The sequence below is a fragment of the Mytilus edulis genome, chromosome 7 (assembly GCF_963676685.1).
Source record: "Mytilus edulis chromosome 7, xbMytEdul2.2, whole genome shotgun sequence".
NCBI lineage: Eukaryota > Metazoa > Mollusca > Bivalvia > Mytilida > Mytilidae > Mytilus > Mytilus edulis.
In genome coordinates, this window is record NC_092350.1 from 57,555,328 (window position 1) to 57,619,777 (window position 64,450).

General features: G+C 32.6%; 1 protein-coding gene and 1 long non-coding RNA gene across 2 annotated transcripts in view; one reads left to right on the top strand and one right to left on the bottom strand.

Annotated features, from left to right (window-relative positions):
• LOC139481860 (tyrosinase-like protein 2) overlaps positions 1-6,805 on the top strand; it is a 7,260-nt gene extending 455 nt beyond the window's left edge. The window contains exons 2-4 of the mRNA XM_071265376.1: positions 3,864-4,184; positions 4,646-4,758; positions 5,520-6,805. Of these exons, the coding sequence (XP_071121477.1) occupies positions 3,867-4,184; positions 4,646-4,758; positions 5,520-6,774 (1,686 nt within the window). The 5' untranslated portion in view covers positions 3,864-3,866 and the 3' untranslated portion in view covers positions 6,775-6,805. The remainder of the gene's footprint in view (positions 1-3,863; positions 4,185-4,645; positions 4,759-5,519) is intronic.
• A 4,386-nt stretch (positions 6,806-11,191) lies between these two features.
• LOC139481862 (uncharacterized) lies at positions 11,192-60,491 on the bottom strand. The gene is made up of 3 exons (XR_011654715.1): positions 59,546-60,491; positions 15,596-15,742; positions 11,192-14,229 (listed from the first exon to the last, which is right to left on the bottom strand). It is a non-coding gene; the product is annotated as an uncharacterized lncRNA (long non-coding RNA).
• Positions 60,492-64,450: the final 3,959 nt, after the last annotated feature.

Genomic DNA, 64,450 nt, shown 5'->3' on the forward strand with positions numbered 1-64,450 from the left:
ATCTGGCGTAAATACAAAATTCAATCCTGGTATCTATGATGAGTTTATTTATTGTTCACAAAAAGAACGAAAAGTTCCTAATCAAATTGCACAGTCAAATGCTCAAACACATCAATAGAATGGATAACAGTCATATTCCTGACTTGGTACAGACATCTTCTTAGATAAAAAATGGTGGACTAACCCTGGTTTTATAGCTAGCTAAACCTCTCACTTAAAATTACCTCTCCTCTATTACCGTGTGACATCCGAAAGGTATATCCTACTGCACTAGTGACGCTATCTGTATAACTTTTCTTACAATCAGATAATGGCTCAGGGTACTACATGTCATGCAACGAAAGTAAATCAACAAAAATATACCAAACTACAAGGAAAATATTCAAAACGGAAAGTCTCTTAAACATTGGGAAAATAAATGCTCAAACACATCAAGCGAAAGGAAAATAACTGGCATATTCCTGAATTGCTAGCTAATTGATCTAACTCTCAAAATAACTGCGGTTCAAGTAACTTTTCTTATCTTAACACATGAATAAATGCATAAGTTTGAAATACAAACATGAAAAAAAGAAAGACTAAAACGGACGGCGGTAGAAACAACATACATAGAAAAAGTACATGGAAATACTACAGTGGAATTTAAAAAATTTCGAGCAAAATGAAATAAGCAGTTTTAAATTTAGATAGCGACTTAAAATGAGCTCAGTAATGATTGAACAGGTCAATTTGAGCAGGTGAATCATATTGAATCTGTAGACGCAGGTACAGGTTCGGATACAGGGGAGGGGGTTCCGGGGGTTGGAACCCCCCTTTTTTTGGCCGATCAATGCATTTGAATGGGAGCATATAGTTGGAACCCCCCCCCCCTTTACTCTGTGTTGGGAACCCCCCCCCCCCTTTTTTTAAATGGCTGGATCCGCGCCTGATGTATAAGTGTAATTTTCCAAATAAATAATGAACAGTAGTTAAAAGCTATATATATATATATATATATATATTGTTCATTTAATAATGTAACTCTTACTTTGTCAATGTCAAATTTGTTCACAGTTGTTCTCTCGTCATGCATGTCACATTGTGAAAAAAATATACATAAAAAAAAAAAAAACTGTAACTGCTATTTTGAAGTAGAGATATGCATTTGTTTGCATCTGTTCTTGGTCATGTACCTGATGTTCAGTGGTCGTTGTTTGTTTATGTGGTTCATAACTGTTTCTCGCTTTTCGTTTTATTTATATAATAGACAGTTGGTTTTCCGGTTTAAATGGCTTGCTGATTGGTGTGACCGAAAGCTCTGTTTTGAAGGCCGTACTTTGAGCTTTAATGGTTTACTTTTACCAATAGTGACTTGAATGGGGTGTTGTCTGATTGGGACTCATACCATGAAATTTTCAGTTGAGATAACTCATGTACGATAATTATGTTTGTAATGGCGTCAATGAAAGTACAAAAATACTAATGAGTCCTAGGATACAGTAATGAGTAGGTGTGTGATTTTTGTCAATAATTAAATCATTGCTCTTTGACAATAAGCCAAATATCAATATAGATATATATTTATCCTTATATGGTTCGGGTTTTTTATCCTTATTTTGTTATGTTTACATTTGTATTGTACTGTGACGACGACTATTTTATTCACGATTACACTTATCGAAACTAAAGTCCTCAAACTTTTATAATTTTTGTTATCAAAACTCATATTGAGGACGAAAAATGTTTTAAACGTACAATTTTGTATTATTGATTAAATGAAACAGATGACAAATATAAAAGTAATGTAAATTTATGTATGCATGACATGTGTCTCTGATTTAACTGTCTATATATCGTTAATATGAAATATTAAAATAGTCAAATCATCAAAAGGGTATATCTTAATACTAATTCCAAGCAAAGTGAAATAATCATTTTGACGTTAGCTAACTAACTTAGAACGAAAAGATTAGTTTTTGCAAGGGTGTTATATTTGTGCTTTGGACTTCTTAAATGTATTAAGTGTTCTGTTTTCGACAGTACTTGGACTAAACCGCTGCGCATATATATGCATGCTATTGGAATGTTATCCCCGAGGTTATCCTCAGCTTAGATAATCTGGTTGTCTTTAATCTTTTTTGTAATGGCATTGTCAGTTTGTTTTCGACTTCTGAGTTTGAATATTCATTTAAAATCATTCGCCTCACTTTAAATAATCACTCCTTAGGTACTGACATTATTTATAAAATACCTTTCTCAAATCTTCGTTATAAATTAAGAATTGATTAACTAATGTCCCAACTCTCATTCATAGATAGAAAGAAACTATTTTTGGTCACATACCCTAGCGCTCTTAAAGTGTTATAGTACTATCAATCACTTACTTTCGAATGTTTGGCTTTGTGTGTTCTTGCATCATAAGTTAAACTAAATAGACGCTCTGGATGCATGACATCTATAAAATATGTATTTTTCATATTTGGACGAATAAGTAAAGAACAGTAATTGAAAATTCTGTACAAATTGTGACTTGGATGAAGAGTTGTCTCATTGGCACTCATACCACATCTTCTTATATCTATGTTAGCCTGTCAGACCTGTTTATATACACCTTCTTACCTGTAACATTGTGTTCTCAGCAAATTTCAAGCAAATTAAAATAACTTCTGGATGATTCATATACATTTTATACTGTCTATTAACTTTGCCACTCTTTTAGTGTTTTTTCATCAATTGTTCTATACTCTTCCTTTATTAAATTTTTTATTAAACTAAAACACACCCGTGATATCGCGGGTCCGTGACTGATTAAAGTATATATAAAGAACAGTAATTGAAAATTCTGTACATTTTGCATACAGAAATGTATCTTTAAGTTGTTCACTTCCATATATTTTCACAGTTTTATTTGCATCATCAAAGTCTAATTTAGATTGTATATTAACCATATAGAAACAATATATTGCCATGTTGAAACTGTGTTGGTGAAAAAGTGTTTTAACAGTGGGGAGTACATGTTTTGGTTGTCATTAAAACAAAATCCAAAATTTACTTTTTATTGTTCGCTTTGTCAAAGTGCTGCAATATAAGCCTTTCCAAAGTGTGGAGTGATTACGTGGATGTTGCGTGCTTCTGTATATCATGTTTATTTGTCGTTTATTGTTTTGAACATATATCAGACTGTTACTTTTCTTATTTAAACTTTTATAGCTTGCAATGCTGCATTGTTTTGCTTATTGTTGCAGGTCTAACAGTGGCCTATAGTTGATTAACTTCTATGTCACGCTTTTCACTCGAGGGGAGGTGTTTCATTGGCATTCATTGGAAATCTTTTTGATTTTATATATTTTTAATTTAAAAAAAGAGATAATAATTTTTAGGTTTTTTTTTTAGCAGTAACAAATATTTATTAAATGTTCCCCCCTTGTTTTCATTAATTGCATTTCAAGTTCTTGTCATTGGTAGTAATACGTGTGGCATCGAATTGTATTAACACATTTTATTGGGCTTTGAAGGAATCCTAAGTACCAAACCTTTTCATTCATTAACATAAGCTACAACACGTAACAATGAAAATGAACTACCATCTGAACTTTTTAAAAGTTTGTTGGAACCAAAATGTCTGGATATTTGTTACCACATTGTCGATAATTATTTTTTTGTTTGGTTGTTTGTTTATTTGTTACTTATATCCTAAGAATTTTAGTTGTAGTGTCCGCTCCACCATCTTTGAGTTAACAATTTTGACGTCGGATTTTGAAAAGGTCAGTGATCAATCATAAGATTTTTTGATGAATAATTCATGACAGAAAGTGTACTTTACTATAGTATCAATCTTAGGACGAAAAAAAAGAGTAAGCTCATTTATAATTTTCTATTTTTAGAATATGCTGGTGTTTACTCTGATCACACTTCTTCTTTTCAACATTGGAGATCTTGTTTTGTCGAATATTATTAATGTGGATATACCATTGCAGTTTGCCGAATGTGCTAATAAGTCGTCTACGGCAAGACACAAATGCATTTTGGACGTGTTAGATAACAGTACAGACCGGATACCTTTAGAGAAAGAAGATATGAAGCTGACAGTGCACCAAGATTGTTATTGGCATCCATTTAAACGAGTACGCCGTGAATGTAGGTCGCTGTCAAAAATGGAACGCAATGAGATTTGGGACGCTATAAATGCTCTTAAAAAAGACAAAGTACGTTTTGATTAGTGATAAGATGGCCGTTTAGAATTCAATGGTCGGGGTTGATGATATAAAACTCAGGCATTAATTCAATGTTTTGTAATTGTGACACCGTTATTGGAGATATTTATCTAACTTGTATCGTAACGTTGTCAGTTCGTTTTCGACGTATGAGTTTTAATCACCCTTTTGGTATATTTTGCTTCTTTTTGTGACGTACAATAAATATTGAAATGATAACTGTAAATTCAGAAATGTTTGTGACGTTTTAATTAATGCAATTAATCTGACTGGATGAGTTTCGCAATAATAATAACTCGTATTCTGATATCAGATGCATGTAGATATAGCTGTATGCAGAATTTTTCTGACAACGGAATACTTAAAATCGCCTTTTTGTCCGTTATCAAAATATCCAAAAAATAAATGCACGAAATATTTTTTGAATTTAAAGAACTTTTTTTCTTCCACAGAGTAAAGAACCGAATGTCTATGATTGGTTTGCCGACTTTCACACCAAACGAGCAGTTTACTCTGTTCACTATGGTCCAAATTTCTTTGGATGGCATAGATACTATACCTTAAGGTCAGTATTCATGTCTGTTTCCTAACATATATATGCTACATACCTGTTGTAAGTTTACTAATTATAGAATAGACAGCAGAAAAGAAAAGATATACCTTTTTAATCCAAAACAATTACCAGAGATCGTGTCTAAATAGAGCAAATTGGCATATATGATGTATAGCTATTTCGACAAACAAACTGGCTTAAAGTAAGAAAATTATTTACTAAGGGTATTTATGTTGTACATAAAACGTAGCCTTGTCTGGTCGCATTGAAGACGTTAAATCCTATGTATAGTGTAGATTGATTCTCCCATTATTTGCTTTGAAAAAAAGAAGCCTTACAAAACTCTTTGATTAATCATACGTGCATTGTAACATTATGCAATTGTAGCATGTCATGTTTTATAGTGACGGTATAACTTTCTAATATTTTATCTCATTCGATCTTCTTTGCAAAATCTAAGAAAGTATTTATTGTTGCTTTGTCCTTGTTATTACTTGTTTGAAACTTTTGCGGCTGGACAAGCAATCAGCAATCAATCAATAAAATTTCAGTACTCATCATATCACAGTGTCGTATAGCAAAGTTTCTTCAAATAAAATCTGAAAATGTATTTGTCTTTTATCTGCATTTCTTGTTATTTCTATTGTTAGTATTTCATAATTCAGAATAAATACAATGTTTTAAAAAATATTGTTTGGTAGGTTTATTTTCAAGTCCAATTGAAAAAAGAAAGATTGCATAGAAGTAATAAAAATTACGCTTTTTTTTTATAGATTTGAAGAGCTGTTAAGAAAAAAGAACCCTAATATAACCTTGTGTTACTGGGATTCTAGATTAGATGACGAAATGAAGTTACCTCCCCATACTGTAATGTTTTCCTACAAGTTTTTAGGAAATCCTTGGGGAATAGTCAAAACGGGACCTTTTGCTTATTGGAAAACAATCCGGGGGGTACCGCTTGAAAGAGATCTTGGTGCTCAAGGAAGTTTTATCACGCATGATTGGATAAAGAAAATTCTTGCTCAAGAAAGTCACGAGGACATCAGTGAGCCGACTGCAGAAGAGGGTTTCATATTTGAAGCAATTCACAATTCTATACACGCGGCAATAGGTGGCCAAATGAACGATTTCAATACCAGTGCTCAAGAACCAGCATTTTGGATTCATCACTCGTTCATAGATTCAGTATGGGAGAAATTTTGTCATAAAATGAGAAGTAAAGGTAAAGACCCTCAAGATGATTACGTCACAAGATGGGTTAGCAGTATGCAAATGCCAGATAAGTATATGGATCGTTTGACTCCGATGAAAAATATTGATGGCTATAGTCATTACTTTACCAAGAATATTTACCGATATGAAGAGTATCCCACATGTGAGAATAATTGTTTAAATTCGGTATTTGCAAAGTGTCAAAAGAGTGTTTGCGTCAGTGTCACAAAGTTCGCAAACGTTAAGGAAAACGACGATCGCACACGGAAATACCCGAATCATCTAGCCGGACCACTAAGAGATTCTAAAATTTTGTCCAGAAAAGGAAATGTCGAAAAATGGGTATTTGCACCGATTAAAATAGTTTTCCATGACTCGATTAAAAGAAAATTGATAAATAATTCTATTAAAGGTTGCGAAACAAAATATGCAAATTCTAGTATATGTAAACAAGCTGTAGCGATTGTCAAGTCAAAGGGGGTAACATACAACGGCCTATATACCGACTATATAACGTGCGATATCACCATTCCTGTATGGACCTACGCCTTTGTTGCTATCAAAAATCCAGAGTTAGGGCCTAGCCAGACATACGTCAGCGTCACCAACAAACTTGGAAATGCATGTACTACATTATGCCTGAGCAAGGAGGGATATGTTTATGAAACTTGTACTGGTGTAATAGATGCCACCAAAACGGAGCCCAAAATATACGAAGATACGCTTGAGAAGGCAGAAAAGGGTGGTTACGCCTTTGATCCGTTAGCAGAAGATGTGATCGACAAACGTGTTAAACTGAAGTTTGTTTGCCATTAAATATCTCATGGTTTATCCATGCTAATGTCAACGTTCTGTTAATATGCCTCATTATAAATACATTCTCATTTTTTAAGAAATTGATTTGCCAGTACTATCTTTGACACAATTTTTAAAAAGTTTGATGAAGGAAAACATTCGGGCTTTTTTTTTATAGTTTTGACATGGAAACATTCGACTATCCCAGTTAGTTAATTTAACAAAAATTTGTTGAGGAGTTGAAAAAAAAACTCATTCACAACAATAAATGATTTATAAATGACTCATGTCGTTCAGTATCGGCTAAAATGCAAAGTACTAATATGTTTTAACGAACATTGCAATTAGTGAAGCAAAAAAATGATATATCCTTGTAACATAAAATAACGGAAACTAAGGACCTAAGAAAGTATGCTTCAATTTTTTTTCTCTTAAAACGGATGCCAATGAAAAATTTAATACTGAGATCTATGAGGAATTCAATATTTCCCTGTGTAAGGTGTCAGTTATAGCAGTCTACTATTTAACTTTAAAATACTCAAATGAGAAACGACGGCTAAAATTATATCTTCGCAAGTATAGTAGATCTTCTGTCGTCATCAATGATTTGGTTATCGTTACAATATATGCGTTCTTACTTCAATAGACAACTTTCGAGTTCGATGCATTTCCGTCAAAAACTCTGGTTTTAGTGAACATCATTCATTCTCATATTTTACAATCAGCACTGCTGTCATTGGGGAATTATGATTAAGTACCTACAAAACACCTATTATTTAGTTTATTCTGCACAATGACGATCACTAAGACGCTTGATGAACGTTAATAGTGCAGGGATAAAGGTGACCCCCCTCTCTCTGGTGAATGACGTCACAAAGACGCGTATAATTGACGAGTTTTTTCAGGTGACGTATGGACTCGAAAGTGGTCTATTATGACGTGTTGATTCTATCAATCTTATGCTGTTTTCAGTGTTGTACGTTTTAATTTTTTATTGACATCCAACTTTATGACATAAACAAAACTTCACTCATATGCATGCACATAACGTCATTTATCAACAGTTAAGCTAAAGTCATGATCGAAACTCTCTCTTTCAATTTCAAAGATAAAGTTCACCTCAAAAATATTAATAGGCAATCCTAGAAACAGGCATTTCTAAAATATAACGGAAAATTGTTTCATTTTATATACATTTTGTTTAATTTAGGCGTTCTTTATTAAAAAAAAAAATAGAAAACAGCACGTTTAATAATTTCATTCGTCCGAAGCGCTTTTCTGGAAATACCTTCATCAGGAACGCTCAAAGCCAAACATTTGAAATCCGAAGATGTATAAGTACCGAACCCGTAGAAGAGCTATATGACAAAAAATACCTAAAATAAATAGCCAAATTCATCTTAAGGTGGCTCGGGCGTATTCGAAGTTTCTATCAGAATTGCCGTATTTTTGGTTATTTTATTCTTTAAAGAAAATGAATCAAATTAGTCGAAAAAAAATAGGGGGTCACGGAACATTTAAGCTCAAAATTTTACTTTTAAACAGGTATGTAAAAGGGACCATTTGTCAATGAAATGATAGGGGAAATAGAGATGTTGACATATTTTTTTCGGAATATCAAAAAAACGTTCTATGACAATTGTTCCAAATCTGTAATTTGAAAAGCTGGAATACAGCTTCAAAGAATGAGCCTATAAAAAACATAGGTCACCGATAAGGAAAAAAAAATATTTTGCCTTACAACCCAAATTTTGGCGGGAAAATGGTAAAAATGGATGAAATGTCATTTTGACCCTTTAAAAAATACCGATAATAACGAAAATATTCTATTAGTCACATAACTACAATGATTTAATATTTCTAATCAATCAAAATATTAAAAAAAATTACGACAAATACTTTTGTAATTCATGCGTGAAATTATGCGCAGTCGAATAGTCCCGAGCCACCTTAAGTAATTTTTGCCTGAGGGAGTTGAAACCTTAGTTTCTTAATAAATTCAAAATTTATATACGGATAATTTTAGAAAAAGTTTGTTAAATCATGTCAGTACCGAAGTACTGACTACTGAGTTGAAGGTACCCTCGGGGACTGATAGTCCAACAGCAGAGGTATCGACCCAGTGATGTAAAAAATGGAAAACAACACGTTTAATGATTTCATTCGTCCGAAGCGTTTTAAAAATATGAAAAGTTCAAAGTAAAAAAGAAACGATTCAAAGGAAATAGTTCGTTAGCTTTATAACAAAAAATGAAAGCCAGTGTTTTAAATATTTATTGACAAAAACTAGTTTGAAATATTATGTGTCCAATCCGTGAATGTCTGATACAAATTGTATTTTTAAAGCGACCAATGCCTTTCAAACGTGAATGATACTTTCACTTCATAGATTTAGTAATGAAAAGTTTCTTTAGAGCTATGAAGTAATTGGAACAAATAATTGAATAAATAGAATGAAATTCAAAACAGTGTGGCTGTGGCCATTGATTGACACATTAAATTCATCCATTGACTGGGACAATTTACGTGAACTTTTGTCTGTAACGACCACTGTTCACGACGTACCTACGATAGACATTTAAACTGTGGGGTCACCAAGGTTTCTTAACGCCTTTAATTATAAAATAATTCGAAAAATTAATCAGAAATAACCTTTATGTTTTGATTTAAATAATTGATATAAATCAAAACATCGTGTTATTTCTGATTAATCTTTTCGAATTACTTTATTAAGGTGTTGGGAACCTTTGGTGACCCCATAGTTTAAGTGTCTTTAAAAAGTACACAGTAAGCAATGGTCGTTACATACAAACGTTCACCTAAATTGTCCCAGTCAATGGATGAATTTAATGTGTCAATCAATGGCCACAGCCACACTGTTTTGAATTTCATTCTACAATGTAAATAAAAGCAAACAGTAGTATACCGCTGTTCAAAACTCATAAATCCATAGACAAAAAACAAAATCGGGATAACAAACTAAAACCGAGTGAAACGCATTAAATATAAGAGGAGAACAACGACACAACACTAAAATGTAACACACACAGAAACGGACCAAGCATCAGACAAAATCCCACGAGAATAACAAATATAACATCAAAACCAAATACATGAATTTGGGATAGACAAGTACCATGACACGTCTTATCGCAATGTGAAATTACACTCAAAAATAAGAGAAAACAAACGAGCTTTTTATATCAAAGTTCTATTCATTGCTATGATTTGTTCTCATTTTCTACTGAAAAAAGCAATTTATATTCAAGTTCAAACTTAGTGTGATGTTAACCATTTCATTCCCGTAAGGAATTATATTTTACCTAGATTAATTTGTAAAATCTTCTATTTCTAACACATATATTATAAAGACTGAGATTATATCGTTAAAAAAAGGTTTTGATAACACAATTTTACCTCTTCTGAGCAGTAACAGATTCAGCTTCTTTGAAAATTAGTAATCGTCTAAGAGTTTAATCTGTAGAAGATCTTTGGTTCATCTTTTTTTTTATCATTTTCGAAAGCTAACAAAACATACATTTCTAGCCCTTCATACCCGTCTTTGTATGGTGCTGCCAATTCAAATCATTCAGATTTTCATTTGGTGGTAATATATGCGGAGATGTCATGACTGCATACATTATAGTCATGGAATCACGAATGTGACCTACCGAAAAAAACAAATTTGACAGACAGGAACTAACGATAACCACTGAATTACAGGCTCATGACTTGTTGCAGGAATATAAAGAAAATGCCCCCCCCCCCCATCTCCACTTATCAAAGACAGGGGTTTGAATGGGTTTGCAGTATAACAAACTATCAATATAGAGACAGCACAATGGCACATGAATGTACTCCGTAGTGTAGAGCACTGCATATTATCTAACCACCTATACATCTCTAGGAATAGGATTGGTTTAAAGCACCACGTAGAGACCGTGTATATATGCAATCGGCTGTAATCTTGACTTGTACTCAGGTCATATAGTTACTAGTGTCCATTCTGTTGAACTTCAATTCTCGGAGAATATCGATAACTTTGTACCCAGAACTTGTTAATACAGATACTGATAATCATTTATAGCATTTTTTCATTAATTTTTTTGGGGTGTTATTTTTTGTTTGCTGTCTCAGATGACTTAGAATTTTTGAAAAAACTAAGACTTTTCTACCTCGATCATGCATAGATTACCTTAGCTGTATTTGGCAAAACCTTTAGGAATTTTGGTCCATAATGCTCTTGAACTTCGTACTTTATTTTGCCTTTTCAACTTTTTTGGATTCGAGCGTCACTGATGAGTCTATTGTAGACCAAACGCGCGTCTGGCGTATATACAAAATTTAGTCCTGGTACGAAACGCGCGTCTGGCGTATATACAAAATTTAGTCCTGGTACGAAACGCGCGTCTGGCGTATATACAAAATTTAGTCCTGGTATCTATGATAAGTTTATTTGTAACAATATCTCCTTTTATACATATTAATCGATATAAAACTAATATTGGTTTATTAAGAAAAACACTATCGAAATCCCAAACACATCCACAAAATTGTCATGGATAACTTGAATGGCGGTTAGTTTAGAAATTATCTGATTGCTCTAATTAATCATTTTTTTTTTATAAACAGTGCAAAAATTACAGTTTTCCATTTTTCATATAAACGCTCACTTTCTCCGAATTGATCAACAATTCTGACTTTGACCTTGATCCCTGATCTGGTTTGTCTTTTCATTTGTAACCAATGCAAATCAATATACCAATTTCCAAACGATTTGGGATTCTAGTGTTTATATTTTTACTTTGCTATCGACCGTGGGGCTGAAGAAAGAAGAAACGAAATGCGAAATGTAACGAAGGATGCTCGCTATTTCTGTTTTTGATTTTTTTTTTGTCAGATATTTAAAAATCCATTTTTGAAAATCTTCAAAAATCCTTGTTATTTTTTTCGTATTTTTTGAAAGCAAAAAGGTGTCAGTGCTAAATTTATCAAAAATATCGAGAGAATCATATCCCGTCAAATTTCCAATGACTGATATCTCGAAATCAAGAAAACATTCTTTTTTTTTTCTTCAGTTCTTTATTCATATTACTATTTATTTGTAACAGGCTTTTCATCTTATTGTTTTGAAACAGAGCAGCGAACATCCTAAAAACCAGTGGAAAGACGGGTATACTAATTCCTTTTTATAATTTCTCCAATGTTAATTGGGTTTAAGTCCGCCCACCAACTTTGTCATTCGATTGTAATGAAAAACAGTTAATTCTCTTTTAGGAACTCAATTGCATGATAACTTCTGTTAATTGGTTAAATTTCCTTTTTAACTGGTACTAATTAATGTTCATAAATAACAAACACGCTTGTAAGTGCTTTTACAATTATCTTGATTTTTATAAGGGCTTTACATGGCTTCTTGCTAGTTCCTGTCTTTTATATGCTTACTCCTTCAAAGTAAGCACACATGGCTTTATTGACAAAAAAGAATAGAAAAAGAGGTAGAAGGTGTCTACGGAACATCAAAACTAATGAGTCGAGATAAACTGACAACGTGATTTGGAAAGGTGTGCAGATCCTGATCTACTAGTGGCACATGTCGAGTTAGTCATGCATGCATATAATGTGGTACATACGTGTTTCTAGTTTCTTGTTTTTTTATTTAGATTATACCCAGCCGAATTTTGTACCTGTTGCAAGTCAGAAGCCTCTGGCTTTTGTAAGTCTTTCATGTTGGTTTTTTTTTTTTTTTTTTTAGTTCATTATATGTTTTGGAGTTTAGTATGATGTCCATTATCACTTAAATAGTACACATTTTTGTTTGAAGCACAACTCCAGGTTCTGCGTTTTCTAGCCGTATTGAAGACCCAATGGTGGACTTCGGCTGTTGTTTTCTCTTCGGCCGGCTTTTTGATATATTCACCATTTCTATTCTCAATTCATTTTTTGATAGATTCTGATTACGACCATTTAAGCATATTCGTGGTGATCTACATGTATGATATTTCATATCGGCCAACCAGCCTATGGTGGCGCTCGTAATACTTGCAGGTACATGTATGGTTGACTTTACTACTAAGAACCCTTGTATTCATTAGATATGTCATTGTGATTTCCATACACATAAGAACAGGATTGTGAACATATCTAATTTAGGTCGTAAAATAATGGAACGAACTGTCTAGGTTTTTTTTCACTCGGGGAATACATGTTAACAATACTGAACATATGTGAGCGTGTAGCTTAATTTTTGCTTTGAATTAACAGATTTCATTAAGACTTGGCGGTGTTCTTTTATTCTCTTCACAATAAATTGTCTTAATGTGAAAATCATGTTAACCAAAACTCTACAAAAATAATCTTATGAAGTAGATAAAAAAACAAACTTGATGACCCATGTATCACTTTAGCATATACGCGCATGTACATTGTTAATGTAGTACATAGTCTATATCTACATGTATATGCGCAAGTTTATGTATGCAGGTTTATTGTAACAATTTTGTTATATATTGCATTCAATGAAATGCATACAGTACATATTCAATATAAACTTTTGATTTATCTTTTTTATAACACAGATGACGCCATGATTTTCTTTGAGGTTGAACCTAATGATGAATTGTGGTCTATCAGATCTATTTTATTTGACCATCATTTATTTTTATTATTTTGACCATCATTTATTTTTATTATTTTGACCTTCATTTATTTGTCTTATAACACAGCTGACGCCGTGATCTTCTTTGGGGTTGAACCTAATGATGAATTGTGGTCTATCAAATCTATTTTATTTGACCTTCATTTATCTAATTATTTTGACCTTCATTTATTTGTCTTATAACACAGCTGACGCCGTGATCTTTTTTGGGGTTGAACCTAATGATGAATTGTGGTCTATCAGATCTATTTTATTTAATCTTCATTTATCTAATTAATTTGACCTTCATTTATCTAATTAATTTGACCTTCATTTATCTAATTAATTTGACCTTTATTTATCTTTTTTTATAATACAGATGACGCTGTGATCTTCTTTGAGGTTGAACCTAATGATGAATTGTGGTCTATCAAATCTATTTTATTTGACCTTCATTTATCAAATTAATTTGACCTTCATTTATCTAATTAATTTGACCTTCATTTATCTGATTAATTGACCTTCATTTATCTTATTAATGTGACCTTCATTTATTTGTCTTATAACACAGATGACGCCGTGCTCTTCTTTGCGGTTGAACCTAATGATGAATTGTGGTCTACCAAATCTATTTTATTTGACCGTTTCGAGCTTGCGCACAAGTTAGAAATTCTCCTTCTCAGAGAATAAGCTATAAAGGAACGATAACGCTTATTACAAATTACGTAGACAACTGGATTCAATAATGGTGCTAGAAATAACAACGACATCGTAATTGAATGGTAAAAATCATCCTGCGTCTTCACATTTGTCACTATGACGTCATACAGCAATCGAGCCTTAAACAGAAAAATAATCATCTTAATAACAAAGTATTTGCAAAGATACATACTTATATCAATACGGCAACTTTAAAAGAATTGGCGAAAGATACCAGAGGGACAGTCAAACTCATAAATCGTTAAAAAAAACAAACCTGACAACTTCATGGCTAAAAAATGAAAAGAGCAACAGACAAATAATATTACACAAGACAAAACATAAAACACTAAAGAGTAAGCAACACGAACCCTACCAAAAACTGGGGAAATCTAAGGTGCTCCGGAAGGGTAAACAGATCTTTCTACACAAGGAAGTTGTACAATCGTTCATGTGTTTTGACAATCTTGAGTACTGATACATTTACCAAGAAAGCCTTACAGTTCAGGAGAACATGAGTTTACTCCCGAATTTCGCGAGGTTCGAGTTCTTTAGATTTCTGTTAAGTCTCGAAGACGGGGGCTTTTCGTGTGTGTTGTTTTTTTGTAAAGGCTGTTAACTAATCTTGCAATCACTTACAGTTATTAGCTACCATTCAGGGGCGTAAAAAAGGGAACAAGGGTTGGTTTTCTCCTCCTACTACTTTATGAAAATTTTGTTTTCTCCTTTTTTTCATTTTAGTTCTCTTTTATGTATGCTCTTATTCCTCATATTCTTGACATTTTTCTAACATACTTCCAATGAGATTCATATGTTCTACCCTCCCTTTGGTTGCTTATTAAACGTGTTACCTTAAATCAGACACAATACTCAAAAGTTTTATGGTAATTTTCATAAAAACAGCACATGAAGTTTGATTTTTCATACTAAATATTTAATCCGATTTACTGTACAGTCAAGCATTATCCTTTCAAAAAGGGCTAGTCGACTCTTAGCTGATGAAAATGGAAAGTGCTCTCGCTTTGTAGATTAATTCATTTACTAGAATAGCCACGTGCATCAATCATCAAATTTTACCACACACGTGAGGTCACACGTTATGAAGTAGTATAGTATATATCGTTTATAGTTGTTGTTTATACGAAACTCCAGAAGATTCGACTATTTCTAGATAAAAGTTACCTGTGTACCAATATTATGAAAGTCTAATTGCTAAAACAGAGAGGACAAATCCGATACTCTACGGGATTGAAGGACATTTACTAGGTTTGGATTGTCCTAACCATCAATAAACTTTGATTATTCACGTCTCGTAATATCTTCCAATCAGGTAGCAAGACAAATTTACGCACTAACTGTCCATCGTTCAATTCTTAATATCGACTCCTAGGAGTCGATAATGAGTGCATGCCGGCCTTTCCCTTTCTATTTCCTGCTGTCTCGGACTTTTTCGACTGATGAATTTCCTTTCGAAACTCTTCTAGACTTAACTTAGTACATACTTACCAAAAAAGGAATATAGCAAATACAGAATACTGCAGATACAACCACTGTGACGTTGGCGAATGCAATTTTTGTTTCAGTAAGCGATCGTCCAGTTGAACTATCTGTATTTGTTGAATCGTTGTGTGAAATTGAATTTTTCTTTCTCATCTGTAAATTCAATGAATAACAAATGAAATATAATTATGTTAGTGTGTGATGGGATATATCTACAAATATATGAATATAAACAATGTAATGGTGCTGCAATCGATATACACAGCATGACATAGTAATAAAATTAATAGTTTACCTAACAACAAAATAAAAACCCAACATTATTGCATCGTCCATAGTAATAGTATGATAACCAAACAACTGGGTTTAAAACGGCACTTTAAATAACAGTACAACAAAACAACTAACACACATGTCGTAATTCAAAACATGTACTCCAATCATTAATGCCTTAAGCTTTTGGTATATTCTCTACTCTGTCATAAACAAACTGAATGGCCTCTTGTTACTGAAACTGTGTGATGCACCTGATCACACAACGAACGCTTGCTCTGAATAGCAATGAGAACTCTGAGACTGAAACTCTGGTGAAACCTAACTTCTGAGACTTTGGAACTAGCGACGAATAAACCAATAATTCAGCATGGAATACTAATACTTTTATTACAGATGGACTGTGTTCAGTGTAAAGTCCTGAGTCCGAATCTTGCTTATTGAAATTATAAGCAAGTATTTATACACAATTGAAATGACAAGAATAGACATAACAAATAACAATTAATTTGAGTGATATTGTTCACTGACAAAGATTAAACTATTTTTAGAACTTGAAGAATAGATATTAAATGATAATCTGATTATGACAATTAAGAACATACATTATGAATAAGGTAAAATGTCACTAATTAGCTAACAGATTGAAACATGTCACTCAATGTCCAAACTTAGAATTAAATTGCATATCAAAGCATGTTGATTCTAAGTCCTGGATATGAAATGTAAATAGAAACGAAATTATAAAATAAAATGAATTATAAAACACAGAGAATTAAAGTCTTAAATATCAAAATTGAGAATTTTAAATCCAAGTCCAAAATAATAAACGAAGCTGCTTTTTGCACTGTCACACATGTGACATAATTTCCGAGAGTGTTCTAGTCATGTGGTTGTTATAGTAAAATGCTATAAAAATCTTAATTACACAGGAAGCGTATTGTTCATCCGAAAATAAACCTAACAAACTAACAAAATCAATTAGCTTTAATGAATACGCAAATAAAAAATGATAATACTTGTAAATTACTGATATTTGAAACTATTTGTTATATTATTTTGAACATCAAATTTTGTTTGTTTTTCCCACATTTGTCACATTTCCCAAGATGTAATCGCAAATAAATCACACTTCAGATCGTTTTGAAATAAATTCGGTGCATTCTTTCAATTTCTAAATAAAGCATCTGATAATTTACTAAGTACATTTAACATGACCGATAAAAATAGATAGACAGTGATGTGAAACCATATATTCATAGAAAAAAAATTGTGTTAATTCATTCTTAAAAGGTCATGTTCCCTTTTGAAATATAAAAAGGCAATTATAATGCTATTAATAATTCAACAATTTAATGTAGGATTATCTTGAAATTTTAAAAGAGTAATGCCATCAATGTTTTTTTCGTCGTTAAGTCTGTGTTAATGGATATAAGAATATGTGGTATAGGTGCCAATGAGACAACTCTCCGTCCAAGTCACAAAGGTCAAAGTGCGGTCTTCAACACGGAGCCTTGGCTCACACCAAACAGCAAGCTATAAAGGACCCCAAAAATTAATAGTGAAAAAAACATTCAAACTGGAAACCTAACGGTCTAATCTTTATAAAAAACAATAACCGAGAAATACTTATGAACCAAATCAACAAACGACAACTACCGAACATCAGATAAGTTCGACTTGTTCTTAAACATGTTAAAAAAAAGTCCAGAATGTATCTTTGTTTTAAATAAGAAATACTTGACAAGAGTAAAGTTTTATCCTGTCCAATACTACCGTGAATATTTCACGTAACATTTCATTGCATATAAGATCATAACATTCACTGGAAGTTACTCATACAAGATTCCCCCCTTTTTTCCTGTTAACAAGTAAAGTAACCATGTCATTTCAAATTTAAATTTCCGAAGTATTTTAGATAAAACACCAAGTTGAAATAGGAATAATGCTTTAAATTACTCAAGATACTAGTTAATGTGTGTGAATTTTTGTTCTACAATGAAATGCAGGATTTATTTCATTCAACTGTCCTATTGTATTTTTCTACCCTTTTTCGTATGAAACCTGATGTGACGTACTATTTATGTGGTATTTCACATGAAAAGATTCGAAACTAGTATGATATATATAAAACTTATAGTAATGATTAATATGTGTAGATTTAAGCGACCTTTGATTTTTTTTCTAAAAAAAAATAACAATAATCATCTGTTCGACCATTTAATTCTTATGTACGCGTACGCAAATAATCATTTTACAAATATGATAAAATATATTTCCTACGTTAACCTTGAAATATTTTTTTTTTATCTGGTCTAGTGGTCTTTTGAGCTGTACACAGTACATGTGGTGTTGTCGGTTGAAATCTTAAGTTTGAATGCCTGTAGATCTTGACAAAAAGTGACATTGTTGGACTGAATTCAAGACAAAATGTATTAAAAGCATATTGACTATATGTTTCAATAAATCAGTTTTAGAGTGTATTTCCATGTAAAGCTTTCTGTGATCTAACGAACGAGATCATCAAAGTTATAATAAGGCAATCCAATTACATTTTGTAGTGTAGTCTTCAAAGCGATTTTCTTGATTAATGTTATAGAGTATCTTGTGCATCAATGTCTTTTAGATTTTATTTGTTGAAGTTGAAAAAAAAACATTAGCGGTTTTTCATGAAAATGATCATATTGGATGAAAATATCCTGTTTCAATTAATCAAAAGTCTTTTAAGCTTATCAGCAGTATAATAAATTTATATATCTTTAACATCATTTACAAGATATACAACACGTTCCTACGAGGTTTTCTTTCAGTATATTGAAGCCACCAACCATTTTTTTTTAATTTATCCTATGTGAAGGCATGCGATTTATTTTGTTTAATACTAGATATGGGAAGATGTGGTATGCGTGCCAAGGAGACAAATCTCCATCCAAATAACAATTTATAAAAGTAAACCATTATAGATCAATGTACGGCCTTCAACAAGGAGTCTTGGCTCAAATAGAACAACAAGCTATAAAGGGCCCCAAAATTACTAGTGTAAAACCATTAAAGGTCAATGTACGGCCTTCAACAAGGAGTCTTGGCTCACATAGAACAACAAGCTATAAAGGGCCCCAAAATTACTTGTGTAAAACCATAGTACATATTTTGATTTTAAATTTTGAGAAAGAAAAAAACCTTTCAGAAAGGGAGTGAAAGGATGATAACAATAAAAATTTCGGAAGCATAAACACACGAGTTTCAGAAAAACATACATTGTTTGATATTTTACTATATCTTACATATATATTACCTTCTTTTAAGCCCATCCTCTTCCAATCATGATTTCGTCAAACATTAATTCACATTCTTATTTTACATCCTTCTACTCCCGCTCATTCACAAGTCTGCTGTTCCTCACTCTCGCTCACGTTTCTCTCGCTCTCACATTCTATCGCTCACTCTTGCTCTCTCGCTCTCACATTCTCTCGCTCACTCTTGCTCTCTCGCTCTCACATTCTATCGCTCACTCTTGCTCTCTCGCTCTCACATTCTATCGCTCACTCTTTCTCTCTCGCTCTCACATTCTCTCGCTTACTCTTGCTCTCTCGCTCTCACATTCTATCGCTCACTCTTGCTCTCTCGCTCCCATATTCTATCGCTCACTCTTTCTCTCTCGCTCTCACATTCTGTCGCTCACTCTTGCTCTCTCGCACACTCATATTCTTACTCTCTCTTTTGCCAATGTGAAATTTTAGAGTTTAAACATTGAACGACAAAAATATCTGACGTATAAATTTTCTGACGTCAGACACGCGAAATTGTTTCTTTTTAAATTGTAACACGATAATGACTGCTGTACCTATATTTTGACTATTTTATTTATTATGTCTGTTTAGTTCATTCATCATTGTAAATATAACGGAATTTGATGAGATTGTCGTACAAAGTGAGAGGTTTAAAACAAGGTTTAATCCACCATTTTCTACATTTGAAAATGCCTGTACCAAGTCAGGAATATGACAGTTGTTGTCTATTCGTTTTTGATATGTTTTGTCAATTGATTTTGCCATGTGATTAGGGACTTTCCCATTTGATTTTCCTGTGAGTTCAGTATTTTTGTGATTTCTCTCTCTCTCTCTCTCTCTCTCTCTCTCTCTCTCTCTCTCTCTCTCTCTCTCTCTCTCTCTCTCTCTCTCTCTCTCTCTCTCTCTCTCTCTCTCTCTCTCTCCTCTCTCTCTCTCTCTCTCTCTCTCTCTCTCTCTCTCTCTCTCTCTCTCTCTCTCTCTCTCTCTCTCTCTCTCTCTCTCTCTCTCACACACACACACACACACACACACTCTTGCTCTATATTAATAATAATAATATCTTTATTTAAAGAGAGTAACTCATTTGGATTAAACCAATTTTCAATAAGGCTCTCTACATACAATGTTAAAGTCATAAGAAACCTCAAATTAAAAAAAATAATGCATATGTTTTTTTATAACTCAATGGATAGTTTTTATTATAAAACTTATGTACATAAACTTTTTTCTGAAGAAAACTCTTTAATTTATTCATATTTAGAAGAAGTTTACTTTATTTTAATTGCTTCCCCTGACATATTTTCCGTATGCAAAGTGACCTAGTGTGACCCATCTCATAAAAATCCGGTGATCGCAATACGCATGGATGTCCTTAGAATAAACTATTATCTGAATTTACATGTTAAACACGTGCTCAATTTCCATGCTTTTTTGTTGATTTTTTGTTGATTGTTGACAAACAGGTGACCATCGTTAAACTTCAGCTTCAAAACACGAACTTTAATTACCTGCCATATTTTCACAACAACACTGACCGATTGAAAAAAAATATAGACGATTATACGAAATTTATGCGAAAAAAATGAAAAATTCTTGAACAGAAGACTAAGTTTATGATGTTTGTATGCATTGGTTCAAGAATTGGAAGAACATTATTTTTCACCGGTCACTCGTTTCTTATGACTTTAACAATATGAATGAAACATAAATAATCTGTAAACAATAGACGTATATAAAGCAATATAACAACAACAAAAATACCTATGGTATACATTGTGGCTTAACTAATAAATTTAACACTTTTAGAAATATAATGACTTGTAAGAGTATTTGGTTGCAGATATACTTTTTTTATTTTTTTTTATTTGACTGGACAGTGAATTCCACACTTTTGGACCACTAAAAGAAAAACTAGATTTGTATAATTCTGTATTTGGTTTAGGGACAATAAAATTATCCGATGATGAAAGTCGAGTATTGCACGATTGTTTACTATATGTAGGCACAATAAGATTGGATAATACATTTTCTCCATACTGAACGACATTAATCCAAATGTGGAAGAATATACGCATTTTAAAATAGAATTCGTGCATTGTGATTCAAGTATTTTTTTATTCTTTGTAATAAAGCTAATGAAAAATTAACTTTTTTGATTATATGATTAATTTGATCATACCAAGAAAGAGTGGTGTCAACAAAAATACCCAGGACTTTTTCACAGTAACTTTCATTAATCTTTTGACCATTAATGGATACATTTAATGTGTCATTACACATGACAGACAGTTTTTGTTTTGAACCTATACATATTGTTTTAGTTTTTGACACATTAACTACCATTTTGTTTTCATCAACCCAATGACAAATATTTTCTAATACAACATTGAGTGTCTGACTTATATACCTTTTGTCTTTTCCAATTACAGAAATAGTGCTATCATCAGCAAAAAGGTCAAGATTAGGATTAGGATTACACAAAGGCAAATCATTAATAAATATTAAGATTAATATAGGACCTAAAACGGACCCTTGGGGTACACCTGATTTTAATGTAGATACATATGTCAAAGTATTTGAAATTGATACGACCTGATGTCTATCAGCTAAATACAAATCATTAATAAATATTAAGAATAATATAGGACCTAAAACGGACCCTTGAGGTACACTTGCTATTAATGTAGATACACCTTTAAAAGTATTGATACGAGCTGATGTCTATCAGCTAAATACGAAAACCAATGAATTGAATTATAAGATTATTTATATTCTTGTAATTTTTTAAGGAGCAGATTAAAATTTAGAAGATCAAAAGCTTTACACAGATCTAAAAATACTGCCCCTACTAAATTTCCTTTATCAACGGCTTTTAATCATTTATCTAACAAAGAAGTCATAACAGTTTGACAGGAATGGTTTGCACGAAAGCCTGATTGCATGCTATACAATAGATTATATTTGTTTAGATATTTCATCAAATGAGTTTTTACGTGTCGCTCAAGTAAATCTTCGATAGTAATGGTAAAATTGGAATAGGTCTGTAGTTAAAAATATATTCTTTTAACCTTTATTCTTAAATACTGGTAGAACTTTAGCCAGTTTGAATAACGATGGGTATACTGATTTTCTGATGCTTAAATTAAAAATGTGGAATAATGGAACTCAAGTAAGAGTGGTGACATTTTTAAAAACTTTGCATTGATATTATCAAGACATGTTGCTTTTATCTCATCACGTGTGGTTAACTGATTGAGAACAAATTCATTATTTATTTTTGGTATGGTAAAAAAGACATTTTCTGGTATAGGACATGAAACATAACTATCAAGTTTTCAAGAACAACTGGTGATTGAATTAAGATTAACATTTTCAGTAATATTTGAAAAATGATTATTGGTTTTGAAGTATAAACTAAAAGCTCATCCCTATCTCTCTCTCTCTCTGCACACTCTCTCCCGCACACTTTCTCTCTCTCACACACACACACTCTCACACTCTCTCTCGCGCACACTCTATCTCTCTCGTGCACATTCTGTCTCTCTGGCGGACACTCTTTCTCACTCTCTCTCGCGCACACACTGTCTCTCTCGCGCACACACTCAGTCCCTCTGCCACACTCGCTCAGTCACGCTTCCTTCCACACACATTCATTCAATCTTCCACACACTCGCTCACTCTTCCTTCCACACACACACTCATACACTCTTACACTCTTCCACACACTCAGTCACTCTTCCACACACACATTCACTCGCTCTTGCACACACGCACTAGCTCTTGCACACACACACTAACTCGCTCTTGCTTGCACACACACACACACTCTTGCACACTCACTCGCTCTTGCACACACTCACTCGCTCTTGCACACTCACTTGCTCTTGCACACACTCACTCGCTCGCTCTTGCACACACTCGTTCGCTCTTGCACACACTCGCTCGCTCTTGCACACACTCGCTCACTCTTGCACACACTCGCTCACTCTTGCACACACTCGTTCACTCTTGCACAAATTCGCCCGCTCGCTCTTGCACACTCTTACACACTCTCGCTCGCTCGCTCTTGCACACTCTTACACACTCTCGCTCGCTCGCTCTTGCACACTGTCTCTCTCTCGCAGTTATGTAATACTCTACCAGAAAATCGTCTGTATAACATTAGTAAAAACTGCATGTCATACCAACAATTACATATGGCTATAGCAATAGATAGGTTCTACTCCTTCAGGGATTTGACAATCGCAATCCATCGGGGAGAACACTACAATCTATCGTACGCCGTTCATTCTGGCAAGTATTGGTACTTTTCCCTTCAGTTTACCTTCATTAGGTTGGAGTACAAATAATGTATAAAATTTAATACAGTAATTGTATTAGACAATTAATTACATAATTTGCGGTATTTTAACATCTTGTGTGTGGCAATTATATTTATAAAAAAAGACTCTGCTTGTTTTTTCTTTTCTTTTGCAGTTCATTTGTTTATTGCTCTACTGCTTTTCTTGTTTATTTAGTCTTTAATTACTTTATTTGTGTATTATTGAAAAATATTAAAACGCGACGAAATCAAGGGTGCTAACTGTTATATTCATTAAGTTGTGTACTTCATTGTTAGTCAAAACAAATGATAATAAATAATATGGCTTTACCACATCAATTTAGTTCACTTACAATCAGTGAAGTGGAAACATATCAACATTGATATACACTGTAATTGATATACTAAAGAATTTTCAACGGGATTAAAAGATATAATTTCTAGAATAACATTCTTGCCTACAAGACATGATAAATAGATTAGTTAAAAAATAATGAAATGACTGCTTTCATAAAACACATATTTAAAAAAATTCTCATCAACCTACTTCTTCAAAAGAAAGCAACCATAATTGCAACAATGGATGTTTTAAAAGCAACAGCAAAACAAACAAAAAACATAACTGTCATTGCATGTCGTATTGTAAAACATTTTCAGGGTTTATTAATAAAAGATTGCATTTCTACTTTGTCTAATGTTAGACATTCTCAAATTACTTGGTTTAATTTGGCGTCTTTTATAATTAACTTTACTACATGTATAACACACCCGCCCATATGTCAACGAGAGGTAAATCACTACTACCGAATGTACAAGATCTGTTTCGTATCCTCTTATTTTCCTTGATAATGACAGAAAGGGCGACTTCAATGGAGAATCTATGAAATAGTTATCAAAGGTACCAGGATTATAATTAAAATTTCCAACTGTCAACTTCCTATTTCTAAGCAGTAACAAAGCACCTACCCCGTCAGATGATGTTTACATATCTTAACTGATTTCCTAAGTGTGTGCATGTTCACACTGTACGGATTACATTAGCAGGGGTGTGCCTCTTACACCAAAAAAACTGCTCAAACAGAGTTATGAGAAGAACAACTAATAATGACACTGCATACGTTTAACGGTCACCATTATGAATAGGTTGACCAATACAATACGTCTCAAATTATTAGCGTCATTTTGTCACATTATTTTCCATCTCTATACACCAGCTACAATGATCGTCTAAGGAATTTACCATTTAACCTCAAAGGGCGACTGGTTATGTTTCTGTTTTTCAAAAAAATTTGTAAGGGTTCCACGGAACCCAGTGTCTCGCCTACTTCTGCTGTTAATGGCAGACTCAACAAAAATGAGGAAAAACATCAATAAAAATTTCCCTCTCGATACTGTCTTTTGATTGAAAGAAGCTTCCAAGTTTGGTAAAAAATTCAGGATAGTTTATGAATCTAATAAATGTTTTATAAACTTTAACTGCAGACTGTATGTAATGTTAACTGGAAGAAAAACTAAGTCCATTTATAAGTAAAATACGGAAAAAGTGAATTTTTTTTTTACAAATTTAGTTTCTGAATAATATCTTATGATCAGAAACAAGCTTTTGTCTAAGTTTGGTAGAAATCCAGGATAGTCTAAGAACATTATAAAAATTTTAAAAACTTAAACCACAGAGTGAATGTTTTGTTTCTGGCAAAAAAACTAAGTCCATTTATAAGTAAAATACGGAAAAGTGGAAATTTATTTTTACAAAATTTTCTTCTTGATACTATCTTATGATCATAAACAAGCTTCTGTCCAAGTTTGGTACAAATCAAGGATAGTTTATGAAAGTTATTAAAATTTTAAAAACTTTAACCACAGAGTAATGTAATGTTTCCTCGCAGAAAAACTAAGTCCATTTATAAGTAAAATACGGAAAAGTGGAAATTTATTTTTACAAAATTTTCTTCTTGATACTATCTTATGATCATAAACAAGCTTCTGTCCAAGTTTGGTACAAATCAAGGATAGTTTATGAAAGTTATTAAAATTTTAAAAACTTTAACCACAGAGTGAATGTAATGTTTCCTCGCAGAAAAACTAAGTCCATTTATAAGTAAAATACGGAAAAAATGGAATTTTATTTTTACAAAATTTACTTCTGGATACTTTCTTATGATCATAAACAAGCTTCTGTCCAAGTTTGGTAGAAATTCAGTATAGTTTAAGAAAGTTATTAAAATTTCAAAAACTTTAACCACAGAGTGAATATTTGTGGACGCCGCCGACGACGACGCCGACGACGACGGAATGTAGGATCGCTTAGTCTCGCTTTTTCGACAAAAGTCGAAGGCTCGACAAAAAAGTATTCTGATCGCCATTTTAATGGGGGGAAATTCTGTTCAAGCAAATGACCAAAAAAAAATCTAAATGCAAATTTTCCCCATACCTTATTTAGTGTTATAAAAATAAACTGATTGTAAGCGTGATATTTTTACTGACAGTGGATTCGTAGAGTCTGATAAACCGGATGCTATAGAAAGGATTATCGTCTCCATGGTAGGAGACGATAATCTCGTCTCCATGTTAGGAGACGATAATCCTTTTAGATCAGATTTATGGATCAATATAATTGGGATTTAATTTTAGTGATCAAATATGTGTCACACATATAACGATTGAATTATCATACATTATCATATGTAAAGCCACTATCTCGTCATCTTTTCATCGATATTTATAGATTATCGTTGATCATCTCAACGAGATTAGCTTTCTCGCTTGAGTCGGTACGGTGAAAGCGAGAAAAGCAATCGAGTTGAGATGACCAATGATAATCTGTTTATCGTTATTTTACCTATGAACGCCGTTGTCAATTTCATGTCAATTTCATTTGCAACGCCACGTGCCTCCTTAGTTTCTAGCGATAATTGTCCATCTCAAGCGAGTAACATGATATGAAATAGTTATCAAAGGTACCAGGATTATAATTTAGTACGCTAGACGCGCGTTTCGTCTACATAAGACTCATCAGTGACGCTTATATCAAAATCTTTATAAAGCCAAACAAGTAAAAAGTTGAAGAGCATTGAGGATCCGAAATTCCGAAAAGTTGTGCCAAATACGACTAAGGTAATCTATGCCTGGGATAAGAAAATCCTTAGTTTTTCAAAAAAATCAAAGTTTTGTAAACAGGAAATTTATAAAAATGAAAAATTATCACAAAAAAAGCGAATAGCAATAAATGTTATTCCTTAATACGAATTGACCTTGCATGTTTGCCTTTCATGAATCAAACAAATTTTACAGGGTGGCACCCCATGACCCGGGTAACATTAACTATATACTCTTTAAATACACAGGTTAAATTCACTATTTCAAAAAATGCCTGTACCAAGTCATGAATATTACAGTTGCAATCCATTCGTTTGAAGTGTTTGTGCTTTTGATTTTGCTATTTGATTAGGGACTTTCCGTTTTAATTTTCCTCAAGATCGGTATTTTTGTTATTTCACTTTTTACAAAACGGTTTTTCATTCAATTTGGGTTTAAGGGGGTAGACCTTGGTTCAGGGAGATAACTCTTTGAATCAGTTAAGTGTTTGTAAAAGTCAAGTTCATCAATGTATTTTAAGCATTTACCTGTAACAGATTGAAAATAATCTATGTAACCTAGAAGCTTAGAATATATTTTTGAAAATGGTTGACACAAACATACTGATGATTTTAAGAGTTATTTCCCTTAACCTAGGTCTACCTCCTTAACTGGCGATTTTTGCTTAGAGTTAGTAGGTCTTTGGTCTTCGTCTTTAGTCTTTTATTTAACATTTCGATTTCGATAGCCTTTTTGGTATCATTACATTTTTGAACCCTCATATACATATCTAAATTATCAATTCGATACCGTCTAACCAGAAAATTGATAGTAATTTGCCTAATAACTGTTTGTAAATGATATGTTAAAAACAAATTGAAATGGCAGTTTGCATCTGAAAGGATCGTTACAGGCAAACGGTTTGACGAACTATTATAACGGATAAAACTGAGCCATGAAACCATTTATTTTTGTGTTTATTAACTATTGTAAAAATACCACTGTTATAGAAAAATATTTAAGAAGGAATACAACAAGCCTGGGAAATTTAATAACTGCAGCAGTTGTTAATAAAATGTATTGACTCTTCCCCTTAGAAGCATAAACGGAAGCAATTATATCATATTATAGATTTTTGTTTCGTATAAATAATTCTAGCCTTAAAACACTCGACTGTCTCTTATCCTAATGAAATTGGTTTATTGTTGTTCTATACTTTGCTTACTTCTTTTAGAAGAAGCATACTTCCTGTTTTAATTTGTATCGAATGTCGTTCGCAAAGACTAATAGTATCGCGTCATGCTATATTTACATCAAAATAACTTTAGCATTTTATTCTGAAATAAGTTTGATATTTTTCATATTTATAGTCATTAGAAATTGATTTCAAAATTCTTTGTATCGGAACAAGTACTTTTGCATATGTTGACGCTCTTGTAGAATAATGTATAAATAACACATATCTGAGATTGTGATAGAACAGAAAAACATCGAAAAAGCATTATCAACCGAGGGGAAGACAGATGCGTAGAACTTGAGCACTGTCTATAATATTACTAATGTAAATAAAATTCAATTCATTGTCATTTTTTAAATGTCTAGGATGATATTAAAAAAATGGTCTCCCTTTTGAGCCATGAGATAGAGTAATTCTATTTCCCTCGTATTAAAAAATAATCAAAATCAGACATTTAAGTTTAAAGATATTTATTTATAGTGGATTGGGAAACAAGTTTTGCAACTTATATCAATCCCTTTCCACTTTGCGGGTGCGAGTGCTGTCTTGTAGCGGCATTAGCCTACTCTTTTTCGAAATCTTCAAGGGTGTCTTTAACGTGCAAGAAATATGGCTCTCTCTTAACATGGGTAAGCCATTTATCGTCCCCTTCCGACGGACTATCATCGTTTCCTTAAGACCATACTCGCAAATGGTGTCAAGGCAGAGATGATCGCAAAACACGCCTGTTAAGGTTATTATGCGTATGGTATCATTGGTATGTCACGTCTGACACCTTGATTTTGACGTTTTGATTACTTGAAGTTTTGTGTGCTATGGTAATAAAATTGAGAATGGAAATGGGGAATGTGTCAAAGAGACAACAACCCGTCCAAATAAAAAACAACAGCAGAGGGTCACCAACAGGTCTTCAATGTAGCGAGAAATTCTCGCACCCGGAGGCGTCCTTCAGCTGGCCCCTAAACAAATATATACTAGTTCAGTGATAATGAACGCCATACTAATTTCCAAATTGTACACAAGAAACTAAAATTAAAATAATACAAGACTAACAAAGGCCAGAGGCTCCTGACTTGGGACAGGCGCAAAAATGCGGCGGGGTTAAACATGTTTGTGAGATCTCAACCCTCCCCCTATACCTCTAACCAATGTAGAAAAGTAAACGCATAACAATACGCACATTAAAATTCAGTTCAAGAGAAGTCCGAGTCTGATGTCAGAAGATGTAACCAAAGAAAATAAACAAAATGACAATAATGCATAAATAACAACAGACTACTAGCAGTTAACTGACATGCCAGCTCCAGACTTCAATTAAACTGACTGAAAGATTATGATTTCATCATATGAACATCAGGCACAATCCTTCCCGTTAGGGATTTAGTATCATACCATCATAACATATATGAGAAGAACATAACCCGTGTCATGCCAACAACTGTTTTTAGAATAAATGTGTTTAGTTCCGATGCAAAGACCTTATCAGTGACTCAATATTAACGCCAATATATGCAATCTTTAATGACTTGACAACAGTATCGTAATTATATCCCTTCTTAATAAGTCTATTCAAAGGTTTTGTAAGTTTCTGAGGTGAATACTGACACCTTTGTGCTTTATAAAGAATATTTCCATAAAAAAATGGATGTGAAATACCTGAACGTATTAGAAGTCTGCATGTTGAGCTATATTTACGAATGATGTGTTTATACCGATGATAAAATTTAGTAAATGTTTTGACTAGTTTGTGATATCGAAAACCCTGGTGTAATAATTTTTCAGTAATACATAAATTTCTTTCGTTAAAATCTAAAACATTGTTACATACACGAGCGAATCGTACAAGTTGAGATATATAAACACCGTAAGATGGTGACAAGGGAACGTCACCATCTTAAAACGGATAATTAACGATAGGAAATGAAAAATCATCCCTTTTATCATAAATTTTAGTATTCAGCTTTCCATTAGTGATATAGATATCAAGATCGAGAAAAGGGCAGTGGTCATTGTTAGTATTAGCTTTATTTAAAGTAAGTTCAACAGGATAAATTTCATTAATATATATACTGAAGTCGTCATTATTGAGAGCCAAAATATCATCCAAATATCTAAAAGTATTATTAAATTTGTTTATCAGATGTTGTTTCGATGGGTCTTTGCTTATTTTTGTCATAAATTGTAACTCATAACAATACAAAAACAGGTCCGCAATAAGTGGTGCACATTGATATAATTATAGATCTGGTTTAATAAATTTTTGAAAACAGTAATATCTACTGAGTCAACATATAAAAAATATGTTATAGCTTATATCTTATAAATGATTTCGATGCATTAACGCAACAACATGCATAATGCAACACATTTTTTTCTTATTCGTCATTTTTCATTGGCTAACTTCTGTAAAAAATCTTCGTACCGATTGGTCAGTGTTGTACTGAATCGAGATACTGTATGTCAGAAGGGAACACGTCCACTAACATGTTTAACCCCGCCACATTATGTATGTGTCTGTCCCAAGTCAGTAGCCAACTTCGGAAGCAAGGTGGTCGGCTCTCAGGACTTTCACGAAATCCTGCGTTTATTTGATTGCCGCCGAGTTTATGAGCTTATGTCCTTGTTTGGAAGTTGGCCAGTAGTCTGTAATTCAGTGTTTGTCGTTTGTTGCTGTGTTACATATTTGTTTTTCGTACATTATTTTGTACATGAATTATGTAGTTAGCTTTTTCGTTTGAATTGTTTCACATTTGTCATTCCGGAGCCATTTGTGCCGTATGGGCTTTGCTCATTGTTGAAGTCCATACGGTGACCTATAGTTGTTCATTTCTGTGTCATTTTGGTCTCTTGTGAACAGTTGTCTCATTTCATTTCACCAGTCATACCACTTATTTTGTTTTATAATCATATATACAAATAAGAAGAATTGGTATGATTGCAAAGCCTATCCACAAAAGTTCAAAAGAAGTAGATGTAAGCAATTATGGGCAACCATGTTTTTATGGTGGAATAAATCAAAATGAAAACGATTATATGCATAAAGTACGTTATTTTGTTTCCAATTTCGGTATGATTTGAGAGGGCCCTCATGGGGTTTTTGATTATGTGATTACTTGGCCGTTTTTTTAATGATTATTTGATTATTAAGCCAAATATTTCATGATTATTTGATTACCTAGGACTGTATTTTTAGTTTATGATTATTTGATTACTTAAGATAAGCAAATATTTAATGATTATGTGATTATATTGGCAAAAAAATGGTGATTATGTGATTACTAGGACCCCCCCCCCCCCCCCATGAGGGGCCTCATTTGAGATCAATTTATGGTATTTATTTCTGTAATCGTCCATTGATTTTAACATTTATTTCAGCCATGATAGTTATATACCAGTAACATATTATAACTACATGTCCCGATAACACAGTTATTTCGTAGTGCATTTCTTTTAGACAATAAATTGAAATTAAAAAAATCGCACCGGCTCTATCTCAAAAAGATTGTTACAGTAGGACAAATAATATCAAAACTATAGAAACTTCTACCAGCTCTAACTCAAAATATTGACAGTTCTGTGTTAAAGGGTGGGGGGCTTAAATTCAGTTAGACATTCAGCTTCAGACGTAATAAAATTGGACCTTTTTCAACTGGACCAAATCAGTGCTTAACTTAAAGATTCAGCACCCAAATTTGTTTAACATATGATTGCACCCCCTACTTAACATTTCATGCATTAAATATGGTATATATTTGAAGAGAATAGTTCGTTTAAGTTACCAAAGATTCTATAATAAGGGTACTATTCTCCCAAGTTCATTTGAAAAGGTATAATTCCTCTATACAAATAGCAAAATATTATTTCTAACAATTAAATTGAATTAATTTGATAAGACGTTGACACACGGTATTCACTCTCATGTTTTTATTTACATCGCTGTCAATCATCCGGTAAAGATGAATATTCATTACTACCCTCGGTAGTTAACGTCCCTCGATGGTTAACTTTAAGTGCATACCATTAAATATCAAGAAATACATTGGGCAAGTGCATCATAAAAAAAATGAAAGTTATATATATATATACACTGTTCACACTGGGGACTATATTCGTAGATAACGAAAACCAATTAAGGACGATAACTGTGTCCTTGGACCATATGTGTGAATAATTAAACCATTAATTGACAATTCACAACCAGTTGATAAATACTTGATCTGTACATAGAATCCATAAAACTCAAATAATTTGTAGCAATTAACAAATCAAAGTGCATGCTGAGTAACCACATATTTTTATCGCTGACGCAAGTGAAGTACCTATTAAAGGAAAATGTATTTGATGATTAGAAAAATATATGATTATTTTAGAGCCATTTTCTCTGATAAGTTTCATCTGAAAACAACAACACGACAGCTTTATGATGTACAACAAAACAAAATGTCTTCTGAAGTATTGTTGAAAAATTAACGCGATGAAAGAATATCATTTAAAATTTAACTTCAAAATAAACTTAAGGCACGGGTTATACTAACAAAGCATAAAAGAAATAACACAACAGGAAGAATAATCAATAGATTGATTGTTGGTTGATTAGTGTATAATGAAAAATATTTAACGCATGCCCTGGGGGCGAAGGATATCCAATTGAATAATTGTGCCTCCAAGGGCGTGGTTGTTCGGTGCAGGGGTGGATCCAGCCATTTGAAAAAAGGGGGTTCCCTACCCAGAGTAAAGGGGGGTTCCAAGTATATGCTCCCATTCAAATGCTTGATCGTCCAAAAAAAAGGGGTTCCAACCCCCGGAACCCCCCCCCCCTGGATCCGGCACTGCGGTGGTTGTCATCCAATATTCTCTAGTGAAAAACAGTTACTAGTACTCGGAATAAATACACGGTGAAATGAAACTGCACTTACACTTTGACTTATATATGGTTTACTTTTGCAAATTGTGACTTGCATGGATGGAGAGTTGTCTCATTAGCACTCATATGATACCACATCTTCTTATATCTGATGATTTCATTGATTCAATCAACAAATTCTTAGTCAATGATGTTTTAGCAGTGAGTCAAGAAAAAGTATTACCAAATCGAATCCGTCCTCTTTTCCTCTAACTCCGAATTTGTATAGATGTACATGCGCAACACGACAGATGCCACTTGTGAAACAGGGTCATCATCTACATACCATTAATATTATTGTATCTCCTCCGGTTTTTGTTTTGTTATTATGTAGTTTATGTTATGTTTTGTTGTGTTGTGTTGTTTATTGCTTTTTTCTACTTTTTTTATGGGTAGGTGGGGGTGGACTGTTGTTTTTTGCTTTTTTCTACTTTTTTTATGGGTAGGTGGGGGTGGACTGTTGTTTTTTGCTTTTTTTCTACCTTTTTATGGGTATGTGGGGGTGGACTGTTGTTTTTTGCTTTTTTTCTACTTTTTTTATGGGTAGATGGTAGGTGGGGGGACTGTTGTTTTTCGTTTGGTTGTTTCGTGTTGTTTTTTTACCATGTTGTCACTTTGTCTTAGACTCATGAGTTTGAATATCTCCGACTCGTTCATATCCTCCATAAATGTGCTTAGTTATAGTTATTGACCAAGCAAGTCGGTATATAGAATTTAATCTGCACAGCTCAGGTGACCCTTATTAACCCGAACGACGTAGGAGTTCGGGTTAAAGGGTCATCCTGAGCGCGTGCAGATTAAATTCTATATACCGATTTGATTGGCCAATAACTGTTTTAACACATGACGTCATTAATTTACGTGAACGTTTTAGATGTGGACGATTTTCCGCAATCCACGGATCCTAAGAAAGGGGGAAATACGACTTTCATTGGTGAGTTTTAAATTGACAACTTTTTTGGGGTTTAGACTTTTTGTAAAATTGCGATTTAATGGTAGATTTTTTCTTAATGTTTCTGTTTAATGTTTAATCTATTCCCATTTTTTTATTTAATAAGTGACGATTAAGACTTTGACAATTTGAGTACCTTCAAATCGTTGTATGAAAAAAAAACATAACTGAAAGGGTTATTGAGTTTAGATTAATTGCTTTTGAATATCTATCCATCAATGATGTGCTTTGATAGAGAAAGATAAACCGAGGAAGATGTTATATTACCTAAATTTTAATGTTGAATAAACAGAAAATACGTTTCTCTTTCCAATCTTTTCCTCCCCTCCCCCAAATTTCTTTGTATCTACTGTATTTATTTTTAAGACACGTCCATCTAAATGAAGTCTGATTGATCTCCAGCTAGGAATAGATATTGAAAAAGTCGTTATATTAAATTCCATTGAGTCTAAAACTAATCCAAATCAGATTTCTTTTATTCGGATATTCTTAGATACATTTCTTTTTTGGCGGAAATGACCAAACATTGTTTTAACTCTCTTTCTGACTTTAAAACACTGATTTAAGATTTCTGTTGTACGCAAAATATAATAAAATTTTTATGTTCTAGCTAAGATGAAAAAAAAGGAATGAGAAACCTTTCTTTTTTCCTATTTTGAAACTACGATGTTTGTACAAAGTTAAATTTTGTCGCAATTTCAAGGCAGAAGTCGGATTCGGGGGTGGGGACGAACATGTCGTTCAACCTAGGATTGGACAAAGTATCGTGTTTTGCCTTAAAATCGTCAATATTGTTTTAGTCTCGCTACACTCGGTGATGTATTTTTTTAATTTGATAGAATAACGCCCCTGTCAACATCTAGGAACCGCCCCTTAAAGGTAAAAATAGATTTGAACTGTGCAGTATATCTGAGGTAGTTAATGCACACCTTTGCTGTGCATTATCCAGATTATAGTACAGTAAGAACAAAGAGATTTTGCCCATGTCATGTGTTAAATTATAATACATAATCCCTTTGAGTAAATAATATCAAAAGACCTAGCAAAATTGAATGTTTATATTCAATTAACCCACAAAGATTAGTTTCACCGAGAATTAAAAAAGAAATACAATCAATACTTTTTTGCGAATTGTTTTAGAACGTAGAAACTAGATCAGGATGTTTGAATAATCTACATCAAAGCCTTCATTACATACTGCTGATTCTAAAGCACGCAATTCTATAGCACAGAACCTTATTTTGAACCATTTAATTGCAAAAAGGTTCTATAAGCTATGATTGCTTAAAAGGATTTAAAACTATTAACACATTAAAAATGTCATATTGAAACATCACCTCTAAATAACTTTAACCATTCATGGATAAAGCATTCGTGTCATAATATTGATAATTCTTTTCATTAAATATTTCAGTGTTTGTTCATCAAACAAAATAGAAAAAATACAAAATTAAAAAAAAAGAAGTCAAGATAGTGCATGGGTGTCATTTCTTTATTCTGTAATAACACTTAATTATTTTTAGACATTTTCAATCTTAATAATTCTATTTTATTTTGCCCATTATTCTTTATTCTATATATTTGACACCTTATTTTTCTTTATTCTATATATTTTCACACCTTATTTTCTCTATTCTATAAAGTTTACCACCTTTTTAACTATATTTATCTAATTTTTTTTTATTATTCTCCCTATTTATTTTATTCTGTATCCACCTCCCTAGCGTTTTAACCTTTTTTCCATTATTTCCTACAATTTAAAACCCATCCAGACTCGTATACATGAAATCAATTTGGAAGTTATAAGTCTATAAATAACTTAACAAAATGATCATGAAAATAGGGTAAATCAGTAACCTTCCGTTTCAATGAATGCTCTTTTAATCTTGGTTTATTTCATTTTATTACAACTTGCACAAAAACGGCACTTCGATTTCTACAGATTTCGCGTTTTCCGATAACCCGAATAATTCAGTCGTTATATTCCGCTGATCTACGAAGGCTACATTAACTCCTCGTGTGGGAGAAAATCGGACACGGAAAGGGCTTGAATTATTCGAGTTAGTTTTCCGATAGTAAATTCATCATTTCCTATATGTCTGTATCTATTAGATCAATTTAACTGATGTATAAATAATCGAAATGACCCCAGGCAAATAACCATATTAATAATTGCAATGTAACAATTGTCGTCATTTATCAGTTCAATTAATAGATAATTCAAGTCATTTTAGGAAAGCAACTAACGAGTTACATTTGAAGAGTTATTTCTGATGCTTGACAAAGTTGACATTTCCTTATATGATAATAGACATCACGGAATACCTGCATTAATTGTTATAATGAATTTAATTTAACATTTCAGTGATAAACAGACAAGATTGGAACATGTAGTAAAGTCATATTTATGTAAAAGTGCGTCCCAATTGAATCAAACCTAACATCATGAATAAAAAACGGATTGTCCAAATATCAAGCATGAAAAATTTGATTTGTTCTTGATGTTTGCTTAAAGTTCACTATCAAATATATCATGCATATTTAGTACTAGAAAGAATTTACAATAAATTCAATTGCAGGTAGGTTTTTTTCAAGGTTGTCCGTATTCTGGTGCGGAAAAGTGATATTACTGCAAAAAAAAAAGCAAGATAGATAGGTCAGACAGTTTGTCTTAAATCTGACAATCTCCATCTCAAGGAGATGTTATAAGTGTTCCGATTGGCAATCCCACTACACAGGATATTGGATTTAACTTCCAAATTTCCACCGAAACTGGTTGTGTATTGCATACATCCTGTCCCGTCAAAGGTATGTCTCTCGTTCACATGGTTTTTTTTGGGGGGAAAAGGGGGTGGGTGGTTAATAACAGTTTTCAGAAGTTATGATGACCCTATTTCTGTTCCATGGTAAAACCTACGTAAGTTTTTTTTGAAAATAAAGGAAAGTATTAAGGTGGTACCCAACACTTTCACTAAAATTAATTTGGCTCGTTTAATTTTTTATAAAATTTTGTCAAAGCATTTACTTTGACACTTTAACAAAAATATAAAAATTTAAAACATTTTGAACTAACCGTTTTGTCAGAAAAATTACACTGGTTATATAGCAGCTTGACACACACCAATTTTGATCATTGAGAAGCTTAATATTCCCTTTACAACACAACGTAATTAAAACGTTTAGCTGACTTTACAGAGTTATCTCCCTGTAGTGTTAGGTACCACCTTAAGACTGTTCAAAGTAGTTTTAATTTCTATTAACAAGATGAATAATAATTACTTTTACTATACATATACATATAAGACTTGACATCAAAATATCGTTTGAATCCAAGGTTCTGAATTATGAGGGTGTGGATAGATTATACGGAATAGAAAGTAATAATGAAAAACAAGAATACTACAGCGCAAATATAATATAGAGTATTTTCAAAAAATTAAAATAGAGAATAATGGACGTTTAGCTCCCTCTCCCTTTTTCCCTGCTCCAGACTTTCTGAATTAAACAGATGTTAAATGTGATGCTCTAATTAAATTCCCAATGGGGTTATCCAGAGATTTTAATGTAAATTAAATGTAATTTCATTGTTTATACAACATCATATCCTGTTAATTTAGGATTGGCATTTCAAAAGAGCAGACAAGACAAGACAAGACGTCTCACCTCTTGTTACATATAAAATATACAGCTTTTTAAAACACAAATTAACAACAAGAGCCACTCTATAAAGAGTTATGAGAGACTATAAAACAATTTTTCTTAAGTCAACTATCATGAATATAAAATACATTTTCGCTTTATTAAAATTTCATAGCAGATTTTGGCAGTATAAAATACCATATTTTCATTTGTAAAAAGAAATATCAATTTCTCATTATCAGACATATGTAAAAAAAAATCTCATCAACAATAATTGCATGGTTAAAAATAACATTACGAATATCTGAATATACAGGACAGTTTAACAAAACATGTTTTTCATCTTCAACGTCATCAGTACAGTTAAAACATAATCTATTTTCAATATCAGAATGGTCAGATTAAAAGTTAATTTGTTAAAGAGAGAAAGATCATTGCTATGTAAATTCCAATATCATTTAGATCTGTCGCATAGCGTATTTTTTTTTATATTAGAATAGATAAATCTTAGATATATCCTTCATATAGATTGTGTAAATAAATTCGTGTTGGCGTTTTTCATAAAACAAGCTCGGATACATATGAAGCCAATAATAATTAAACCAGTAAAAGCACTGCTTATCAAAGATGAAATTAAAAAAAAAAGAATAAAAAGAAAGTAAACAAGTAAAAATGCTTTTAGAAGGAAAATTTTATCACACAATTTATTTCTTACACATAAAAGTTCATACATTTTGACGAAAATAAATTTCAACAAAATATTCAAGGAAACGATTCTGAAAGAAAAGCAAAAATAAAATATTTGACGAAGAAAAACTAAAAACATCAAAGTCTTAAGTAAACTGAACAATAGACAAATAATGCTCCATATAAAACTAAATACCATTCCCTACCCCACCCCACTTTATCTGTATATGTGCTGCATGTATATGAAGATATATAGTTTAAAATATATTCAGAGACAATTCCCTAGTTTGTCCCAGCTAGTGACACTGATGGATGTAGAAAATGACTTTCACTAAATAAATGACTTTCACTATAAAATTTACAATATAAACTTAAAGTTAAACTAAAAATAAAATGTACAGCCGATTGCATTGAGTGTGTAGGTAGAGGAGATATATTTGGTTAGCTTGCCTGCTAGTGAACCGTGAAGTCATTATTAGGTTAGGTAAACTACCCTCCTTTAAGAGAAGACTAGTCCGACAGATAACCAATCTAACTGTCTGTAGGATTAGTCTACTTCGACGGGAAGGTAGTATACCTTACCTAATAATGACTTCACGGTTCAGCTAGCAAGCAAGCTAACCAAAAATATTACTATTACCTTCACACTAAATGCAATCGGCTGTAACTTCAAAATTATTAACCATTGAAAACTTTCCTTTTATATGCAGAGACATTCCAGAAGTACCTACAAATGGAAAATACACATCTCTATGTAGTTAGGACACTCCAAAGTATGCGTCCCATATGAAGGTTTAATTTTTATAGGAATTTTGCGTAGAAGGAAGTTGATGAACAATGATAAAGGAAAAGTTGTAACGTACACGTTGCAATCGTTAATTTGAAATTTAATGATGTGTTGGTCGATATTAATTGCTGTGCTATATATCGTGACAATGAACTGATTAAACAAGAAAGCTTCCTGATACAGTTTGTCCGTGTTTGTATATCTTTTTATTGCATTAAAATACATTATTGTTATGATTTTAATCTCGAGAAAATGTTTCATTATTTTGTTGTTTTAATAGATTTAATTTACCTCCTTCGCATAGAAAAAAAACGTGACAACGTGTCGTGTGTTATAACAATTATACTTACAAGTGTTTTAACACATTTTTTCTTGGGTTTTCTACAGGCTTCATTTAAGTTCAAAATCAACTATGTCTATTTTTTATTTTAAAGACAATTTGATACTTTGTCCGTTGAAACGCATTATTCAATAGACTGCAATGAAAACTAATCACTTACTGTTGCTGGACCAAGCGTTTTTCATCATCACTTAATATATTTTTCTTTAGAATAAAATATTATAATTCAAAATTATAAGAATATTAAAAACAGATAAATCGCGACATGTTTATTAATGAATCATATTTGTCTTTATCTGATAATCAATACTTTCAAATGTAATAAAGTCGTAAAAAATAATAATCTGTGAATGCAGCACAAATGCAACGCGCTAGATAATATTTTATCTCAACATTAGGTTAAAGCTCGACTTGTTCATTGTTTAAGTTTAAAAGTCAGATCATTAAAGTTGACGTATCTAATATATATCTTTTATTTTTCCTGCTATACTGTGTCTACGAGATCATTCCGAGTGGTGCAAGATTCTTAATTAAATAATTATTATGTTCTTTGATCAACGCTTTTACACCCAAATGAAGTTACAAAAAGAAGCATTCAATTCTTAACTGAAAGTTAGATATACACGGGCAGGTAGTTCCTTTGTAAATCAAAATCTACGAAATATTACTTTTTAAGAATTGATGTGTTAAGGTAAGATATAAAATGTAAGCACTAGATAGGAATTATGAAAGTATTTTAACAGTAAATTTCTCTAATGCACGTATAGCAAATTTTGGTTAGCTTGCTTACTTTGTTTGTATATTATACTAACATATTAGGATAACACCAAATTAAATTCAAATATAATAAATACAGGTTAAACTTTGAGGTTAAACTATGCCTATAATATATATTGTTTAAAGATGTCAATATTATTTACAAAGCTTGTATAAACAATTATACAAACAAAGCAAGCAAGCCAACCAAAGTTTTACTTTGCAAGCATTAGGAAATCAGCTGTAACAGAAAATTATGCTTGTGTTAGTATTTGAAAAATATTTGGTATAAAATTGTGTTAAAAAAAATCAAAGTAGATTCACACATCTTTTTTCAAATACTAATGTTCCAATTCTTTGCTATGTCACCTGCCTCTTAAACAACGTAGTTGTGTTCTCAAAAAAAGGAGAAGTGGTATGATTGCCAATGAGACAACTCTCCACAAGATACCAAAAAGACAGATATTTACAACTATAGGTCACCGTTCAAATGATGTTAGCCATTTATATCTATCCACACTGAAGAACGAAGTTAACAAGCATTGAGCCAAAATATATCGAAAGGTTTGCCAGATATTGACACAGCTAAGGTAATCTATTGTTGAAGTATTATTGTAATCGGTTAATCTATAATTATGACCATGTATGTCAATGATAATGCATGTCATTCAGTACTGCTGACTCTTAGGTCTAAACCCTTTTAAAAGAAATAACAACGTGGTCCAATCTTATTAAAAACACAGACCTCTGATTTCGTTATCCTCATAAGATGATCCAAGGCCGTAGCTAGGCATCTTAATTCAGTGAGGCTAAATAATTTTTTTTGGAGGGTATGAAATGAATGGTGCAAAATCCTGCATTCTAGGCATTTTTAGAGAGTTTGATAATGTTTTGAATTTGGACACTTTTTATATAAATTTTTCATATTTTAAGACTTTTACTAACACCAAATTTTTAACAACTTTATTTAAACTTATATGTTAGATAATCATCCAAATATCACTGATTTGAGTCTGCTGCCAGAACATAGAACAAACATCGATTCAATAGAGTTTGCCAAATTTTTCTATTGCCGGTTCAGTCAAATCGTTTCAGAATCATAATTTGGTCTGCTGATATCCTTATCGCGATGAACATGGAGCATGGCAAGACCACACAATCTCTCGCCTCTCATGCATGCTCTTTTCCAAGTTTTCAGTCGTTTTAGGGCAGTCTGTGTTTCTAAAGGTAGCACATTATCATCAACACAACGATCAATGTCTTCTTCCAATTCCTTCTCCATCAGTAATTCGTTAGCAGCATCGGTAGTAACAGTTTTGTTTGCAAAAAAGAATTAAGCTTTCCTGTAAGCACCATCATACAGTCGCAGTTACAAAATATTAAACTCGCTTTTATGCTGACAAAGAGTAGACAAACTAGGGATAGAATGAGATAAGATACAGGTATATGATTAAGTATATCTGATATGGGTACAGGGGAAATTGGAATGGAGTTTTTGACGTTTACATGTAGGTCCGAAATTTCCAATTATTTCTGGAAATAGTTGGTGGTATTTTTTAGTTCCAGAATCTATAAATTTAGGGGTTGGGGGTGTCCGATTCCGAAACCCCAAATATAAAGAAACGAAATTCCGTAGTCCCGAATAAGTAAAGACGAAATCCTGTGTTAAAGGTTCTACCATTCCTCAATAATATCAAATTGGAATAATAAAGTTAAAGAAACATGGATAAAAACTAATCCATGCATGTTTTATATTATTTTATTTATCTGTAAAGAGAAAGATTAAAGTTCGTGAAATGAATACGCAGACAGAACTGTCCTCTTGCGATGCCCAGTACTTGATTTGTCAAAAGTTGTTGAAACGGAGAAATGAATACGCAGACAGGACCGCCCCCTTCCAAAGACCAGTATACTTGATTTGTCAGTCTACTTATCGTTTTTGGATTGTACTTATGAAGTTATATGCAATACTCAGACTCTGTTCACAAAAATAGTTTACCAGAATTATTCCTTCTTTACCTTCAGTGTCGCTTTTCCTTTTTCTGCAAGAGCCTGTTTTTAACTAGAGATCCATGATGATTATCGTTATTAGGTTAATGTAATTGAGAAACATCACCTGTTGAGATGCTGAGTTATATCCAGGAAGAATAGTTAAAAGGAATGATGACAAGTTATAGAAATCAAGGTTGAGACAGAACAACAAATGACTATTATATTTATATATATGTATAAAAAAAAATAATCAGTGTCGAAATTTTAGTGAGGCAATTGCCTCACTTGCCTCAAGGGTAGCTACGGCCTTGCAGATCTATATATACTAGTCAACAAAAGAAACGATACACGACTTTGAAATGAAATTTATCAAAAAGCATTAAATATAAAACAAAATGAAATACAATATTTTTAAACAGCTTTCAACTGCAATGTATGCACATATGATAATCAAAATCAAAACCTGTCGAAAAGTAACTAAATTCTGTGTAAAAGAAGAAGACGAAAGATACCAAAGGGACAGTCAAAACTATCATAGGGTGCAAATTATTTTTGCGGAAAATTGGATAAAAAAATCGACACACAATTTTCAAAGTACTAAATGAATTTTCAAATTTGTTTGAAATTATCCAATAAACTGTACACATACTGTCTATGGTAAATCAATTGATAATGTATACATTTAAATAATTTTTTGTGGGGTCGAATTTTGCTTTACAAATAAACGAAGAAACTGTATGATTTTTAAAACATAATTGATGACAAACATTGTCTTTACCTATAAATGAGAGGTTGACATCATTAGTTGGAACTTCTGTTTATAAAATTGTCGTTTTATGTAAAGTTTGTAAAAAAAAAAAATCGCCAAATGACGTCATGAAAGCAAAAAAAAAATGTTTAAACGAATTTATATTTCCATAGTTATTAGGTATTACAACATTCAATATTGGTCTTATAATCGGAAAACTTCATCTTTATTTCGAGAAAAAAAAGTCGTGTATCGTTTCTTTTGTTGACTAGTATATTAATCTCAACATTCAAACTCGACTTGTTCATTGTTTAAGTCTGAAAGTCTGAAAGTTAGATCATTAAAATTGATGTATTTAATATATATTTTTTATTTATCCTGCTATACTGTGTCTACGAGATAATTCCGGATAGTGCAGTATTCTAAATTGAAGAATTATTATGTTCTTTGACACCGTCACATGCAGAATGCATAAATAGATAGAGAATGGAAGTAAGAAGGCAGAAGGTATCATTAAATCACCAACTATACCAGCTTTTGGCATGTACTAGAAAAGGTTGATCAGAAAACTAAATTTTAGATATACACGGGCAGGTAGTTCCTTTGTAAATCAAAATCTACGAAATATTACTATTTATGAATATATATGTAAACGTAATCCATAGAATTAAAGCAGTAGATAAAAATTCTGAAATTACTTCATACAGGCCAAGGACGTATATTATTATGTTAGTTATACGTCCTTGATACAGGCCCATAGGCATAAATTTTAAGTTAAGATTTGTTCCGAACGGACGTATTTTTCTACATGTCATACGATGCGATATATAAACTTAGTGGGTTTATGTATATCAGCCCAGCATTGTATTCTGGAGTTACATATATCGTTCGCGACCGAGAGTTAAAATCATTCCTCAGTAAAGGACCTAAATATCGTCCCCCGTCAACTATTAACTGGAATGAGTGTCGTAATATCATCAACGACTCACTCCGCGCCTACTGTTTGAAATGGGTAAAACGGGAAAAAGCTGACAAAAAATCTTTGGACTCTTTTTTTAATTCAGTAATGAAGATAGTTGATATTCGAATACAACATTTTAAAGAACATTTTACCCTCAACAAAAACTATAAAAACCCTATTTCGCGTATCAAAAATAAACTAACAGAACTAGCCAAGGAATTTGTTTTTGTCCCGGCTGATAAAGCTGCTAATAATATCATTATTGTTTGACGTAAATTTTATATAGAGGTTCTGCAAAAGGAAATCACGAATTCACCAACATTCTAACTGACTCCATTTTCAGAAAACGACATCTGTAACAAACATAAACTTTTAGCTACTTCTTTACAAGCAGAACCAAACACAATGAAAGTCCCAACTATGTACTGGCTTCCGAAGCTGCACAAAAAACCTTACAAATATAGATTTATTTCATCTTCCAGCCATTGTTCAACTACTAAATTGTCTGTTTTACTTACTAGTACACTTGGTACAATAAAAAACCTGATAATAAATTGTTCAAATAAGGCCTTTGAAAATAGTGGAATTAATTACTTTTGGAGTGTCAAAAACTCGTTGGAAGTACTTGATAAATTGCATTCATATATTGGTGATTTTGAATCTGTTCAAAGTTTTGATTTTTCTACCCTATATACCACTTTGCCTCATATTCTTATTAAGAAAAAATTCACATCCCTAATTAACTGGGCATTTAAAAAGTCGGAATGCGAGTACATATGTTCAAACTCTTTTAGATCATTTTTTAGTAGCAATAAACAAAAGAACTATGTCAATTGGACATGCTTTGATACTATTTATGCACTTGAATTTTTACTTGATAACATTTTTGTTCGCTTTGGAGATTCCGTATATCGTCAAGTTATTGGAATTCCAATGGGGACTAACTGTGCACCACTTATTGCGGACCTGTTTTTGTATTGTTATGAGTTACAATTTATGACTAAAATTAGCAAAGACCCATCAAAACAACATTTGATACAAAAATTTAACAATACTTTTAGATATTTGGATGATATATTGGCTCTAAATAATGACGACTTCAGTATGTATACTAAAGAAATTTATCCTGTAGAACTTACTTTAAATAAAGCTAATGATAACAATGACCACTGCCCTTTCCTCGATCTTGATATCTATATCATAAACGGGAAGCTTAATACAAAAATTTATGATAAAAGAGATGATTTTTCATTTCCTATTGTTAATTATCCATTTTTAGATGATGACGTTCCCTTGTCACCATCTTATGGTGTTTATATATCTCAACTTGTACGATTCGCTCGTGTATGTAACAATGTATTAGATTTTAGCGAGAGAAATTTATGTATTACTGAAAAATTATTACACCAGGGTTTTCGATATCACAAACTGGTCAAAACATTTACTAAATTTTATCACCGGTATAAGGAAATAATTCGTAAATATAACTCAACATGCAGACATCTTATACGTTCAGGTATTTCACATCCAAAATTTTATGGAAATATTCTTTATAAAGCACAAAAATGTCAGTATTCTCCTCAGAAACTAACAAAACCTTTAAATACACTTATTAAAAGGGGATATAGTTACGATACTGTTGTCAGGTCATTAAAGATTGCATATTTTGGCTTTAACATTGATTCACTGATAGGGTCTTTGCATCGGAACTAAACACATTTATTTCTAAAAAAACAGTTGTTGGCAGGACACGGGTTATGTTCTTCTCATATATTTTATGATAGTATGATACTAAACCCCTAACGGGAGGGATTGTACCTGATATTCATATGATGAAGACATAATCTTTCAATCAGTTTAATTGAGGTCTGGAGCTGGCATGTCAGTTAACTGCTAGTAGTCTGTTGTTATTTATGTATTATTGTCATTTTATTTATTTTCTTTTGTTACATCTTTTGACATCAGACTCGGACTTCTCTTGAACTGAATTTTAATGTGCGTATTGTTATTCTTTTACTTTTCTACATTGGCTAGAGGTATAGGGGGAGGGTTGAGATCTCATAAACATGTTTAACCCCGCCGCAATTTTGCGCCTGTCCCAAGTCAGGAGCCTCTGGCCTTTGTTAGTCTTGTATGATTTTAAATTTTGGTTTCTTGTGTATAATTCCGAGTTTAGTATGGCGTCCATTGTCACTGTACTATTATGCATATTTTAGGGGCCGGCTGAGGGACACCTACGGGTGCGGGAATTCTCGCTGCATTGAAGACCCATTGGTTGCCTTCGGCTGTTGTTTGCTCTATGGTCGGGTGGTTGTCGCTTTGACATATTCACCATTTCCTTTCTCAATTTTATATGTTAATAAAATTTGGTTCAAGCTGTGTGTTTCTATCAAAGTAGATTCCAACGCTCTTTTTCAAATTCTAAAATTTCCAATTCGTTTCTAATTGGGCCTCCCAAACAATGTAGCTAGGTTAGCAACTAAAATCTATCCACACTGAAGTACGAACTTGGAAAGCACTGAGGTTTAGATAATATTCCGGAAGATTTTCCAAATATCGGAACAGCTAAGGTAATCTTTTCCTAGGGTATAATGTTACCCAGCTAATGCATTAATATCCATATCAATGTGAATGATAATGCATGTCATTCAGCATACTGCAGTGCTGACTCTTAGGTCGAAACCCTTTTAAAAGAAATAACAATGTTGTTCAATCTTATTAAGATATAGACCTCTGATTTCGTTATCTTCATAAGATCTATATATACGAGCAAGCGAGTAAAAAAGGGATCAGAATTTTAATCTTATTGAACGAGGTTAATTGAGGTAAAAAGATCCTAAGATGATTGATTGATTGATTTGTGATCACTTTGTGCCGCCTCAGCTTAATATCTGCGATATACCAAGATAATAAGATCTAATGGGATTACAGAGATAAACAAACTTGTTCGTGATAGATTGCTTTATACTCACAGGAATAATAATATGTATACCTAAATAGAATATCGTCATGTAGTATAAATGTACTGATTTGTCCTGTTTATTATTTATGATTATTAGAAAAACTGTCATTTTCCAGCATACTCATGATTCGACCGCAATTAAGTTGATAAATATTGTAGAATCACAAATCTTGTAGAAAGATATTCAAACCAAGGAAAAATGTATATGTTGTACCGCTAATGCTACAATGTATGATTTTAACCTCGGTTATCCTTAAAAGAATATATCGTAGCTCTAGACGCTTTTAATTTTAGTTTAATTTATCTAACACTTTGGTAATTTAACCCTTTCTATGTCCATTCATATTTATATATATGTATAAAACAATTTAACCAACGTGGGGTTGCCGATGATCTCCGAAGTTAATTGGCTGAGCTTTAGGTTCATAACCCTATAATCAGTCCACTGGATGAATCCAGTATGCTAACATGTGGAATGTGGCAGGAAATACAAAGAGTTCGTAAATAGGACGCAAAAAAGTAAAAGGTAAATGTTCGGATCAACTGCAATGAGATTGTGTGAGATTTTTTACAGCATAGTTACTCATTGATGTTTCTGCGAGTTTCAAGTGACTTCCATTGAAGATGGTCAATCATGGAAGTGACACTACTGGTGTTATGGTACCTGTTGGTGACGTAGCGTGCTGCCCTTCTTTATACTTTTTCAATGTTGTTTTTTTTTGTTTTTGGGTGTGAGGTGACCAAACTGAATAGCAGTATTCTAAATTCGAACATACCATGGATTTGTATGCCAAACTTTTTGTTTCTTCCTGGTTTATTTTTAAATTTCTTTTAAGAAAGCCTAAGATCTTATTTGCTTTTGCAGTAATGTTGTTTATTTGTGTATCCTAAGACATGTTGTGAGAAAGGGTGATACCGAGATATTTTGCAGTGCTGACGGATTCTAAGATGTGGCCTTTTTTAATACATAGTCATGTTTGAATGGTGACTGTGATCTTGTTACAGTGAGAGAGTTGCATTTTTCTGGATGGAATTGCATACCCCAAGTTTGTTCCCATTTTGGTCATTTTGTAGTATGGTACAATCTTGTTGATTTGTTATGTTTCTGTATAAGATACAATCATCTGCAAACAAGCGTGTTTTTGATGTTACTGCTGCAGGTAGGTCATTAATGAAGATGAGAAAAAGTAGTGGACCCAAGACTGAGCCTGGGGCACCTCACCATGCTCACTTACCACAGACATTTGGCTAGATACCTCTCCGTCAAGGGCAACCTGTTGAGTTCTGTTATTAAGGAAGGCTGATACCCAATTCCAGGTATTTCCCCTTATGCCATAGTTATCCATCTTCCTTATTAACTTTTTGTGAGGTACCTTGTCAAATGCCTTGGAAAAGTCTAAAATTATGAGATCAGTTTGTACGCCATTATTGAGGTTACTAAGTAGTTCATGAATTAAAGTAAGTAACTGTGTTTCACAGCTTCATTTTAATCTGAAGCCATGCTGATTATCCACAAGGATGCTACGTGTGTCCAGATGTTTCAGTATGTTACTTACAACAATGTGTTCAAGCAGTTTGCAGCAAATGCAGGTTAGGGAGACAGGTCTGTAGTTACTGGCTAGGTATTTTACGCCTTTTTATAAAATAGGGATCACATTTGCCTGTGTCCAGTCTGTTTGTACATCTCCTTTCAAGAAAGATGTGTTAAAAATGAAAGCGAGATGTGGTGCAAATTCAGGTGCAAATTGTTTAAGGAGGCGTGCTGGTATTTCATCTGAACCTGTAGCTTTAGGTGGATCAAGATTTTTTTAAAGTTTTTCTATGCCATTTGGTGTTACATGTATTTCTGCCATAGATGGATAGTTGTCTGAAAGAGTTGGTATTTGTTCTTTATCATTTTCAGGTGTAAAAACAGAGTGATATAATAGGACCTAATAGAATGAAATTCATAACAGTGTGGTCGACGGTAAAACGTTTATTAGTAATTGTACTGAAAGTTTACCTATAACTTGTTTGTCGTGGGCGATGATTTTATGCTCACTCAGTCTGTTGAATTTTTTCCGCTGCGAGCAAATTTTTAATTTTGGTCGCATTTTGAAAATCAATAAATTTTGTATTCTTGTTGGAAGCTGCACTGTGTAGTTTATACCCGGTTTTTTTAATGCCACACAAATCCAACACAGACAAAAAAAATGGTAGGTTCAAGAAATAATTGATGCAAACTCTACTTTATTGTAGTTTTAACATGGGTAGGCATTATATTCGTGATTATTTTTGCCCGAGCGATATCGAAAAACTATTATAAAAAGTGTCCTAGTTCAGTGAAAATGTACGTCATACTTATTTCCTAAACAAATAAATAAACAAACATTAATTAACATACAACACTACCAAAGGCCAGAGACTCCTTACTTGTATGATTTTGTAAAAAAAATGCATCTTTTTAAAATAGTCGAAAACAAAATTGTCTGTCCAATGGAAAAGTCGAAGCCCAAACAAGATGAACAGTGCATTATAGAAACATAGAAGCTGGTTGCAAAAGTTGACGACAAGATCTATTTTATAACTTGAGCAGTCGGAAACCAGGTTGAAATAGAACAAAAGAATCGAAGCTCTCTATTAGAGAAGGCGATAAATGTTTACTGTATTGTTTACTATAGTGACAAATTTTTAAAAAGTTAATAGAAACAAACAAAACTGCAATTTTCTTCTCAATTACGAGGTGTTTTATTTCAAAAAACACCATTTGCATAAGTTTTCAATTTATCTAGTACATAGTTAAGCAGAACAATTAGATATCAAGTCGACGACATGGGTATCTTTCAAGTTGGATGACAAAAATGCATAACCTCCGATTTTTTTGAAAAAATTACCACGGACGGAAAAGATATCAATCTATTAGTTCAGTAATTTTCGTGTCTGCCCTTCCATTATGTGACTGAAGAAAAAATTCCAAAAAATAGGTAACAATTGTATCGAAAAGAGAAAATCGAGTGCACCTTTTTATGTTAGGGCGTGTTTGAGTTGAGTATTTTGTCTTGATATCGTTCAAAGTAAGAATATTTCATACATCGTCTCGCTTCAGATTCTATCATTTTTATAAATTAAAGCTACAGGTTGACTTTATAGCACAAAAAAATAACAGTACTAAAAGATGAAATATATGGGTCAAGTGAAATACCTATCTAATGAGTCACACAAACAGGGAAGGTGTGTTCGAATAGCTATGTTTTTACTGAAAGTACTTGACGACAGTCTTACAAGTTGGATGATGAAAATGCATATCTTCGAAAAATTCTAATTTTTTGTGTGTGATAACTAGGGTTTATAGTCTTCAACCACTAAAAAAATCTAGTCTGCCCTTCCACGAAATATTTAATTAGATTTTTTTTAAATGTTTATGATTTTTCGAAAATTCCACCTAACAACCGATCAGACAATAGTTTTAAGTTGAATCAATACAGACAAGATCATTAACTGATGCTCATTAGCTAGTTGATACATTTGTCTTTTAAAATATAACTGACATATAAGGATCGTATTGGTGCAATGTGGATAAATTTATCGGTTTCCAAGAGCAAAATTGGTAGCGCGTCATCGCTACAATGGCTTCCATTTTTACGATTGTGAAAATGAACTGGCGTAATGGGGAGATAATTTTGACGAAGTAGGATCCTGACTGTGAGTATGGCCTAATACTATTGTCAGCTTTGTTTGTCATTACAGTGGGTGGCCTTTGGCTTTTCCTGTTCCAAATAAAACTTCGGAAAATGTGGTTCATTTATTAATTGAAGAAATAATCCCAAACTTTTCTGTGCCGTTAGTTATAGTGTCAGACAATGGCGGTGAATTCACCTCTAAAATATTTGAAGAAACTTTAAAAGAATTAAATATAAGTCACATAACAACTTCTTTTTATCATCCACAGGGAAACGCGAAAGTAGAAAGATTTCACAGGACGCTTCATGACGTTATGGCAAAGAAATTGCAAAGTGACGCGTCTACTTGGGACGTGTGCCTAAATCAAACAATAGCAGCTATTAGGTTTCAGAAAAATGAATCAACAAAATTTTCTCCATTTTTTCTTTTGTACAATAGAGACCCTGTTCTTCCAATTGATAACCTATTGAAACCTAGAAGGAAATATGTAGGTGAAGATCCGCACAAGATTTTGTTAGAACAACAACACAAATCGTTCATTTTAGTTCACAGAAATTTGAAAAAGTCTAAAGAAAAACAAAAACAAAACGCAGATAAAAATAGACAAGAAATTAATTTAGAAATTGGGGATCCGGTTTATTTCAAAAATCATTTAAGAAAAAGTAAATTAGACACTAAGTGGAAACCTTATTACCGAATAATTGAAAAAACTTCTCCGGTAACCTTTGTCCTTAAAAACCAATTAGATGGGTCTGTCGCTAAGAAAGTCCATTTAGAACACCTTAAAAAAGCTAAGATTGATGAATGGGTTATTCCAACCAATCTAGAAGGTAGGCAATTAAGGAAAACAAATTATGTTGTACCTCCCGAAGATAGTGACGAAAGTGATAGTGAACTTCCAGTCGCTAATCCTCGAGAAAGACTCATAAATCGTTACCGACAAGAACGAGAAACATCTTCCGACGAGGATGATATTCCGCTCGCTGAACTTAAACAAAAAATAGCACATAGAAACCGACGTGAAAACGAAGAAGACAAATCTTCCGTCACTTCCGGTTCAAGCGAGATGTCGGATAATAATAATTCTGACGGGTTTAATTCAGACCGCAGTCAAAAAATGTCCGTTGATGAAGTTAGAATACCAAAGAAAACTAAACGAACTGTTAAAAAGTCTGAAAAGAAGGACGAATTAATTTTAAGTTTTCTCTCAAACATTTCTTGTTATCTTAATAAAATGAACGACTAACATGTCGTAAAAGTAGGCTTCGTGATGATTGTTTTTAAATGAATATATGTGTATATAAAATAATTTTGTTTTGATTAATCATTCTAATTCTCGCTTCAGATTGATCGCTGAAAAATTGTTGATTGTTTAGAAATCCTATAAATATCAATAATCTCTGAATCACAGCTTTGTTTATGAAAAGGGAAGGAAAGTGTTGGTTGAATGTCAAACCTTATTTAAAAAAAAAAAAAAAAAAAAAAAAAAAAAAAATTCAGTCCTAACTATAGAAAAGTTTATCTTATTAGTTTATTGTTTTTGTATTTGAGTTTATTTTTATTTTTTTTTTCTTATTTAAAATAAATAACATATCGATAATTTATTTTTTCAAATTAAAGCAGTTAGAACTTGAGGACGACTTTGAACTATCAAATTTAGTAAATGCATTAATTCATTTTGTTGCTATATTTATAGGTATTTTGTTATTGATCTATTCTTAAGTTTAATAATAGGTGTTTAGCCAAGAGAATTTAGTAAAAGAGAGGTTCAAATAGTCACACGATACCTTGGTGGCGATCAAATGGTGTCAACTAATGTTGAGGGCGATGGTACTGCCTCCAGAGATGTTAAAATAGCTTCTGCACCATTACAAGAACCAGCCACTAAGAACCATTATCCAGTATTGGATATTGGCTTTGATTATTGGACACAACGCAGACGATTAGATGTACATAAAACTATACGATCACATAACTTATATTGGTAGAGGGAATTGTTCTACAGCATCACAGGTAGATTTGCCTGTAATGTTTCAGCCGGTGATAACTGAGCAACCTAGTCAGGGACTCTGAATTAACAGAGTAGGTAAGCTAGGTCAGTTAGGAGTAAATCAACGACAGATGGTGGATCATATGCAGGTTGGATTTTCGCCGATGGATGGTGGATCACATGCAGGTTGGATTTTCGCCGATGGATGGTGGATCATATGCAGGTTGGATTTTCGCCGATGGATGGTGGATCACATGCAGGTTGGATTTTCGCCGATGGATGGTGGATCACATGCAGGTTGGATTTTCGCCGATGGAAGGTGGATCACATGCAGGTCGGAGTAATTGCAGTACTCCTAAATGATGGGAATTGGCGTTGCAGATAAACAAAGGGATTGTTGGAGTTGACAACGACGATCAGAGGAGCAGTTTACTGGAGTCGGGGTTATGAAGACGGTCCGCAGTTAATGGTTGCGCCTTTTTCTGGAAATAAGAAGTTCCGGTATTTGATGTTACGAACTTAGTTATTCACACAAGAATTGTATGAACTATACATTGCTGAACATTTAGATGTTGTTGAACTTTTGAAATGATTTTGTTTATGAATACTTTTTGTTGTTTTTAGGGAAATTGCGAGCATTCATATTGTCACCGATTTTAACTAAAATATAAAATTATATTTCTTAAGAAAGGGAGGAATGTGACAATATGATGGCTTAAAATGTATATATAAATATATATTATATATATTTATATTTATATTTAGGATTATATATTCTCAAAAATGTTTATTAAATTAAATAAAATTCAGGGGAATATCTATTAAGAAAAACATGACGTGGTAAAAGGTTGTTCAATTGACCTCTATAGGTTATATATATAAATATATATACATGTTTACATTCAGACCAGGTGGTGACATGTAGCAATTAGTTAAAACACGAGAAATACGTGCATTCCTTGACCATCAATCTCCAGGTTGGTCAAAACATGTCAAAACATGTCATTTAGAGACAACTTAATAGATATTCATCCCTGTATCTTTTGATTTAAGACTATAATGGTCAAATTAATAGAAACCTTGACACCGTTATATTTTGTATATATACTTGTGTATTTGATTGTATGAATGAGACCGTCCGTTATGGACACTGGTCCAGACGGGCTTGAATAAACTACTATTCCAAATGACCATGTGTTGTGTTACATATTAACCTGAAATAAATATATTTATAGCAATTCCCTTGATACGAAAGATCTACATGTTGCCTTGGGCTTTTTTTTTCTTTTTTCTTTTTCCTCTTTGGTTGGGTTTTTGTCTCAATGACAATTCAATTTTCATTCTTATCATAGATATAACTGCATGTTAAAATAAGAATATGAAGTGTGATAGACAATCAGACACATTCTTTCCAGGGACCAACAGGCGTTATCAAGCTATAGGTCCCCGTATGGCCTTCGACCATTAGCAAAATACACACTTTATAGAATGAAAGCTCCAAGAGGTCTTGGGATGAAAAAAACAAACATGAAGATACCACATGGAAACTGGAAAATGGTCCGCAACATTAATTTAGTCAACTCACTTAGTTGAAATTAAAGACCTGACGAATTTTTAGCCTTTTGCAATGGATGTGATGTATGTTAAAAAAAATCATGGTTTGTTTGGACATTTTTATAAATCAAGTCTTGGTTTTAAATTATTTGCAAGTAAGTTTTAAGTCATGAACAAATAATCACTCACAGAAAGACGTCAAATCCATCAACAACAAAAAAAAAAATAATAGACGACCGACAACGCACAGAATATCATGTATGTGTTCCGGACCATATGAGTATTTGGACCATACGCATATATCATGACCATAAGGGTATACTAATATGGTCCAACCATACACGTATGGTCCAAATACTCATAAGGTGCGGAACATATTTTATATTATTGACGGCTAGCCTCATGAATATTAACGCCGGCTAGATCCACACTAGTGATTTTTTTATATAGATAAGATGAATGCGTTTCTGTTGCCAAGTGTTTTTCACAAGTATAGTAGCAGTATAGCAGAACGGTTTAAGTTTCCTATATACACCAAATCACAAGGTTTAATCAAAATAGCTTTCTTACTATCCAATAACTTTCAAGTACGAAAAAGACAGGGCAGAAGTATATTTTGTCTTTATGTTTCGTATTTGCACAACTTTTGAAAGTGGATTATGCATTCGTTCTAAAATAAAATTAGACCAGATAAAAGTTAAAAGATTACATAACTCGACAATCGCAATTGTTAAATCGCTTTGACATCCGAAAAAGATAATCAATCAATACATGCATTGCAACTTTTAAAGCCAGTAAGTCATTCTTTTTTCTGAAAGAACATGGCTTTGCGATATCTTATTATGAAAATTGATTGTCGAAACATAACAAAAACACAAGTAAAGGACGTTAACATAAATCAAAACACAAATTCCTGAATCTTAGTATTTCGAATTATTTTATATAGGCGTTGAGAACCTTTGGTGACCCCACGGTTTAAATGTTTATATTAAGGACGTCGTGAGCAATGGGCGTTATAGACGAACGTTCACCTAATCTGTCCCAGTCAATGGGATATTAAAGTGCGCCAATCAATGTCCACAGCCACACTGTTATGAATTCGAATCTGAATCATCACTGTGAATTACTAACATTATGTAAATACACTCCTTTTCCATCATATATAACTCGTAAAATTGTAAGTGCATTTCATAAGTATGGCCTTCTTTTAAGCCAAATGTTAATCAACTGAAACGTAACCCGAAGGTCATGACCATACGTTATATATGTTTTATAATCCACTCACTTAGTCCATTTCAATTTGATCAGAAAGACAGGTGCAGATAGAGTTATGTAACCGTTTTGAGATAGATAAAAAGTTAACATGAAACACTTCTAATATAACATACTGTGTCTTAGCCATATTAGTCTCATCTTTCGCAATTGACCGTTACAGAATCTAAAGAATCATGGATAATTTCATTGTTCGTACCCTAAAATGAAAATAACGTTACGTCATTGGTTGAATTTCCATTGTTTATGACATTTTTAACCAATCACGACGTTTTGGTGTACACTTTTGAAAATATTACTCAGGATGCTTTAGATTCTGACACGGTGAATTATCTGATAAACTCGTGAGAAGTTTCCACGTGGTAAACTTATAGTACTAACTATAACTTATATAACATAGCAGGTGCACATTTTTTTGTTTCAAAAAAAAAAATATAAGATTTTAAAAATGGCTGTCATGATATATATTTAAAATAATTATGAAAAGAAAAGTAACGGCTAGCAGGTAAAAGTTATTCGACACAACATGGATAAAACCGGAGGATTACAAATATCTGACAAAAATTCAAAAACAAAGAGCACGGAACATACTTAAGAACATTTTATGTTTGGTAAATGTCCTCTGGTTAGACAACATACTATTCGTAATTTTGAGTCTCAAATGCTTTGCAACTTTGTATATAGATATAAAGAGATGTGGTATGAGTGCAAATCAGACAACTGTCCATTCAACCACAGAACAGCAAGCTATAAAGCGCCCAACAAAATTACTATTGTAAAACTATTCAAATGGGAAACCCAACGGTTAATCTTTATAAAAAACGAGAAACACTTATGAACCACATTAAGAAACGACAACAAATGAATATCAGATTCCTGACTTAGGACAGTGCAAACAATTGTAGCGGGTTTAAACGTTTTAAGGTACCAATCCTTCACCCTTGTCTGAAACAATAGTGAACATTACAACATAGAATGACACACTATAAAATATCAAATGAAATGGCTTTACTCAATCAAAAGACATAATAGACTATATTTGGCCTATCATACATTTGTTTCGAGCGTCACTGACGAGACAAATGTACCCGAAACACGCATTTGGTGTACACAATTATATTAAGCTTGTTTTCTTTTATGAGGTTTTTTTTTAAATCAAATCTACTTTTTACTTACTTACACGAGGAATATAATTGATGCCATTAAAGACTGTTTTTATTGTTTGCTGTCTACTTGGCCCTAACGTATATAAGACTTGACAACAACGGTGGAGAGAACTTTTCTATTTAATTGACCTTGAGGAGAACTTTTCTATTTCATTACACATGAACGTCATAAAGTGGTACTCAGTATTCGCAGAAGTACTAAAATGCGCTCGAAACTCCAAATCCAGTATTTTGATTTTTATTGGTTTGTTTAAGAGTCTTTGTACAATAAGATTTCAACCTTTTCTCACTTATTTAAACTCTGGGAAACCTGTCGACATACCTTAATTATTTTATTTTTAAAATATTAGATCTTTTCATTACTGTAAATATAACCAACCTATCTTTATTCAAAACTTTCTCAAGTCCTTATATGACCGCTTCGTACAGTGTTTCATCAAGATTATTAACAATCTCCGGCGCAGATATCACATATCCGTTCCGTTCAATACTTTGTAACTCTACACTCAAGGTGGCACGGTAGTATTTGCATTCCAGAATTTAGGTTGCTCTTTTGTGTACCCTACTTAGGTTAATGTATCTAAACAGTGTGATTGGACAAAAAATACAGTATCAACTGAACATACTTTCCCAAACTGAGGGATGAATCAGCTGTAGAAAAATATGAAATAATTTTACATACAGATGAAAATAAATTTTTGAGAATTTTTTTTAATTTTTTATTCACTGCACCATAAAAGACCTAAAAGTACTAGTGGCCTTAGGTTTTTAAAAATAGCAAAAAAAGTAAACGGTCATGATACATATTGAAATTCATTTTTGAATAGTAAAATGAAAGTACTTCAGTTAACTGTGAATGTAGAATTTTTTGCAGTGTTAGAAAGTGGTGAAAATTCTAAAAAGGCTATCATTATCCCTTATGGGCCAGGAAATACTACCGTGTCACCTCAAATGTCATGTGCAGTATTGCGGAGCATACATAATGGAACGGATATGAACTCTGCGCCGGAGATTGGATTATTAAATGATTAATACCCGAAACTTCGATTATAGGCATGACTTTACAGTGTTATTAATAAATAATTAATGGGTCAAACACTCTAAATTAATCGACTAATGACCATTTGTGAGAATTAAATGTTGAAAATAAAGTACCTGCAAAACAAACATTACATGCATCATTAGCCAAGAAACAAATACAAGTAAGATGACAAGAATACGGTACAAAAGTATCATGGCAAACATAAATCATCAACTATGATACGTACTTTATAATGAGTTTGGATCAATATACAGAGGCCTGGTTTTCGAATGTATCTTATGACTAAGACATGTCTTGTGGTTATCTTAGGACTTGTCATAATCGTAAGATATGTTTTCGAAAGTGTCCCAAGTTACGATATATCATAGCTTTTGTCGCTCTAGACATGACTTATGGTGGTCTTATGATTGCAAATTAAAAAGTTTTTAAATTACTTTTCATGTAAAACTTCACGTCATTAAAATACAAATAATACTAGTAGTGTGTTGCTCAGTCTGCTATATATGAGGGGGAGGACAGGGGTAAGGGAGACAGGGAGAAATGGGATAGGAGAAAGGAGAGGAAGGCTGGGAGAAAGGAGAGGAAGGCTGGGAGAAAGGAGAAAAAGTTGGAGAAAGGAGAAAAAATAAAATATGATCTAATATTTCAAGAAAAAATATCTCAAAAGGAGATGTTTTATTCTAATGGGAGAAAGGAGAACGGGGGTAGGAGAAAGGAGAAGAGGGATGGGAGAAGGGAGAAGGGTACCCCCTGTCCTCCCCCTCATATATAGTAAATTGATTCTTCTCCACTTTGCAATTAAATTTGAATCTTCTGCTATGTAAGTTTTGCCTCCTTTTCTCACTCATGATTTTATATGATAACTATACATATTGTTTCTTTCCTTATATCGTACGTTGTTTACGTTTTTGCACGCGCATTTCAGGTACTCATTTTTAATCATTATATAAAAGAAAAGTAAATATGTTAACTAATGACAGTCATAAGAGCATCACATCTCTTCATACAGCTTTGATATATATTCTATGACATATGCTATGATAGTCATAAGATGGTCATAAGATTTGTCCTAAGATATTATAATATGACATGTCGTTAAAATACGTTACAGCCGAAAACCAGGCGCCACCATAAGATAATTTTTGTTCATTTAAATATTCTTACATACAAAGTTATTATAAATCTACCAAATATTTATTTTTTTTAAAGTCTAGCTGACGTGCATGGTTAAGACTTGATAGATACCTTTTCATTTTGATTTTGTCAGGTTTTATACCTATCCACTACATGACTTCATTCTTTTGTTTTTAGTGATACGGAAATATGTCAAAATAACATTTTTAAGATTACAATAATATATAAACCACAGCTTTACACAACGATTTTCTTTATAAGATGTCCTATCAATGCAAACTGTGTGACTGTTGCTAGAATATAACGGAATTTGATGACAAAGTCGTACAAAGTGAGAGGTTTAGCGCTATAAAACCAGGTTTAATCCACCGTTTTCTACATTTGAAAATGCCTGTACCAAGTCAGGAATATGACAGTCGTTGTCCATTCGTTTTTTATGTGTTTTGTCATTTGATTTTGCCATGTGATTTTTGATTTTCCCCCGAGTTCGGTATTTTTGTGATGTTACTTTTTTCATAAAGGCATGAGGGTCTGAATAGGCTTTACAGAATAGAGATTATTGGGTCAAAAGGGCCAAAAATAAAAATAATTAAGAAATAAATGTAAAATAAAATAATAAAACCGTTTAATTAGGAGCTGAAATATAAAGAATAGAGAAAGATGGTGTAAAAATTAAAAAAATAAAGAAATGAATGGTCCCCTTCAAACCCGACTATTTGTTATTTTTATAATATATCACCCACATAATTTTCAAAGGATTAAATAATTGTTATTCTATTGGTCATCCACTTAATTTAATTTACCTCGGTGCATGCTGGGTTTTTTTAGAAGTCAAAAATGCGTTAAACGCACTACGTTCATAAACATGAAAATTATCAGTTACTTGATTATTTGTGGTGAGCTGGTTACATAGAGAGCTTTGATATACAGCAGATTTAATGAGAGCTTAACTATAAAGAATAGATAAATTACTCAGTGGAAGTTTCTCCTACCTCTTTCGTAATTTTTGTGGAACCTGAGGTGCAAACTAATTCTGACTTAACTAATCTTAGACCGTTTTGTCTTGACACAGTAACGTCATATTGTATGACCATGTTAAGGTTATGAATGTGTTTTATTTCATTTCTGTGTATGCGAATTTCGTCCTGATTGGGTTTAAGGTTTATTGAAGATTAAAGAAAACTCAAAACAAAGAAAAAATAAACATGACCTTACCTCATATACAATGGAAATATTAAAATACATAGTGGCCATAGATGCGAGTAATCCTTCCATACTGAGAATTCCAAGAAGAGCACGGTGACTTGCGCCATTTGAACCTGGCGAAAAGTCGTATGCACATATAAAATTGTCTTCGTAATATTTATACGGTGCAGCAGCTGCTCCAAAAAACGGGAACATCAACTGGAGTAGCGTTAGCGCTAATGTTGCATAAATTGCGGTTTGTACTTTGAACTTCGTAATATGAGATCTGTAGTATAACGGTTTTACGGTAGCTAAGTAGCGCGTGACGGACATGACGATCACAATCCATGCCGACCAGACGACAGCGGTTGTGCTAAGCCAGCCAAAAATAGAGCATAATGCTTGAGTCATCATGCATCCACATTTAATCCACCCTCCAATCCACATCACTGTAAAGACCAAAGTTGAAAACAAGTCATTGAGAGTTATCGTTGTTACTAAGTAATGGTTGATTTTCTCACTCTTTTTTCGTATTTTAAATAATACAAATATGGCTACACTATTAAAAAGTAAAGTAAGTATCAAAAGAACTGGAAGTTCTGCTTTTGTTAGATCGACATGACAGTAATCGCAAATCTCTGACACAGTTGAATTGTTCATTGCCGTATTCCGAAAAAAATTCAAAACATTCTGGCTGAGTTTTACGATATCATCGAAATCGGTGAAAAGTTTTACATGAGGTTATTTTTGTATATCCTTCCAACTTTCTGATGGTCTTCTCCTTCTACTGCTTATTTCAAAATAATAAAACAAGTATTTAGTAAAATTCTGCAAAGAATGAGCAGGGTGTCATGTATTGGCTTTTCTGACAATTAAGCAAATGTGTCCTTATATATATATATAATGATAGATATATAGGTATGAAAGATCGATTTTTAGATTCGTGTGAAAAACATCTCTATTTTCAATAAACATATTTGCATCCTGATTGCCTGCTTCACAAAGTGAGTGTAATTGATAGTCCAATATTATTTAGAACCTGTGAATTAATTGACAATAATAAATTATTGGCTTGACGTAATAACGATATAAGAATGGATATGGCTTGAAAACGGGGAAAGGCTTAGCTCTGGAAATGGTTTAATTGCGGATACAGATGAAAGGGTGTTTCTGGATCATTTAGTTACAAACAACATAAAAAGAAAGGTCGAAGAACAGTTTTTTTTAACCATTGATAGTTAGTGAACATTTAGGTTGAGGAAAAAGACACAAGGGTAGCAAAATGAAGATATAAATACAATAAAGCATGTTTAAACAAGAATGTGTCCAAAGTACACGGATGCCCCACTCGCACTATCGTTTTCCATGTTTTATGGACTTTGAAATTGGGTAAATATCTAATTTGGCATTAAAATTAGAAAGATTATACTATAGGGAACATGTGTACTAAGTTTCAAGTTGATTGGACTTCAATTTCATCAAAAACTACCTTGACCAAAAACTTTAACCTGAAGCGGGACGAACGAACGAACGGACGGACGAACGAACGAACGAACGAACGAACGAACGGAGCCACAGACCAGAAAACATACCGTAATGCCCCTCTACTATCGTAGGTGGGGCATAAAAACAGAGATGAAGAAAACAGAATGTGAATATAAGAGGCAAATGAAAACTTTTATAAATAGGCAAAAGAAAATTGAGAAAACAAGATAAATGTCTTAAAAAAGAGTATTTCTAAAGAAATATTGAAGATATTCAACTCGTATATTGAGAAAAAGGAAAATTTTCCACTTCAAATACTTTGTGAACTTTCCAAAAATTAAATTCGTCTGAATCCCGGTAGTTGCCTCATTGATATCACACCCAATTATTCTCTTTTCTTTATTCTCTTGACTGTGTTTATAAATTATTTATTTGTTTTCCAATTTTTCGCTATTCTGTAAATCCGATCCACATCCTCATACAAGTAAGAACCCATAACAGCCTAGCTTGATTCTTGGGGATCAAGATGGCAGGGGGGGTCCTCTATTGTTTTTTTTTTTTTTTTTATTATTAATAATTTTTGCTATTCTTTATATGTTTTTTATTGCTCCCTATTAAATATATGATTTGACCATTATTATATCTATTACATACATTTTAGCACCCCTGTTACTCTCTATTCTTCATTTCGATTCTTTCTGGTTTCATCCATCAGTTTCTTTTCAGTAACCTCCCATCCAGATTCTAACACCTGAACAAGGAAATTTAAAAGATTGTTTAATTTGGAACGGTTCTCATAGTCGCAAAACAGATTATTAAATGACCGTGACAGTTTTTTCAAATATTCAAATATTGAAATCTTTTGGTAAAAAGGGGAGAGTATGAACTACGACCCCAATAATTCAGTGCCTTGGTTAACAAAAGAAGTTAAACTGGCAGTTCAGTGGTTGTCGTTGGTTCATGTCGATGACATTTGTTTTTTGTAAATTGCTTTGTTATACTTTAGGCCGTAATTTTTATCAAGTGGGTTTTTTTTCAGATATTTCATGTTGGGGCCTCTTATAGCCGACTTTACGGTATGGGGTTTTCTCATTGTTGAAGGACGAACAGTTGCATATAATTCCTTACATCCGGACTGGCACTTCATTTGAACTTTGATGGATGATTATTTCCTTGGTCATCGTACCATATCTCCTTATTTTTATATAGAACGGTAAAAAAAATGTAAATTATAATTGTAAAACTAATACCCCCCACCCCTAAAAAAAACAAAAACAACAAAACACAAACACATAAATAAAAACATCAATAAAACTGCAATATAGTGTTGATCCATATGATTTATAAGTTCCATCTTGACTTACGGCCGCAAAGGCAAAATGTGTAACAATCTGCAAAATATGAAAATGAATGTGATTTCATTTTTTTTCATATTATCTTATTTCCAGTTATTCTGGACAATTTTTCGATGTGTACCCATATTGTTTCTATTCAGTATTTTAGAATTTCAGGTACAAAGTTGACACCATTTGCTAGTATGGTCTGATCGTTCCTAGTCCCTCGGGAAGGGGACGATAAATGGCTGACCCGTGTTAAGAGAATGCAATATCTCTTACACGTGAAAGACACCCTTATAGATTTCGAAAAAGAGCAGGCTCATGCAGCTACAAGGCAGCAATATCACCTGAAAAGTGGAGAGGGGTTAATATAAGTTGCAATTATTTGTTTCCCAATCCACCATAGATAAATATGCTTAAACTAAATATGTTTAAACTAAGAATGTTGATGAAAAGAGCAAAGCGTTTTAAGAATATATTGTACTATTTTTCCACGGTTACACATTTTAACATTGTTTCATATCTCAATTTGTTTGGCTTCGTACTTATTATTTCAATACTGCATAAAATGTTTAATCGGATTTTGCTCAAATCAGCGACAATATAGTAATAAATGTTATTATTTTAATTGAAATATCATTTCAGGAATGTCTTTTTTTTCATATTGTCATAAATGAATTTAATGATTGTAGGGCTTCATCACTTTAAGAACAAATATATAATTAACTTTCCTTGAAAACAGAGTTGTTATTTCATGTATACATGTATAATAAACATTTACTTTGGTGAAACATTTTTCCTTTGTCTTTTCGGGTTGATTAATCATTAAATAATCAATGTTATGATTACTGTATACACACACGCGAATGTTGGGCTTCTTTGTTTACCTACGAATTTCTCAAACTTTTCGCTTTTTGAACATCAAACAAGAACAATCTATATATAACGAAACCTTAATAGAAACGCTAAATGCTTCAATTTTTTCTACGACAAACCATAGTGAAATTGGAGTGTTAACGAAGACAATAAACCAAAGAACCTACAGAATACAATAAGACAAGCAAAACTTAGGTATGTCTTCAGAATCATTTTTTAAAAGTACAACTGTATTTAAAGATAATGTTAAAAGGAAATAAATAATGTCGAATGGATAGTTGATTAATTATTATTTTGTCCTCCCCTGTCATTTTTGTTATAGATTTTTTCCATATGAAATGCATGATTAAGTGTGCTATTATTTAATATAAAAAAGGGTAATTTTACTGGCAATTAAAATGAAGGTGTTGCGTATAGTAAAAATGTTCTAGTATCAAAATGTTCACATTCAGGAAAATAAAATCCAATAATCACATATTGATAATAAAACTATAAACTGTTTATGGTTCTGTTCAGCTCTCTACAAGAAAGGATCATTTGTTCATATAATTAGTATCTAATTACAGAGGAGAAACAATGAGAAAGTATGACAATAGTAAAACATAAATATCGGAGCAGGTGTGAAATACAAGTGAGCAAAAAATAATAAAATAGTAAATATTGTACACAAGATAATTCATATTGTGGATAGTTGTCTCATTGGCAAATATACCACATCTTCTCTTTTATATATTGTGGAACTGTTATTTTTTTGCGTCCAATTAACTAGTTTAAAAATAGGTATTACATTTCCAAAAAAGGCAAGTCAAAGCAAAAATTTCTACATCATAGTTCAGAGCTATAATTAGTCTATTAATGTTTGCACCTGTCCCAAGTCAGAAATTTGATGTTCAGTGGTTGTCGTCTGTTAATAAGTGTTTCTCGTTTTGCATTTTTAGATAAATTAGACCGTTGGTTTTCCCGTTTGAATGGTTTTACACTAATAATTGTGTGGGCTCTTTATAGCTTGCTGTTCGGTGTCAAAGCTCCGTGTTGAAGGCCGTACCTTTACCTATAATGGTTTACTTTTATAAGTTGTTACTTTGATGGAGAGTTGTCTCATTGGCACTCATACCACATCTTCCTATATCTATATTTAAGGGACAGAAGCTGTCAAAATATTGATCATCGATTTGATTGATATAAAAAAGTCAATTAAATATCTTGCATGTATCTATAATAGCTAATGCCCCTTTAA